Here is a 72089-nt window from a genome sequence, read left to right on the forward strand (position 1 = left end):
CAAAGCCCAGTCCGTCAGCCGCTTTTGAACGGCCGGGTCAGAGCTGGACACCGCGGCCTCCCATAGCTCGAGGTCGGAGAGTTGCCAAGTGGCTGGAGGGTGGAATTCCGAGCATTTCATCATAATATGCTCAAAATCAGCTTTAGGTGCCCCACACAGGGTGCACTGCTGCGAGAACAGTCCTGGATGGATCAAAGATAAGAAAGCAGGGGATGGGAATGTACGGGACTGAAGCTGGCGCCACGTCACCTGTTGTAGCTTAGTCATAGATTTATGAGGAGGAGGGTAGATGGTTCGTTGATCACGGTAATGGAGAGAGATTTCGTGATAGGATACCATGCGCTCGTGAGCATCTCCCTAGGCAGTGGCAGTCCCTGCTCGGCTGACGTATCCTCGAGCAAAAGAGTGAGCTGCTTCGTTGCCTGGGTGACCCGTGTGAGCGGGCACCCATATTAGTTGAATAAGTTGAATAGAGTGTTCGGGTGGGGAGAGGGAGGCGAGGAACCGGAAGGCTGGGGTAGAGATCCGACCGCGGGCGAAGTTCCGTACGGCGGATTTAGAATCGCTAAAGATGGTTGTGGCTCGGGTGGTAGCTATGGCGAGGGTAACCACCGCCTCCTCCGCCTCCAGGGAAGTGGAGGCAAAAGTTGTACCGGCCGCGACCAGTTGCAAAGGGTTGGAAACAGCGCTGAGGGCGAAAGCTGGGCGGGAGGGGTATGAGGCAGCGTCTACGTAAACGGTCTCTGGCTGGAAGCCATAGTGCTTGCGAAGAGCTTCTGCGCGTGCCTTGCGGCGAGTGACATGGTGCTCTGGGTGCATATTCCTTGGCAGGGGATGCACCTTAAGAACGCGGTGTATCGCAGGGGGAAGTGTATGTTGTGTAGAGCAGTGACCGGGAGGTGAGAGATGGATGCGAGCAAGGATGTTCCGGCCGGTGAGGGTAGATGATAATCGCTCCAACTGGGCTGAGCGGTGGGCTTCCGTGAGCTCAGTTAGGGAGTTATGGATGCCCATGTGAAAAAGGCGTTCATTGGAAGTGTAGCGGGGTAAGTTGAGGGCGGCCTTGTACGCCTGTCGGATAAGGGCGTTAACCTTGTCTTCCTCCACCCGCGTGAGGAAAGGGTAGGGGAGCGAGTACACAATAAGGCTCAGGACAAATGCCTGTACCAGGCGTCTGAGGTCATGCTCGCGCATGCTGCGATGGCGATTGGCTATGCGGCGAATGAGGCGGATTGTTTGATGAACCATCACCGTCAGCTTAGTGATGGTTGCGGTATTCTTGCCATTGTTTTGTATCAGAATACCAAGAATCCTGATGTTGTCCACTTCTGGTATCCGGGTGTTGTCAGTTGTCAAGTAGATGGGGGGAGGAGGGCCTTTGTCTGTACGATGCCTAGGAGGTCGGAGTATGAGAAGCTCCGATTTGTTAGGGGAACAAGATGTCGTCCTGAGGCGGTGCATCGCCGCTGTGACTTCAGCTGAAGAGATTTCCTCATCAAGGGTAGGGTTGGGAGAACCGGTGTAGGAAGGGAGGGGGGTAGAGGGGGTTGTAGGGATGTACTGATCTTTTAAGGTCTGAAGGAGGGCGTCGTCGTCTAGGGGAAGCTGATGAATAATGCGGGTAATATTCTTACGCTGCGTGGCCTCGGTGTGCCCAGGATCAAGGAGGTAGCGTAAAAGCGACCAGGTGTCTTTAAGGCCTAGATTACCGCTCATGCGGTCACAGACCTGCCCCCACTGCTGGCGAGCGAGGTCCCTTGTATAAGCTTCAATTTCTTTCACAAGGCGGGAAATTCGCCGTTTGAGGGTGCGATTATGCTTTTGGGACAGCCAAAGTTTCTGAAGGCTGGCGTGTGCCTCCCACATGTGGAGAAGGCGACTATCCGCAGCCGAAGTGTCCTCTGGTTCCGGAATAGTGGATGTCGCCGACTCCACATCCTGTGTGAGAGAAGCCACCCAGGCCTCCAAGTCCACAATGGTGTCCGGGGCGTTTTGCCGGATGCGGCGAAATCGATCCCAATCGACCACGCAGGCCCGATTGCGTTTGGGTGGGGTGAGGGAAGGGATGGAGAGCTCAGTGCATAAAATGTAGTGATCACTGCCTAATGAGTGAGTGGTATTAGTCCAGCGGCTTTCTCGAACGCCTTTTGAGAGAGTCAAGTCTGGGCTTGTGTCGTCCTGAACGCTAGATCCGATTCGGGTGGGATAGGAGGTGTCGTTGAGAATAGAAAGCCCTTCGTCCTGAACGAAGGACAAAATTGCCGTACCCTTACGGCAGTTTCGGTAACCCCAGCTGGTATGGCTAGCATTGAAGTCGCCAACCACTAGTAGGGATCCTCCCGCGCTAACTGTGAGGGCTTTCTTGATTGCGCCAATGAGGGGGGCAGGAGGGCTCTTGGGAGGGCTATAGAGGTTGAGAACAAAAAGGGTGTGTGCTTTTCGTGTGCGGGGTAGGCGTTCCAGCAAGAAACCATCCACGTCATCCACCTCAAGAGGGTGTTCGACCGCGGTAAAGTTGCGGTGCACCAACGACGCTACCCTGGATTGAGGCTGGGTGGAGGGCTCGTAAGTAGTATAGTTGCGGAGCTTAACCGAAACAAGCGTCTCCTGCAGCGCTATCACTGCCGGTATCTCGCTAGGGGATAGGGTAGATAAGTGAAGTTGCAGATTATTCCGCTTTGTGCGGAAACCTCTGCAGTTCCACTGCCACACGCTAATTCTGTTGGGGTGTGCCACCATGTTGGGTGCTATCAGTAATAGCTAAAGGGATGGGTAGTACAGTGCAACCTCTGGGGAGAAGCTCACAAACTTGGGTTTGGATTTGAGAAAACGAGGCCTCTTGAGCACTTTGACGCTTCTCAATAGCCTCTAGTCGTTTTGCGGCATTCGTCATCCAGTTCTGGGTTTCGGCGCGGAAAGATTGTACCGAGCGTTCCAGGGACTGCATTGCTGTCATAAGCAGGGCAGTCTGGTCTGGCATTGATGGCTCGGAAGGAACTACCCCAGTGGCTATCTTGCGTTTTGCGGGAACGCCACGAGCAGGCGACGTAGCGCGCGAAGAGGACGCGGAGGGGGAGAGTTTGAAGGAGTTTTGGAAATGGTGGGAGGTGCTTGGGTTTGCAATACTGCAGGGGACTGCTCTCGCCTTAAAATGAGTTGCAGCTGCCGTTTAAGCTCGGCAATTTCTTCAGACTGTCTTTTTAACTGAGCTTTAAGTTCCGCGTTCTCTCGCTCGAGCGGGGAAGACTGCGGCCTCCAGCTCACCTGTTTCGTGTATTCCTGGACTGTTTGGCCCGGGAGTGGCGGGAAGGACCTCGAGCGGCTTCTGCTGTGGCCATGGCGGGATCCCGTCTTCGAGCGGCTGCGCGACTTCGAAGACGATTGAAACCGGCTTCTTGATGGTCTAGATGACTTGAGAGTTGTCTCAGGAGGTCGAGCGTCCGAAAGCGTTATCGGCGGTGTGGATTTTTTGGAGGAGTTTCCTGAGCGTTCGAAGCGCACTTTGCAGCGTTTGATCCCCGTGAAGTGGGCTTCACCGCATAAGATGCACCTGGGCGTGCAGTCCGGCGTTTGCTTGGGTGGATGGGCAACGCCGCAGCGGGAACACAGGTCAGTCTTCTCCTTGGGACAGACGTCGGCACGGTGTCCAGGCTTCCGACAGTAGAAGCAAGCTTCAACTTTTGCCTTTAATGGGTAGCAAGAATAAATAGTGCCGTAGAAGTTCAGTTGACGCGGTACCTCCGCGGTGTCGATGAACGTGACTAAAATTGACTTGGTCCTGCCGGGCGTAGGCGATGGTGAAGTACTTGCTCTGATTAAGGGCCACAAGGTCTTGGAAGATTTCATCTTGAGTCTGATTGTAGACGGCTTTGTAAATAATGCCTCTTACGGCGTTGTCGGGGGCCGCGACATAAGCTTTCAGGGGGTACATCTGGTCGTTGAGGCGAAGTCCTTGCATGCGGACAAACTGTTTCATTCGAGCTTCAGAAGGTGTGCTCACCGTGAAAGAGTTGTTGTGCGGGTTGATGAGCAACTTGTCGTTGATTCTCGCTTCGTGGTAGTCGACTACTGCTTCAGCACAGATCAGAGCCAGAAGTGCACCTCCATTTATTAGGCGAAGATCCAAGCCCCCGCCCGGTCGGAAAACAACCTTGTAGTCCGATGTCGGCAACCGGGGAAGAGGAGCATGCCTCTTCAGCTTGAGAGTGGAAGTCTTGCCTTTCGGCGTGGAAGCAAGGTTGTCCGAACTTGTCGAGGCTCCAGCAGACGCGGACGCGCCGCTGTCCGAGGCTTGCTTCAGGTTGGGGTAGAGCTTGTTCCGGGCCCGCACCGCACGGGTCCAACGAGGATCGTTATGAAATTCCTCTGGTGAAATATCTTCTCCTTCTACACCAACTTCCATCTTGAAAGATGAAGCAGTAAAGGAGTTTGGGCGATGAGCAGCCGGCGGCGCTAGGCCTGACCGGCAAATGTATGAGCCCTTGGTGAGCTAGGCCTGACGAGACGCGCTCGGCACGAAGACAAAATCTTCAAAACATGAGCAAATATGGACGTAGATTGTCCGAAAATGTCTCAAACTGGCGCGGAGCACCTTCACTGACCGATTTGATGGCGATCAGGTCATTTCAGGTTGTAATTCAGCCACGTAAGTTGAAAACCACAGGAGCCGATGTGAAATACGTCCGCAGGCTCCGAACGCCGAGCGAGATCTCCGAGTACCCGGGTTCGAACCCGATCTCGGCGGCTGTGTTTCGATGGAGGCGAAACGAAGAGGCGTCCGTGTGCTGTGCGATGTCAGCGCACGTTAAAGATCCCAGGGTGGTCGAAATTACTCCGTAGCCCTCCACTACGGCTCCTCTTTCTCTCTTTCCACTACCACTGCCACCTTCCTCCCTTCCCTTACAGCGCGGTTGAAGTGTCCACAGAAAGCAAGTGAGACAGTTACCGCACCTTTCCCTTCCTATAAATTAATCAATAAGCGGAGGTGGCTCAGCTACAGAGCCAGTAGCAGGCCCGTGAATTTTTTTTTCCTTCTTCCTACAGCCACAACAACAATAGGTAATGCAGTGGTGGTGTGGTGGTCTCGTTCATGGTGGCTTTGAGGAATCATAATGTCACACATAGTGGACCAGGTGATAGACTATATTCTATGGGGGTCACATGGTAGCTAAGAAATTGTTTGTAATACTGTAGCTGTGATCACGTGACTTGGGCGCCATCTTGCATCCGAGAGCTACGGAGAAGCGGACGAGAAACCGGCAAATGTAAGTAGTAAGAGCCGACGCTATTGAAACATCAGTTTCGGTTTTCTTCGCGACTCTTTATGAATGACTCGCATTATGAACAGTTTGTCTCGAGAAACAGAGTGTCAGAATCAACCAGGCTTGACATATTGAACCGCGTACTGTCCTGGCAGCGATGTAGGAAGCTTCTAGACTACTCTGCTCTCTTTTTCGAAATTTAGTGGCTGCGAAAAATAAGTAGTTTACTGTACTTCGGCGGGAAAGTCTTTTCAACGAACTTGGTTCAACAAATCTACAAGTTCATAATGAAAATTTATTGAGAACACTAAATAAACGGACGTATTGATCACAGCTATCGCATCTTCCACCATACACTTATGAGCAGTGGAACAGCCTGGGTTTTGAAGAGGCCGAATCGACAACTCGGCTAGTAAAAATAGTGCTCAAAGAGAGGCTTTCGATCGATGATTTGCCCCACATGTGCAAGTTTTACGGAGGGCTTGTGTTAGTGGTGGTGCCTGGACGGCCACCAATATGCTTAAGATGTAAGAAGACAGGCCACATTCGACGTGATTGCCGCACTCCGAGATGTAGTTCGTGTCATATCTTCGGGCACGACCGGGAGGGATGCGTCCGCACGTATGCCCGTGTGGCCACGGGTATTGTGCCCCCTCAAGACGACGGGAGCGAGTTGATCATGAACCAGGAGGAACTGAAGAGCGCTGGAGCCCTGCCCCCTACAGGATCCGGAGAGGGACCTTCTGTCCAACAGCCGGAGCACACCACCGGCGGAGGGAAGACACAAGTTAGCGAACCAGCTGCAGAAACGACTGGAAAGGGGGCGGAGGCTGCTATGTCGTCGGATCAGCCAACAGCGAAAGGCACTCCGGAAGGAAGCGTTGCTGAGTCCCCGATGGATATGACAACTGTCTCCATGAAGAGACCACGAGACTACGAAAAGGTACCAGCTACAGAACGGGAACTGCGTCGACTAGAAAAGCAATGGAGGGTGGAGGGCGCTAAGAAAGGCAAGTTAGCCTTATCGCAAACCTCGTTGCTGTCCTCGTCGCTCACTCGCGACGAGAGACTGAAGTGAGCCTTTAGTCATTGTTTGTTAGCTGGGTTTAGAGTATGGCTTATTGAAAAAAAAAAAACGCTAAAAGTGGGCACTCTAAACGTCCGAGGGCTCGCCTCGAGACGGAAGCAAGTGCAGTTGAACCGTTTGTTGAGCGAACTAGATTTAGACATCGTAGTCATACAAGAAACAAAGATTGAGGATGAGCAGCAAGCAGATTATATGGTGTTTGGTTTTCTGTCACGCTTCAATGTTTGCGTAAGCCATGCAGTCGGTTTGTCGGCAGGTTGCTGTCTTTTCCTGAGGAAAAGTGTAGGCATAGCAGTGGAGCAAGTAATAACTTGTGCAAGGGGGCGTTTCGTCGTGTGCGACATCAAGTACGAAACCTGTACGGTGAGGGTGGTGGTCCTGTATGCACCAACGACACAAAAAAAACGGCGCGACTTTTTTGAGCAGTTGGTGCCTTTCCTTGAATGCAGTCGTGCGCTTATATTTTTGGGAGATTTCAACTGTGTTGTAGACTCTAAGGATCGTTCAAATAGAAATGTTGGAAAAGACCAAAGTGCCGAATTGTTGAAGTGTGTCCTCAATGAGTGCAGCTTAGAGGACGTAACAGTCCTGGTGAATGGTGAGAAACGTGTGCATTTCACACATTTTCAAGGTAGTAGTCACGCGCGACTTGACAGAATATATGTGTCGCCGGAATTTTCGCCTACCTGAAGTGAAGCAAGTGTCATTTAGTGACCATTGCTTAGTTACGGTCACGCTGGGCGGTACGATGCAGTGTAAATAAAAAATGAACTGGGACTTATGGAAAATAAACTCGAGGCTTACAGAAGGCGAACTATTTTTAAGAAAAGTTAAGGAAAGCATTGATATTTTTTATGAGAGCGAAACAGGCTGTATTGAATCCTAGGAACGATTTAAACAGGAGGTTAAAATGAATGCAATTGAGCGCTCTTCCATTATTAAGTATGAGGAAAAGAAAGAAGAAAAGCAACTGCAAGAGCTCTTAAAATATTTAGGGCGTGAAGAACAACGAATGCCGGGTATGTTCATGCATGATATAAAAGGCATCAAAGTTAGGCTAGAAGCTTTGGAGGCCCAGAAGTACTTGACAACTGTTAATGATGATTTTCAATATGACCTCATCATGCTATTGGGCCTTCACAGTATTTGGAGGAGTAGGATGGCTTATAGACACTGTGATGTCGATGCACGATCTGTATGTGATTATTTTGTTGAACAAGTGTATAAACTAAAAGAAATTTTGAAGCAGCAAGACGCTGCGGAGGAGGTCTTGAGTCTGATGGGCGAACTTGTGGTAATGAAAGTCCATTAGACACGGTTGAAAGCCAAGGGGCATGGCAACCATGATCTTTTACTGATGTGTTTGTACCAATTCATGCAATTAAAAAAAAAAAAAACCCCGGGGTGGTGCAGTGGTTACGGCGCCCGGCTACTGTGCCCATAGATGCCGGATCGAATCCCGGCCTCGGCTGCTGCTTTTCAATGTAGGCGAATAGCAAGGGGCCCGTGCGCTGTACAATGTCAGTGCACGCTAAAGAACCCCAGATGGTCGAAATTTTCGGAGCCCTCCACTAACGGCGTCTCTCATAGCCTGAGTCGCTTCGACACGTCAAACCCCACAAATCACCACCACTTCTACGAGTCTTCTTGTTTTTATTTTTGGAGTGGAGCGCTCGACTGCGACCTCAAAGTGTGAGTTTGAGGTGAGACTTGGGCGCTTCAGAAGAGCTGAGACTCAAATGGTGAGGGTCAGGCTGAGTGAGGTTGGCAAAGTTTAATTTTGGTGTAGGCGAGATCCAGAACGGTGAGGAGCGTTTTTCCATCGCTGTGAGCGTGAGACCTCAGCCAATCTGAAGAGGTCTTTAATATATTATTTGGCACTTGGTCGCGCTTTGCCCAGTTGCAGCGTAACTAGGTATGGTTCGAAAAAGTATACATAAATGCATTCTGCATTATGAATAGCGAATGAAAATCAGGCAAATTTAAAATTGCCTCTCCACTATCCATGGTTTAGTGTGCTAAATCCAAGCATATTACGGCAAGTTACCGTGTTGTCACATTCTCATTTTTGGTTGAGCGTGTGCACAGAGTGGCTTTACGACAACTTGAACACAGCGGCGCCATCTTGTTTATTGAGCAATAATAATTTTTTTAGCCAACATTATCTATTAGGCTGCAAATCACAAAAGTAATGTCTCAAAATAAAAAGACAATACAAAATTATTGAGCATGGACGTCGCTGCAGGTGCCATGAGGCGAAAAAGAGGCCAGGTGTCACATTTTGACTCACTAGCATTCCGAAAAAACCCAGTAATGCACTCCAAAGCGAGGGTTCCTGCTCTAAAGCCCGCCACCAAACTGAATACGCTGAGCGTACACAACAGTCGCGCACTGTAAGCTTCGGAAATAGCGTACGCAATACAAGTGTACGTTAAAGCTCGACTGAAAAAATTGGTGCTTGCGCGGCTTTGAACCATGCTGTTCAATATGCTCATATTCCTGAGCCTTGATCGCAGCTTTATTGGTGCTGCTAGCAGCTACTGAGAGTGAGTATAAATTACAGCAAGTGAGATAAAAGAATGCTACATTTTTATTTTATTTTATTTTTATTCATTATTACTGTTGGCCTAACTTTGAGGTCGTAACAGGATTGAGTTTACATGCATATGAAAGAGTACGAAAACATAAAAATGACGCACAGCCCAGAAGCAACCTTTTCACTCTTTTAAAAACGAAAATAATAAATCGCATATAGTGACAATGCATTCACAATTATCCAAAATAGCTTGCCAACGCCGACAGAAACGTTTCAACGCAGACATGGTTTATAGTTTCGGGAGGCAACGTATTCCACTCATGAATTACATTTGGAAAAAAAATGAAAATTGGAATGTATCACTATGATATCCGTATTCGGATAGATATTTTGCATCTTTAGTTCTTGTGACACGTGTACTAAGCTCAGGTAGATATCTGGTGTTATCAAGTTAATGTTATTGTTTAAAAGGAGGAAAAGAAACTTGAGCCACAACAATCTAGTTCGTGCGTGGATCGTAGGGAGGCCGGCTTTTTGCAGAAGCAGTGTGGGTGAGTCATGACGACCGTATTTATTGAAATGACTCAATAATTGTTTGGGAGGGACTTCACAAGAGAAAGGACAAACAATGGGGCCTCGCTTCTCAGGGAAACGCTAACACAGAATCGAATGTCTACATTTCTACATCAGCATGTGGCATTCACAATCTACATCTCTTACCACATTTTCCCTGTACGAACCACACCGCAAAACTATAATCTCTTCTCTACTATTTTTGCCACCCTGAATATTACTCGTACTGACTTCACCATCTTGCTTCCTTTTTTTTTGCCCCGGAGAAATATTCTTCGCACTGCATCTAGGCCAAACTGAATACCATGATTTTGTTTCTTGTTCTTAGATGCATTTTCTGAACAGAAACGACGAAGTTTTGTACAATACCACAGGCGATTGAAACATTGTTTATCCCACTTTGCCTTCAGGAGTTATACATATTTTGAAATCATTGTTAATTACTAATTGCAGTAAAATACATAATATTAGTTAAAAAATCAAAACAGAGATTTCGAAAATCAAGCCCGGCTTACCTTGGAGAAAACAAAAATCTAGAAGCCTGCAATGCGGACAGAACTAGAAGCATTGAAATTCCAAATTCAGTGATTGCAAACTCTAGACAGTTACAAGACGAAAACACTCGCACTGTGAGCACGGATATGTCCACCTTTCACCAGAAGTTGCACTTCAAATCTGAGTTCATGGGCGATCCCTGGGGACACTTGAAGGCGGCGGCGAAGCTCGCGCTGTGCATCAGAGGAACGTTGCAGAGGCGTTCGCCGCTGACGGTCCGTCCTGGACCCGTGGCCGCTTGTCTGCCGCAGAGGGTGAAACAGAGCGCCGTATAGAATATCTGCTCACCCTGCAGCATGGCGAGTCCTGGCAACCGCACCTCAGCACTCGTCACGCCCGGGACAGAAGTATTGGTAGCGAGAAACGCATGACGCATCGGCTCCAGTAGGGCGACAGAAGCAACGGCATCGCTGTAAGAGCGCGAATCAGGATTGTTCTGCAGTGAGAGACATTTCAAACTCAAAGTTATAAAAACCACTCGGATGAGTTCCTTCAACCGAAGGTGCAAACCTACCGTCGCTGCCAATCCCTTTGCAGGTGTTAGACAGCTGAGAAGCCGTGCCTAATATTTGAGGCGTCTGAGACACGAAAATATGTAGGTGTACTGCATTGGTTGGAAGGCGCCTTTAAGTGCTTTGCCGCTTTGCGCTCGAATTATCGCCCGCCTTAGTAGAGGTTCTACTACATGGAAATAAATGCTTTCAGTCGCCTATTGAGACCGATCATTGCTGCTACCTTGCTTAAGACAGAGGCATAAACATGCATTCAGTGGTAAGCACCAGGCCTACTGCTAAGCTTACTACGTGGTTAAACTGAAAAGTCTAACCGTTTGCACCCATTGCGAAGCTCACGATTTCAGAAAGTTAAAACTAGCACTGGTCTTTTGTTGGATACAAATCTGAGCGTCCTACGCTGTAAGGCTTTATTTTCTGAAGCCAAAATAACATTGCGGCTAAGAGTAAGCCAGGTTGGACAGCGAGAATGGATAAGCAAGTTATCTGATTTCCCGCTCCTGTTCTTGCCAAGCCGCTGGTTCAGGATGCACTGGTCTTCCCGGCTGTCTTCTCTGGTTGTCCCAAACAACCCATGACAATATAAAATAATCTGTCGATCCTTTGGCCGTTCATTCCATATTTCGCGGCTTATCATTGTTGGTAATTTCCACAGTCATGATACTTAGCAGTCATCATCATCATCATCAGCCTGATTATACCCACTGCAGGGCGAAGGCCTCTCCCATATTTCTCCACATAACCCGGTTCTGTGCTAGCTGCATCCACTTGACCCCTGCGAACTTCTTAATCACATCCGCCCACCTAACTTTCTGCCGCCCCCTGCTACGCTTTCCTTCCCTTGGAATCCAGTTTGTTACCCTAGGCGACCATCGGTTATCCTCTCTTCGCACTACATGTCCTGCCCATGTCCATTTCTTATTCTTAATTTCTACTAGAATGTCGATAACTTGAGTTATTTCTCTGACCCACTCTGCACGCTCTCTATCTCTTAATGTTACCCCTACCATTTTTTGTTCCATAGCCCTCTGGGTTGTCCTCAACTTAAGTAGAACTCTCTTGGTTAGCCTCCACGTTTCAGCCCCATAGGTGAGTACAGGCAACATGCAACTGTTGTATACTTTCCTCCTGAGCGATACCGGTAAGCTGCTAGTCATAATCGCCGAGTGCTTGCCAAATGCGCTCCATCCCAATCTTATTCTTCTTGTTATTTCCTTTTCCTGGTCCTGATCTGCAGTTACTACCTGTCCTAAGTAGACATATTCACCTACTACTTCCAGTATTTCGCTACCTAATGTAAACTGCTGTTCCTTCCCGAGGCTGTTGAACATTACCTTAGTCTTCTGCATATTGATTTTCAAGCCCACCTTTCTACTTTTCCTGTCTAGGTCATCAATCATTATTTGCAGTTCATCCCCCGAGTTGCTTAGCAAGGCAATGTCATCAGCAAATCGCAGATTACTGAGGTATTCTCCATCTACCCTTATCCCTAACTGCTCCCATTCCAAGTCTCTGAATACTTCCTCTAAACAAGCTGTCAATAGTACCGGGGAGATTGTGTCTCCTTGCCTAACACCTTTCTTTATGGGAATTTTATTATTTTTATTTATGCAGAACTATGGTTGCTGTGCAGCCACTATATATCTTCCAGCACTTTCACGTACGGCTCGTCTACCCCCTGATTTCAAATGCCTGCATCACCACCGAGGTTTCAACTGAGTCAAATGCTTTTTCGTAATCAATGAATGCTATGTATAAGGGCTGGTTATATTCCGAGCATTTTTCTATCACCTGATTGATGGTATGGATATGATCGATTGTAGAGTACCGTTTCCGAAATCCTGCTTGATCCTTTGCTTGATTGCAGTCTAAGGTTGTCCTGATTCTATTAGCGATTACCTTAGTAAATACCTTATACGTAACAGACAGTAAGCTGATTGGTCTGTAATTTTTAAGGTCCTTAGAGCCCCCTTTCTTGTGAATGAGGATAATGTTTGCATTCTACCATGCTTCCGGTACCGTCGATGACACCAGGCAATGCGTATACAGGGTGGCCAGTTTTTCTAGCACGATATCCCCCCCGTCCTTCAGAAAATCTGCAGTTATCTGATCCTCTCCAGCTGTTTTCCCCCTTTTCATAGTTTCTAGTGCTTACTTGACCTCGTCCTTCGTCACTGGTGGAACGTCTGACTGTTTTTCTCTACCGCCAATCTCATTACGGTCCTGACTACTTTGGCTACTGTAGAGATCTGGATAGAACTCCTCGGCTACTTTGACTATCTTTTCCATATTAGTGATGACGTTGCCCGCCTTGTCCCTTATCGCATACATCTGGTTTTTGCCTATGCCCAATTTCTTCTTTAGAGCTTTAAGGCTTCCCCCGTTCTTTACAGCATTGCCGCGAAACCTTCAAACAGTATTTGTTGTTTTTTAACAGCCGCCGGCATACAGGCTTATCACTCTGATTCTGGACCGCGTATCAGTTCCGTAATCTTTGTTTGTTAATGCTCGATGTCGCAAGTCACGCCTTTATCAGTTTTGGTTGTAGCGAAAGATGCACCGAGATCTGTCTCGAAGGTTCCGGCCACTCGGGTGTCTTTCCACAATGTTCCAGCCCGTGCTGGTAGCTGTTTGCGACGTTATCTAGATTGTTCTGTGCAGACTTTAAATTGAGCGTTGCCGAGTGTGACGGGCATTCTTTGTTCGACGATCGACGAGCACGTTTGTTTCTATCGCCGCCGCCGATTTGCTTAGTTCTTTTGCGGGCGCAAGTCAGCCCAAATAAACAGTTTCTTTAGTGCAATCATCGACCCTTCAATTGTGTCGTCGACCTCGTCACCACTACGTGACATCTGGTGGAGGTGCTGCCTTTGATCCTTCAACCGAAGACCCAAGCCGTGTTCCTGTCGCCCTGGAAGACCAGCCTACAGGTCACCGAGCCAGCCGCCGACTTCAAGGCCTACAACCCGAACACGGTCTGCTGCCTGACCCCATTCGATCTCGGAAGGCATCGACGCTTGCAATGGCCCAGCCTACAGCACCGGTTGTTTTCGTCCAACCCCGTGAGCCCCCCTGCTTCCATGGACGACCGGATGAAGATGCTGGAGACTGGATGGACCTTTTCGACCGTGTGGCAGAATTCAATGGCTGGAACGACGCTGCGAAATTCAGGCAGGTCTACTTTGTTCTTCAAGGACATGCCCGAGTTTGGTTCGAAAATCATGAGGCAGCTATGAAGGATTGGGAGACTTTCAAGGAAGCGTTTCTGACTGCCTTTTCAAGCATCGTCCGAAAGGAAAGAGCCCAGGCCCTCCTTCAGTCAAGACTGCAACTTCCTAACGAGTCTGTCCTGGCGTACGTTGAGGAGATGAAGCGCCTCTTTCGCCGCGCCGACCCTAACATGACTGAAGGTGAAAGAGTCAAACTTTTAATGCGAGGCGTCAAAGAATCGCTTTTTGGAAATCTTGTCCGAAATCCGCCGAAAACAGTGGCGGAATTTGAAACGGAAGCGTCTGCCATCGAGAAGACGTTGTACGCCCGGATGCGCCACTACGAGCGGCCACTTCAGCCAGAATCTGCAAGCGGAGAGAACCTTCGTGACCTCATCCGGGAGATCGTGCGAGAAGAGCTCCGCAGAATGCAGCCATCATCGCAACAACCCCAGGTGGCGACGCTCGCGGACGTCGTCCGTGAAGAAGTCCAGCAGGCGCTGGGCGTTCCTGAAGCGACGGCTGCGACTCTTCCAGCACAAGAGGCAACAGCGATGAACTACGCTGGTGCATTACGTCGCCCTCCGCCCCGACGTGATGATTTTCCGAGCCCTCGCCGCTACCGGCCTGTTCCTGAAAACCGCCCCTTGGCTCCCGCCCGCCAAGCCTACCAACGACGAACAAGCCCCAGGAAGTGCGACGCATGGAGGACAGCGAACAACCGCCCATTATGCTTCCACTGCGGTGAGGCCGGCCACATTCTGCGGCACTGCCCGTACCGACGAATCGGTCTCCGCGGATTTGCAGTCGACGCTCCACGACCACGCCCAGGTGAACGACCGCAAGAAATCGACAACTATCTGCGTAGCGGTGAGATTGCGCCACCAAGCCGTCGATTCAGGTCTCCATCGCCGTACAGGGCCCGCTTTGCGTCGCCAGGACGTAACTATGATGGTAGTGTGCGCGGAAGGTCCCTAAGCCCCCGTAGGGGAAACTAAAGGCAGCAACCTTTGGAGGTAAGGTTGCTCAACGGCGAAAAGAAAATCCTCCGCCGCCGACGACCACTAACGACGACGCAACCATTTCATCGCCGCTCCACACGACGACATCGCCGACAACACGACCAGAGTGCAAGCAGACACCGCCGCCCAGCGAAGTAACAACGGTATGCCCCGGCCATGACCTGAAGAAACGACGGAGCCGAGATCGGACACTAAGGCCCACGTGCAATACGTGCAATGCGAGGACGCGAACAAGTGACCTTGAAGTTGATATCGACGGTCGCAGAGTCACTGCCCTTGTAGACACCGGAGCTGACTATTCAGTCATCAGTGGACCATTAGCCTCCCATCTCAAGAAAGTTACAACCGCTTGGGATGGCCCGCTGATTCGCACCGCAGGTGGCAACCTGATTACTCCATCGGGACGATGTACCCGCGACCCCGTTTAAGCTTGTGTACGGCAGGGAGCCCACGACGACGCTCGACGCAATGCTGCCGCACGTAACCAGCGAAGACAACCTTGACGTCGCCGCCTACCTGCAGCGTGCAGAGGAAGCCCGACGACTCGCACGGCTGCGTATTAAAGACCAACAGCGCACCGACAGTCGACGATACAATTTACGACGACGCCATGCAGAGTACAATCCAGGAGACCAAGTGTGGGTTTGGACACCAATTCGCCGTCGCGGATTAAGTGAAAAGTTGTTGCGTCGATACTTTGGGCCATACAAAATCCTTCGCCGCGTCGGACCACTGGACTATGAAGTCATTCCCGACGGAACGTCAGCATCACAACGGCGACGCGCACGCCCAGAAATTGTACATGTTGTACGACTGAAGCCATATTACGCGCGTTAAAGAATCTGTGGTGTTTAAACTTTGCAGTGTTTATGTTTAAGTTTCTTTGTTTTGGAACATCGAGGCGATGTTTTTTTTAAGGGGGGAGTAATGCCGCGAAACCTTCAAACAGTATTTGTTGTTTTTTAACAGCCGCCGGCATACAGGCTTATCACTCTGATTCTGGACCGCGTATCAGTTCCGTAATCTTTGTTTGTTAATGCTCGATGTCGCAAGTCACGCCTTTATCAGTTTTGGTTGTAGCGAAAGATGCACCGAGATCTGTCTCGAAGGTTCCGGCCACTCGGGTGTCTTTCCACAATGTTCCAGCCCGTGCTGGTAGCTGTTTGCGACGTTATCTAGATTGTTCTGTGCAGACTTTAAATTGAGCGTTGCCGAGTGTGACGGGCATTCTTTGTTCGACGATCGACGAGCACGTTTGTTTCTATCGCCGCCGCCGATTTGCTTAGTTCTTTTGCGGGCGCAAGTCAGCCCAAATAAACAGTTTCTTTAGTGCAATCATCGACCCTTCAATTGTGTCGTCGACCTCGTCACCACTACGTGACACCACTACGCTCAATTTTCTCCATGTTATATTTCCTGATATCGGCCACCTTGCGCTTATTGATTAGCTTTGATACCTCAGCCAATTCGATCTGGTGTGTTGGATTGGAAGCTTTTATACTCTGGCGTTTCTTAATCAAATCTTTCGTCTCTTTAGACAGCTTACCGGTATCCTCTCTAACTCTCCTACCGCCGACTTCTACCGCTCACGGTCGTGACGCTGGGGCTATGTCGACCCGGCCTTCACTTGGTAGCGTGCGGAGACTCCGGGTTGAAGAAGGATTGAATCTTCGAAGTTGGTGAAATATGTACAAGCAGGTTTAATGGCACTTTGAGAAAACTTATTTACATGATTATTTACATGAAAAAGAAGGGTATATTAACAAAATGGCAAGCGTAAAGAGTTCATAGCGAGAAGCATCTGGATGCGCCGTTTACCCAGGGCTCAGAGCGACATTTCGTGCTCTGCAGCGTCCTTAAAACCCCCTATGTCCAGCCCCTCTCTGAAGATGCTGACCAACCAAATCCAGGGCACGCCCCTCAGATATCGGCATCCAATCGAACACATCACTGCACTGATGGTCTGAAGCACTGACTGGCCCGGCATTGTTTCGTTGGGCCTGGTCACTTGTTGGCGGGAAAAGCTTGGAAACGGCGAAGAGAGGAGGTACATTTCTATTCTTCAGCAAAGAAACGATAGGCTGGTTCCGGCAAGTGGATTTCCTTCTCAGAAACCCAAGCACGTGCGCGCCACATACTGCTCCCAGCATTGTCCCTTTTCGACAATTGCAAATCTTTCCTGCATTCCCGGGAAATCATTTAATGGCCGCATGCGTCATGCTCCTTTCTTGTCCTGCACGTCAGCGGACGTGTCACTCTGTCGTCTCCTTTGGACAGTAGGCATTCCTCACTGGACGATAGGGCTTCTCGACGGGAAGGGTGAACAATTGAACCAAAGCACTTCCGGCTATTTCCCGCAGGGGGACATTTCTTTGTGTTTTTCTAGACGTTCTCTTGACAGGGTCAATTTGGCATTTGCAGGGTGTCCACAAAGCAAAACAGGCTTACACAAAAGGATTCCTGGAAACAGGCTCACTTAGCGCCCTTGTACCAACAGCACATATCCACAGCACTTATCCATGCCCACAGGCGAACAATAGAGCGCGCAAGTGCGGATGATGCACGGTCGTAACAGCACTCAGTAATGATATCTCTGAAATTATTGTTCCTTGCCTCTAGGGTAATGTCGCCATCCTCAGTTAGAGCTGAATGCCTGTTCTGTAGCGAGATCCTGAACTCTTCTGCCCTCCCCCTCACCGCTAATTCGTTGATGGGTTTCTTTCTTACTAATCTGTTGCGTTCCTTCTTCAGATTTAGGCTAATTCGGGACCTCACCATCCTATGGTCACTGCATCGCACTTTCCCGATTACCGCTACATCTTGCATAATGGCGGGGGTTGAACACATTATGAAGTCGATTTCATTTTTAGTCTCTTCGTTAGGACTTTTCCATGTCCATTTCCGGTTCTTCCGTTTGCTGAAGAAGGTATTCATGATTCGTAAGTTATTGCGCTCTGCAAACTCAACTAGTAACTCCCCCCTGCTATTCCTAGAACCAATGCCATAGTCACCTACTGCCTTGTCTCCTGCCTGTTTTTTCCCTACCTTGGCATTGAAGTCGCCCATTAGTACAGTATTAGTACAGTATGTAAATACTTAGCAGTATTTACATACATCTGAAGATATTATTTAGGCAGAAAAAATATTTATTTGCGATGAAAACATGAAAAGCCTCCTTAAAGGAGCATCCAAAAATAAAAAAAGAAAAAGGCGCTTCCGAATTATGGATTTAACGCGGTGGCGCTGAGGATCCTATTCATTGAAAAATGTATCAACTTTGTGGTAGTAAGCGGTGGTGTGCGCGAGAAATTACGTGAGCAAGCCTCTGACAGGCGGAAGTTGGCAGGTGAGGAGGGTGTGCACGATTGGTAGGCGGGTTGGAGGACGTCGTTTGCAGGCGCATTATGGAGTGTAAAATAGGAACTGATCCCGGGTGAGGCAAACTATATCCCTTGGTCACACTGGCACGTTAGCGCAGAGTGTTTAATTGACTGGTTTATATCTTTTTCTGGTGGTATTCTTGATGACATGGCAGCTTGCTAATGTATGCTGGTGCGCATATGCGAGATCATAGAGGCATAAATGAAGACAGTTGGGATTATGCGTGCATGAAACTCTCAAACTCCGCTTTTTAAGACATAAGCTTTGAGATTCACTCGCTTGCGTTAGATCACTCGCTTGCAAGCCACTAATCAGATAAAACATGAATATGCATGGTTTACTACACGCAATAGACCTGCCCGAAAAGATACAGAGAAAACTATAAGATGCATTCAATTCAAGTTTTCTCCGTATGACAATGCGGGCTAATGGCATTCAGTGTTTTATCAAAAACAGGAAACATTTTCGTTTGCAATTACCGTTCTTGCTTGCAATCATGATACAGCAATTGCCCATTCACCCTATCTTTCACCATCAAAGTCGAGACCCGTTCAACAGCATCATCCTAACTCACTAACGCTGAATTCCGCACGTACACACATATTTCAGTTTTCATTTTTCTGTATCACACTGTAACCGATGGCAATGATTCTTTATTGCCTTTTGCCAAAATTTAATGCTTATTGACATTGTTTATGTTACATTTTTCTTACCTTTCAACCTACCCTGCTTAGATCTGTACCCGGTTGCAGTATTGAATAAATACATAAATAAATATATGCTTTTAGGAGAACGAGGGTTCCCAATGAGCTAGAGCCTCACATGGTAGTCACACTGTCGTGTGATATCTTTAAAGTGACAACTCAAGTCTACCATGGTCCAATGTAACCCCCTCCCCATCCTTCTTTCGTAATAAAACTTTATATTACTCGGATTTGGTCATGACCTGACCCTTAGCTGCTTTCGAAGAAGACCTGACAATGGAATAAAAGGAATTGCAGAGGTTTAACGCAGGTAGGCCTAAAATATAAAACGCGCGCGCACTTGATTGGGTTGGTGGAGGGTTCCGGAAACGTCGACCGCCTGCGGCTAACATGCACTGCCATCGCAAAGCACGCGGGCGCCTTTCGCTTCGCCTCCATCGAAAAGCGGACGCCGCGCCCGGGATTCGATCCCGCCTCCTTGCGCACAGTAATCGAGCGCCCTATTCACTACGTCACAGCGGCGAGGCATCAGTGTGGCATATTTTAACTTGCTATATGACAGATATAATTGCCCTTGTCGCTGTCTCCTTCTCGCCACCATTTGTCAAAGGCATGCACATGGACATGTTCACGAAGAGTACCATGTGGTATGTTGCCCAAGCGGCCATAAGCGACACAGGTATAAATTCCCACGTTAATTACGCAGTACGAACATGCGTGCGTGGCATAGGAGCAGCGTGTCAAACTCAAAATTTGGGGCTTGTGTTATTCTGAATACTGATCTCACTCTCCAATCCTAATAGCAAAGACCGAGTTGGCAACGCCTGGAAATCTGGCGACGCAGGACATCTTGAGACGGTGTTACGTTGCTCCACCGACAAGTGCGACAGCTGACGCGGCCACCGCATAGCAACAGGCAGAACCGCGAGCGGATCGGCCATTTGGACGCCGTTCATCGGCCGCGCAACGCTTCCTACCGCGGGCAAGTATCAACGTGATCCTGCCACGCGCCAAATGTGTGTGCGTGTGTGTGTGTGCAAACGCCGTCAAGCCTGGAGCTCGTGAGAGAGTGCGCCGCCCTCGCCCGTCTGCAGGAGGTGGAGGAGATGCGTTCGGACCACCTGCGATTGAGTCATCCCATCTTGCCCAGACTTGCCGGGCTCTCCATTTCCTGTGAGGGTTTTCCTTTTCCCTGTGAACTGGAAAACCTATAAAAAGCAGCGGCCGACTCTGCTGCGATAGAGACAACTTTGACGCGCTGTGGAGACGACGCTAGACAACTGCTGTGTGAACGTGTCTGTATTCTCTCCGGGTCAGCTTCTCTGCCCGGTCCTTCATGATGTTGTAGTAAAGGTTGTTTCGTTAGAAGACGCCTCGTCTTTGCTGGGACCGTTGAAGCCGTCCGCCGTCCACGGAGCCGCCAGGCCAACGCTACCGAGGGGCCGCGCGCCGTATGTAACAACTGGCGTTAGCGGTAGGCTGAGCACGCGAGCCACGAACGTCATAACTGCTTGCAGCGGTACGCTACCCAGGCGCACGTGACCTAAACCTAACAATTGGTGAACAGCGGTGGGACGACGACGACCAAGCCGTAACCGTGGTCGGTGGGATGACGACCAAGCCATAACCGTGGTCGGAGGGACGAGCCAGGCGATACCGTCGTCCAACAACTGGTGAACAGCGGAGAGACGAGGACGACCAAGCAGTGACCGTGGTCGGTGAAACGAGCCCGGCCTGACCGAGGTGCAACATCTGGTGGGAAGAGCGGAGATGTCCGAGGCGTGACCCGTGCAACAAGCAGCTCAGCGGAAAGGCGGGAGCAGTGCAACGAGCCCTGTGTGATGACTGGTTGTCTGCAGCGGAACGACAGCGTTGGATTCTTGGCTGCGAGGTTTGGTGAGTGTGGGACTTTCTTCTACTGAGTTTTGCCAGGCTTTTGTTAAGTAGAGAACAGAGCTGGTAATTGTGTTGTCGTTGTTGCTGGGTTAATTGCAGCAAGGCAATAGTGGGCAGTAGAGAAGGCAGCACTCGGAACAGCCATGGGTTTGGATTTGAAGTCGTTGCGCAAACCGAAATTGCTGGAGCTTGCGGAGGAGCTGGGTCTGAATTTGTCAGACAAACTCAGAAAACCAGAAGTGTTAAAGGCTATTCTTGCGTTGTAAGCTGAAGATGACGAGCTTTTGGAATGCCTTGAGATCATTGACGAACGTCACGAGAAAGAGGAACGTGAACGTCTCGAGAAAGAGGAACGTGAACGTCACGAGAAAGAGATTCGTGAACGTAGAGAACGTCACGAGAAAGAGGATCGTGAGCGTAGGGAACGTCACGAGAAAGAGGACGCCCGCGTAAGGAAACTGATGCAGCTGGAGATTTCAGCACATGGAATGAGCGTGGAAAAGATTAAAGCTTTTAATGCCATTCATTGTAACGGTTCAATATCGCGAGACGGTCCACCACCGTTCCTCATCGCCGAGGATATGGCAGAGTATTTGACAGACTTTGAGAGTGTCTGTAGAAATAAACGTTTCGAGCGAGATAGTTGGGCGCAGATGTTGGTAGCTCTTCTCTCCGCTAAAGCGTCGGAAGAAATCAAGCGATTGGTTGGCGACAGTTTGAAAAATTATGATGAACTAAAAGAGTCATTGCTGATATGATATCAGATAACGCCTCACGATCTTCGGAAAAGATATGAGAGCGAGAAAAAGTGTTACAAGTCGTACTTTGATTTGGCGTATCAGTTGAAAGACGCTGTAAGCGGTTGGCTAGGCAGTGCGGAAGTTCCGGAGCAAATCGAACTTGCACCGGAGTGTGAGACACAGCTTAGGGAAGCGGCCGAGAAACGTAACCGCAGTAGTGAGCCGACCTATCCTCGAACAGAAGAGCATCGTGTTACCTTGGTCGAGCAACTAGCTGAGAAGGTTAGCGCCGGCTCCAACGGCGAGAAATCCGCAGGGACGCTGTCCAGCGAGGTGAACTGTATGCCGATCCAAGTAGCTGTAGGAGATACAGTTCCATAAAATGAGTGTGGGGAACTGGTAGTAACTGAAACGCCTCTCGAGTTAAAAGCAGAAGCTTGTGTAGAGCGCGGCGGAGATGAAAACGAGCTAGGAGATGAGAAAATTGCGGTTTCCGAAATCAGCTGTGTCGTAGAGCAGGGCACGCAGAAAAACGGAGTGCCAATCAGGGAAACTGCGCAGCCCGCGAGTTGTGATCAGCCAGGGCAGACCGACGAGGAATGCGCGTCCGCTGTAGAGAGCGTGACTTGCGTAGGCGGCAGTGAACGACCAGAGCAGAGTCTGAATCGTTCGTGCCCCGATACCAAGCTAGGTTGTCTTCACGAGAAAAGCAACCCCAGTGCGAACACGGACGTGGCACATATGGCCCTCACGCAATCCGAAGCGCCCCAGCTGTCGAAAGAGCTTGATCGTGCGCCGGTTAGCTCTGAACGAGGCGACGCCCTGAGTGGCGAGCCGCCAGAGCAAATGCCTGGAAGGGGGACTGACGTCAGCCGTTGTTTTCGTTCGGACTTGACTGAAAGTGAGTCCTGCGCTGCTGGCCGCGATGCAGACGCGGCGCCGCACTTTGACCACTTTGACGACACCGGTGCCCTACTAGCTCCGGTTACCGCTAGAACGTTGACCGCTAGCTTGTCAGAGATTGCCAAGAAAGAAAGTAGAAGGCTAGTATTCCAGTGTGGCCGACGCAAAACGCGAAAGGGCAGGAGCGAGAAAGAATGCTGCCATCGTAAGGAGAGGAAACTCCAACGATTGCAAAAAGAAAGCAGAAAGCCTGTGTTCCAGTGCTGCCGTAGAAAAAGGCGGAAAAGCAGGCGCGAGAAAAAATGGAGCAAGTTGAAGCTATCGCGAAAATGAGTGCGACTATCCCAAAGGCACAAATGCGCCTGTGCCGAGAAAATGCGTGACTGTTGCGCCACACGTAAGAAGAGGGATAGGTTGCTTAGCAAAGCTAGTAACTTATGCTCATGCGTTTCTTTGCACGGAAACAGGAAGGTAAGAATGTTCCGTGAAACGGACAGCCGAAGCTTTAGTGAAAAGGGTGATCTCAACGTTGACACCGATGGCTTAAGTCGAAGCCTATAACGTGAGAAGAAGCGTTTATTCACTAGTTGGTGTTCTTCCTGACATAGGATTTTGAACATATTGTATTGTATTATCTTTGTTTGAAAGTGATGTTTTTGAAAGCGCAATTTTCACATTTGTGGACGCGTTCGAAGTGCTGCTGGGCTGCCCTTTAATATTGATGGGGGCATAAGAGGGAAACAGCCTGGCAAAACTTAGTGAAGTTTGTGCCGTGCTTGCTGGCTGAACGGTTGAGTTTTCAGCGTGGTTGTGACGTTGTGGGTTGTCAGAAATCTCTCCTGAAGACAAGTTGCAGAGTGCCTTGGAAACCCGGACTTGCCAAGGACTTCTTCAGGCTGACTGGCTCAAGAGAAGCAGTCGGACGACCCCGGCTGGCAGCAATATCCCGATCCCTCCGGACAGGGGATGCAGTCCCCTTCCCTTCGGGATCTCCCTTCCCCGGCGGGGCAGTCTGTTACGTTTCTCCACCGATAAGTGGGACAGCTGACGCGGTCACCGCATAGCAACCGGCAGAACCGCGAGCGGATCGGCCATTTCGACGCCGTTTATCGGCCGCGCAACGCTTCCTCCCGCGGGCAAGTCTCGACGTGATCCTGCCACGCGCCAAATGTGTGTGCGTGCGTGTGTGTGCCAACGCCGGCCAAGCCCGGAGCTCGGGGGAGAGTGCGCCGCCCTCGCCCGTCTGAGGAGACGGAGGAGATGCGTTCGGACCACCTGCGATTGAGTCATCCCATCTTGCCCAGACTTGCCGGGCTCTCCATTTCCTGTGAGGGTTTTCCCGTTCCCTGTGAACTGGAAAACCTATAAAAAGCAGCGGCCGACTCCGCTGAGATAGAGACTACTTTGACGCGCCGTGGAGGCGACGCTAGACAACTGCTGTGTGAACGTGTCTGTATTCTCTCCGGGTCAGCTTCTCTGCCCGGTCCTTCATGATGTTGTAGTAAAGGTCGTTTCGTTAGAAGACGCCTCGTCTTTGCTGGGACCGTTGAAGCCGTCCACCTTCCACGGAGTCGCCAGGCCAACGCTACCGAGGGGCCGCGCGCCGCATGTAACAACTGGCGTTAGCGGTGGGCTGAGCACGCGAGCCACGAACGTCATAACTGCTGGCAGCGGTACGCTACCCAGGCGCACGCGACCCAAACCTAACAACGGTTACGCATTGTGAAGCACTCTTTACGCACTAAAGTAACTGGGTGACACCTCGTTGTGCCCTTTGAGAGCATGTTACATCTAGCAGTACAACAATTACAGCAATAAAGATATGTGCACTACCGCATAAGCATGCTTCCTACCCGTTTTAGGCATGTAAAGCACGGCGTAAAAGTAAAAAAGTAATGCGTCTGTAAAATGTAGACAATCTCTCAACCTTGAGCATTCTGTTATTCGTTGCAAGAGGAGCTGTCATGAAGGTCAGCAGCATGTGAATGTTCAAGACAAAAAGGAATGTTTCTAGAATATGATTGTTTCTAAGGCTACTAAGTACATCCTTTTGAAAACAATCAGCCAAAACGAACAAGGAGTGAGTTGAGGGGACACTGAAACGCTGTTTTGCAACTAATCTATTATTGTGAACAAAAGCACACATATATACACAAGATCGGTAAACGTGGAGAAGAAACATACAAGACATACAAGGCGGAACCTTCAGTCCTTGTCCGTACGTTGATTATTTTCCAAAATGCATTGCATTCAACTGGCCCAACTCACGCCCTTCTGCTAAGCACTTCGCAAGGTAGTCAATGGTAAGAACTCGCTTTAATATTTCAAGAAAAAGAAAGAACTCAGGTGTAAAAAAATCAACGCCTATTCTTCCATTTCCATCTAGCTATACTCTTTGTTCAATGCGCATCTAACAGCATCAGCAGGAGAGGCTACAATATGGAATGTTCTGTGCGCAGCCGTGCGCAGCGTGGAACAAGATAATGGAGCGGCTCACATTTTCAAGTTTTAGAGCCCGAGCGCCGTGACACGCCTTTTAATGTTTGTTTTGATGGGATCCACGTGCTACCGCCGTTATTAACGCTTTTGTATTGCCAGTTACTGCTTCTGTCGGTGCTTACCTCTGTTCATAGATCTCATTCGCACTTAGCTATGGCCGAATATGTAAATTGCCATTAGCACACGCATACCTCAGAGTAACGCTTCATACTGAGAACAAGAGAGTACAATTCCTGACGAGAGAAATTGTACGCAATCGACCTTTTGACGAAAGTTGCAACACAGAATGTATATGCGGGCAGAGGTAATCTGGGTTTAATATCCCCAAGATGCCCATTGCATAAAGGGCAGTCCAGAGATGAAAAAACCAGGAGACCAATAAATAACACCATGATACCGTCACTTCAGCGCTTGAAGGTTCTTATACTGTTATAGGAAAAGGCAGCCTTTCATGTCTTCTGGCAGTGGCAATCGGCAAACTGCACTCACATAGAGGGATTCGAATGTCTCCAGTTCCGAAAACAAGTCGCTTTTCGGGGAATGATGCGCTCCAAGTCGCCCTCCCTTGGACCATCGTGGCTCGCAGTGGATGACACTTGCTTTGCAATATCCTATCTCGCCGTTCCCTCGCTCCTGGTTAATTGAAGTGTGCTTAAACTTTTTCTGCCACCATTCGGCACTCTTGACGCGGGAAGGGGACTCAGCTTTAGCCTCACCCTACTACCAGTCATGCTCTATTAGAACTAAAACTTCTCGCCGCATTGCCACTAGCGCGCTCTGCGCAATTGTTAAAGCTGTGTCCTTATAGGTGCGGGCTCCAGGAGCTGATACATTGGCTGCCAGGAACACGCATTTAATTTCCGGACAACTACTAAAAGTTGAGCAATGGTCACCGCTAGCAATCGCAGCTATTCCATACGTACCTAGGTATCGAGTCGCTCTCAAAGTTAGGCTCTAAGCAATTGATGAGGCGGTCATGCATTTCCCTGGCTGTCTCGGAGGCAAGCCAATCGCCATGAAACAGGTATCGGGCGACCTGCGCAAATAAACCGAAGGTTTGGCTTAAACACTGCGCGAGTCTACGACTTATTTGGTGATACCCCAGTCTGCATTGTGTAATTTGTGTTCTGGTTGCAATTTGTCTGTGAAGTTTTTGCACAACCGAGCAACCTAGACAACAGTAATCCAGCGAAATGGACATTGAAAGACATCTCAATTTTCATGCCGGTGCAAAGCCCAAGAAAGCCGCTTTGAGTGCCAAGAGAGCATTTTGGCGGGCTAGTTGGTACATGGAGAATGGGGATAAGAATGGCGCAAAAACAAGGACATGACAACACAACACAGGCGCTCTGCATTTGCATCGCGATGCAAGTGTCTTTGCATCCTTACCAAAGCAGGAGACCAAACTGCAGATGCGCTTGTTTGCACTGAGAAAAAAAAAAAAAAGAAGCAGTTTAGCTAGGAGCGTTACGCTCCGTTGCAGGATTCACCAAATAAAACTTTCCTCAAACATGTCTCATTTTTTTCTTTGTCGGCAAACCAAAGTTGCCCTTACGTGCGAGTCAAGCGGTGGATTTGGTGAATGAAATGTGTCAGAGGCAGTCACGCGGTGTCCGAGGTTCTTTTCTTTAATTTTTGTGAGAAGGTTTCGCAACTGTCACACAGTTTGTTCTGGCAGTTCTTTCCTCATATCGGGTTTCCTGTCATGAAATCCTGGCTAGCGCACAGCGCAGCTGCAGTGTCGACAGCTTTATTAACAGTCCAGTGGATGTGCGGGCATATAAGCTTGTCTCTAGCGCGACGCGTCCTCTTTTGGCAATGCTGCTGCTTTCTCGCATTGCGGCATCAACTGAGTATAGATTTTCAATTCCTTCGGAGTTAGTTTGTCTTCGGTGATGGAGTTTTTTATTATCCACTACTTCTGGGTAAAGCCAGAGCGGCTCTAAACTCTTTCAAAACCATTGGTGCGTGTTTATAGCATTTGTATTGAGTGGCAGCGGTTCCACCTAAAACAGGAAGGACACGCTCTGTGACAGCCACGATTTCAAAGAGATAGCTTTAAGGGCCCCGTGTCGCAGAAAACCCGGTGTTGGCGCTGTTGTGACGCGAACATGTACAAGGAACGAAATAAATAAAAATTATTCCTAACGTACGGGGAATGGAACTCCGGCTTTTCAGAATGTGAGACGAGCAAGTAAGCGGTACACTACAGAACCACCTTGCTTCTTTCTAGCAAAGATGAGCCTAGTATATGCTTTGCAAGATGGCGACCAAGCAGTATAAAACGTGCGTCTAGTGTATGCTAATGAACAGCTGTGTCATTAGCAAGGAAATTCACTGAATTAACAGGCAGTGTTAAAGATGCTAACACGTCTACTCTCAAGGCGTAGCTCGATCCTCACCCTAATATTTTTTCACGTATAGGGAACCCGCATTGGCTACATTTGTTCAGCAGCGCACCTAAAAAATGTTGCTGTTAGCCGCTTGGTTCGCGATAAATGACCGAGCATATTCATCACTGTTATAGATGCGCATGCGACAGATAATGTCCTTGCCTAGGCGCTATCGATGTAGCCCAGTTATCTGACACGTCATGCGAAGCTTCGACAGAGATTGCAATCTGATCCCCGTAAGCTCATGCAGGTGGCGTTAAAACGCCTTATGAAAGCGCCTTAAAAGTATTTTCTGTTCTCACTGGGATCAACACAGCATACTTCACTGCAGGCTGCCCATGCTTGCAACCACTGAACGATTCGTGTAAGCTCTTAGTCTTCCATCACTAGATGAATCCCCACTAGTTTTTCCCCACTAATTCAATGACCAAGTTATTAATGTTCGGGGCGCGCGCATGTATGATAGTTAAGGGTACGCCCAAGTTTCGATCGCATGAGTAGAGTAGACGTATGGCATCTTTAGCACTTTTAAATCCGCGAATGTTTACATATTTTATGGCGAAAGCCTTCCTAGGTTCATGGAACGGAATCTCGTGCGCGTGATTGGTGCGCGAGATCTGTGTACGAGATCTGTAATATTCCGCGAGACTCCGCGAGATGTGTTCTTGTCTAGCGTTCCTGCCATCTACAATTCCACATTTGAACGCGCGCCAAGGAACGCCACGCGACAGGAGCGATGGCGTACCGTCCAAACATACACTTGCCGGAGAAAGTGTGACAGATACTGCGTCTTTCCTTTCCTGTAAACCAATTATAATTATATGTATCACTGCAACGAACTCAGATAAGAAGCAAATGATAGGAGAGGAAGGGTAGGTTTTCGCCATTCTCCTCTTAAGAGATATATCCGAGGCCAGATAATTTTTGTTCAAGTTGGTTGTTGGGGCAGTATCTGTCTGACTTATCAGAGGACACCTGCGCTTATTTCAAATGTATATGTCGACTGTTCGAATCCCTGTGCCAAACTAGAATACCAGCTTGATTATCTGATAGATATTAAATGAGAAGCAAAATTGTACGACACAACCCTGAACGCTACACAAAGAACGATTGTGTCACCATATTGATATGAAATTAGGTGCATATTTTCTCCGACCTAATTTTGACGTATTTTGTAGACGATATCTCGATTATGGCTTATAACGACGGCTTTGGGCTGAACTAGACCAATGCGCTATTGCGTATAAATACAAGTGACACAATTTTTCGCGCCTTTTCAGCATGACAAGAAGATGGTGACATCAGCACAGTTAGTAAAAAAAGCAAACAAAAAAAGTGAAGTGCCCATGCTATAGCGGACGGAGATCTCACGAGCACAGAGGGTAGGTATCCATTTGCCGACATGCAAAGCCAACAGTTTCGCAGCCTTATTGGTTGGATGCTGATGCTGTGCGCAAAGAATGGGCTGTTCTGCTCATTGCACTAGATGTACAACAGAAAAGGTAATAAACCGGAACTGATAGAGGGAAGAAGGGTCTTATAAAAGCGACCAATGCCATTAATTGTGAATAAAGGAAGCAGGAATGGTTCATTATGCATTAAATATTATGAGCTCCAAGAAAAAAATATACTCGAAATTCATCCGAGCAAATGGACGATAGCTGGTTGCTTTGTTCGGCAAGGAACACGAAAGGTTTCAAATATTTACGTCATTGCTCCAGCAGCATCGCAATGAGATTGATGGCTCTAGGGGTACACAACACATGGGCAGAACTTGCGGAAGCGGTGCGAACCTCTCAAATTGAGAGACTTAGCACCACGAAGACAGGAAGAGTCATTTTGACGAAAGTTGGAATAAATCCGGATAGGGGTCCCACGGTCAAGGTGGAGGTAGCTAGAGAAGTCAGACAAAATTTGGTGATTCCCCCGCTGCCAAAAAACATGCACCCGGAATATAACAAAGACAGGAGGAAAAAACGAGCCGAAGCACTAGAAATTAGATTCGGCGAAATTTCGGAACATGAAGTGGCCTATGTAGACGCGGCGGGAGGTGGTGGCAGTTTCACGGTAGCAACGGTCGTCAGCGGCCGGAGCAATCCCGTGACAGCTGCCACTTTGCGCGGGCGGAGCATAGAAATAGCCGAGGAAACTGCGATCGCGTTAGCTTGCGTCGGAACGGAAGCGAAGTTTGTCATCAGTGACAGCAAAACTGCCATACAAAATTTTAGCAAGGGCAGAATCTCGCCCTTAGCAGCCAGAATCCTAGGCCAGAAAAAGTTGGATAGGAAAATTCAAATAATTTGGACTCCTGCGCACGAAGCCGTCCCCGGCAACGAGGCGGCCCACAAGCTGGCTCGAGATCTCTACCGCCGAGCCGCTACAGGGCCACTTGATGACCGAGGAAGCGGAGAGCGCTTGCTAAAATATGGGGAGATCACGCAGCACTACAGATTGGATCGTAGACTGGTACCCCCACCAGACCCGAAATTAAACAGCAGACAAGCAGTGGCGTGGAGGCGACTGCAAACTTATACATATCCGCACCCGGTTATGGCGAACCACATGTTCCCTGAGGCTAGGAGTGACAAGTGCAATCTTTGTGGGGCGAGAGGGACCCTCGACCACATAATATGGGAATGCCCGTATTCTCCCAGGAGGACAAACAATATAGGCTGTAGAGACACCTGGGAGACCCTGCTACGCAGCTCGGACCCTGAGCTCCAGCTCCTACTAGTCCAACTGGCTGAAGAGGCCGCTGGGACCCAAGACCTCCCGGCCTGCCTCTGAGGCGGCGGCACCCGCCCCTTGACCTGCGTATCGGGGGGTGGGTAGATCACCTTATCTGTTGGACATTAAAGTTTAGTCCATCCATCCATCCAGATAGCATTCCGGCGTACTTCATTTTGCTGCGGAAAACATTAATAGCAAGGACAAAGCACAAAAACAAGAGGGGGCGCAAAGATACCACGCTTAGAAGCACCGATTTATAGTTGAATGTGCAGCGCAAAAAACTACTGATGGGTTGGCTTGATTAAACATAGCGTGTAAGAGAAAAAAATTACGAGGCACTTTAGCGACTAAACCAGTGAAAGGCGAAAGCCTGAGTGTCGCATTCTGCTACGCAACTCGCACTAATTAGTAATTAGTAAGTATTATTAGTTAATCAATAATTGATTGGTTACTTAGTCATTAAGTACGTGTTTGTATATTTGCTCAATTGATTAGTGACGAATTAGGGAAATAATAAATTACTTAATTGGCTATTATTTATTATATATTTTTTAATTATTTATTAGTAAATGAAGATTGATTGGCATATGGCCATATAAGGCGCGCATTTGCGCATACTGTGGTGGTGCTCTGTGATTGGTCGCGACCTCTATGACGCCATCCCACATCGGCCAATCAGAACCACCGCAAAAGCAGGACACATTTTGTCCACGACAGCATGAGCCATTAAAGGCGGTTGCCTTAAAACTTCATTACTAATGGTTACACGTGGTACAGCTGTTTATTTACAGAATAAGGAGCCGGTCAAATGGAGCAAGAAGATTCAGAAGACGCCAAAAAGAATACAGAAGAAGTGAAGAAGTAGACGAAATGTACTATCTTCATCGCCGACCACGCATCGCCTAACCTGCAGCTGGATGTTTTCGGTTTAGTTGAGGAAAAGGTGTGCACACAGTGTAGAATGGTTTGTACCTTTCTGGCGAACCAAGAGCCCAGGAGCGCCATGGCGACGCTCGGCTCCTGCAGTCCGTCGAACAAAGGCGGCTGCAGTCGGGCCACTGGAACCGTCAGTCGGCGATGGTCGTAGTTCAGGCTGCCGTCCTCGCCTACAGCGTAGTAGCGAGCGTTAGCCGCCAGAATTGCCGACCGGACGTGTCTCCTGCTCTGAGCAAGCCGCTTCCAGTTTGTCACAAATGAGTCTTGCTCCATTGCTGGAACGGCAGAGTACAGCTTCCCCATGGGCACCAGCTCACTCACGGTCCAATCCAGCTGGGCACAGGGGCGAAGGAATCCGAGCCAAAGTTGAAAAGTAAAGCCTACGCATGGCATGTAACCGCAGCACACCAGCGGTTCATTCATCTGTTCTAAAAAATGAAGACAGCAGTTACAGACCACATCGTGGGCGTGTTTCCTTTCTCAGAAGCTTGCAACTCGACGTGTTTTCTGGCTACTCGAGTATGCTAACCGTTCCGAAGTGGACTTGGAGGTGTTTCAGCCACTCTTTCAGGTGGATGGAGTGTCGTGTCTGACTACTCTCAAGCGCGAGTTCACAGCCTCAAAGCAATCCACATCGTCAAAAGACTGCGCTCTCAGTTTACCTTCCACTAAGGGACGCAACTCATGTCCATATGCAGCTCATCTCTTTCCTCCTACGACTTTGAAGCGTTAAGCGCATAGGCACGTGATATGGTGAGTGGTTCACACACACACACACACACACACACACACACACACACACACACACACACACACACACACACACACACACACACACACACACACACACACACACACACACACACACACACACACACACACACACACACACACACACACACACACACACACACACACACACACACACACACACACACACACACACACACACACACACACACACACACACACACACACACACACACACACACACACACACACACACACACACACACACACACACACACACACACACACACACACACACACACACACACACACACACACACACACACACACATATATATATATATATATATATATATATATATATATATATATATATATATATATATATATATATATATATTATCATTTACTATAGATCTTTCATGACCAAGTATTTTTCACAAGTTCAGCACCTTTCCCGCCTTTTCAGTTAGTGCCCGGCTTGCGGTCTGTCTTTTAACCTTGAATCAACGATAATCATCCCTGTCTCGGACATTAAACACATTTTCCGTTTTTTTGTAAAGAAATGTCATCACAGCATGCCAAAAGAATTTCAATCCCTGTATAATATTTTTGATGCGATTCCTGTGGGTCGTCGCATGTCCATAATATGGCACAACAAATTTCAGATGTTCAATTGCCGTTTTACTTACTCATTGTTGCTTATAAAGCCATTTTTCAAATAGAGAGACAGCTTATGCGACTTGAAGGTCTCATCCTAGCAATATGAGCAAACGAAAGCAGACCATGGAAAAAAGTAAACAAAGTAGTGTTTCTAATGTTACTGAGAAACGGGAAGGAATTTATGTGAAAGCGGTAATTTGCTGGATTAACTGAATTCCAAGGGAAGGAAAGCGTAGCAGGGGGCGGCAGAAAGTTAGGTGGGCGGATGAGATTAAGAAGTTCGCAGGGGTCAAGTGGATACAGCTAGCGCAGAACCGGGTTAAGTGGAGAAATATGGGAGAGGCCTTCGCCCTGCAGTGGGTATAGTCAGGCTGATGATGATGATAATTTGCACTAAGTTCTGCTGCCTGTTTTAAATGGTCGAATGCGGCTAGTGGTAAAGGTCTCTGCATGAATGCAACAGTCATGCGGAGCACATTATGATGCATCCGTGATCGAAACCGACCCTGTACAAGGCATGCGCCGAAAATCAAGCCATGACTATTGTGTGGTCACGGAAATTCGGCTGATTATTATTTCTGTAAGGTTGGTCTTAGACAAGGAGAAATTATGCTATATTAATCAAAGTATCAAAAATTACCAAAGGGAGTAGTAGTATTGGAGAAACTACTTTCCGAAAGGACCACCTTTCACTATCCTACCGACATGTATTAATAGAAGTTGTTGCTGTGCGAGTTGGTTCATGGCTTTAATTATAAATACACTGCCACGCAAACCCAATTCAGACTAGTGAGTGCTGAGTAGCGTATTTAGTCTTACTTTACCCGGTTCGGGTTCAGTGTGTGCAGTGGGTGCTTGGACAATTTCGGAAAACGGTACTTCTAGGTTCTCACATTCATGATTCACGATCATCCTTTGGCTGATCCTCAGATGATTTCAGAAGCCTTCGGTAGTTACTTTCAGTCTGTTTTTGTCTGAATGACGATATTAACCCTTTGTTTTGTGTTAGTGACACCATGACAGAACTGCTTCCCTTGTTTTCGAGAATTCCGCGATAATCAAGGATTCAAATATATAGAGGCCGTAGTTGATGTATGCAAACTGTTTTTTTCGCTAGCATTCAAACTGATGACGTAATCGACGATTAAAACTCGACCTTCTCCTGCAGAAAAGCTAGATGACGTCACGGACGGTAATACTTGTGTGGCGAACGCTGCACTGCTCTATGGTTTCAAGCCGTCGGCGTGGCACCGTGCCACGTGACCGTTGCCAAGCAGCTGTCACGTGGTATAGACCGAGAGCTGGGCCAGGAGTTGGAGGAGGAAAGAAGAAGAAAGAGAAGAAGAATCAGAAGAAGGAGAAACATAAGAAGTAAAAGAAGAAGAAAAAGAAAAAAGAAGGAGAAGGAGAAGAAGAAGAAAAAGATGAAGACGGATAACTCGGTAGATGGTAGAGGGGAACAGCAGCCAGTTGCTATAGGACAGAGTTCGAACGTTGTGACGGCGGCACATTAAATCCAGGTGTCCGCAGAAAAATTCGCAGCAACACTAACAGCTTTCACTCTATCACTAGGCTCTAGCCATGCTTAAACGCCCACAATTTTCTGCTTTTTTCTTGCCTGCGCCCACTTCTTGCGGTGCCTTTTCTGATGCCTTCGCTTCTAGGGTTTTGCTTTCGTCAGTGTTGTTTTTACTGCTTCAAACCGAGCGTTTCCATGCGGGAAATGTATTGGTATACCGTCAGAGAGATGCGCGCAATGCCGGCGCTTTTCGCCAGTGTGACTTGGTTGGTTGGTTGGTTCATAGGAAGGGAAAGGCGCAGTATCTGTCACACTTGCTCTGTGGACACCTGAACCGCGCCGTAAGGGAAAGAATGAAGATGGGAGTGAAAGTGGATAGAGAGAAAGGGGGGCCGTAGTGGAGGGCTACGGAGTAATTTCGACCACCTGGGGATCTTTAACGTGCGCTGATATCGCACAGCACACGGACGCCACTTCGTTTCGCCTCCATCGAAACGCAGCCGCCGAGTGTGACTTCTCAGTTTGCCTTTTTCGGTCTGTCGGCTGACAAAAAGGCTGGATGGAAACGTGTTTTTTTATCGGTGCTTTCGAAAGCGAGAAATTATGATTAACTGATAGACTGTCATCACTGCTCTTTAAATATCACTTCTATGAAACATAATTTTTGAGGTGATGGCTGCCATACAGTGCACGCACAGCCCTGTAATTTTGTTTGGAAGCTTTCCTTAGCAGCGATTCGCCACTATCACTAATGGGACACCTATCATTGAAGGATTTTAAAGCTGGACTCGATGCTGTTTGTTCGCAAGTGAGTGAAGGAGTTTTGCTGTACTCTGGTCTTTGCAAAGCATTTAAGTTGTGCGCCAGCACGAGTGGTGGGCCTACTTGGCGGTGCGCGGTTGCTTTATCATTTTCAATAATGTTACATATATGTTGCATACGTCTTAGACTTATGTTGCTATATTTATTGAAACATTATACTAGTGTTTATATGTAACATTGCTAAAAGTTTAGAAGAAAAGGATATTAAGAACATCAAAATAACGTTCGAATGAGAAAAAAAATAACGTAGCTTCAATGTTTCGGTGCTATCTGTGGAGCCGCTAACATTGTTTTCAAAGAACGCTTGTCGGCAGGCTGTGAGACATAAAAGATCATGAATGCGAATTCGCTACTCGAAGGCTAGAACCAAGCGACAGGTAGTCTGAGGGACCCGAGGCGGCACCTTCTGTGTTAAGGTGTAGAGGAGAGAATAATTCGGTAGCCCTGATGTCTCTGTCCCTGCTGTTAAGGGAGTGAAGGATGCAGTCTCCTCATGGAGAATCTTTGATACGCGTGCCCTGGGCGCCGGATGGGGAGCTTCCATTTCTCAATTGAAAGGGGCCCATTCAACTCTTCGAGGACAGACGTTTTACGCAATCCCTTAACAATGTCATTAAAATGAAACATTGCCACCCATAATGCCCCATTCGCTTCAGCACGGTGACGACTACACAGTATGCTACCAGCGCCGTTTTGCAGGTTTTCAGTTTCAGTTTACTCAGTTAAATGGCTTTCGGTGCACTTTGGACGTCCCTAAAATAGCACAAAACCTACCGCCTTACCCTTTGATTCATGTTAGCAGCACCCAGGGGAAGTTCGCTGCTGTGTCCGAAATCGGTGACCTATCTACCTTTGACGATGAGAGGTTTATAACGACCTCGTTGACTGACCAGAAGCCGAGGCATGCCATTTTTGCGATAGTTTTCTTTCCGCGAGACGAGTAGCGAGGAAATGTCCAACGACTTTCGATGGAAGAGGGGACAGTACTGCACGGAAACTTTTGTCTTCGTATAGTTGCACAGTACTCTGTGCAGTACCTAGTTTGATTATCTGCTCAAGCTCCGGAAACAGGATAGCGTATGAGAATACAACGATTAACACACCCGTTAGAGGCCGACTCGGTTCCGCGATGGAAGCTGCGCCGCCGCCAGAGACAAACAGCGGTGCAAGATATGAGCGGTACGAGATACTTCAACAAAAAGAGCCGGTAAACAGCCCGTTAACCTTTACTGTAAAAGTACGATAAAAACGCGCCGCAATTAAATCCCTGTAGTTTCCCCCCTTCCCCTCTTTCTTGGAACGCGATGGCGGCCAGAACACGGCAGGAGGAGAGGAGCAATAACCTCACGCGCGCACGCAGCGCGGAGCAGACGACGCGGTCGCGTTGAGCGGAGATTATGCCAAGGTCTCCACGGAGGGCGCTGGCGCATAGAGCGGCGGAGCGCCCCCTGGCCGAGGTTGTCTCCCCTATAGCCGAGCACTAACTGAAAGTAGGGTTGCCTGACATTAAGTATGGCTGGAGCGGCTGACAACTTGGGTCATCCCTACAAGGAATTAAGGTGGACATAAATAAGCCTGCCATAACCCTTGCATTCACGTTATCCATAGGCCACGAAGGCACGTTCATAAGGCTTGGTTAAAGCGCGGTGTTATATATGGCCTGATATCCTTAAAGCCGGAGCTTGAGTGGCCCCCATAATTTTTGTCGCAATAGAGTATGGCGAAAGTAGTTATTGGATTTTCATCACTGACGTCACCTGAAGGTCGCCGAGGCGCTCAAAAGAGCGCTGTTTAGTTGCCTCGTCCATCCAGGAAGACCCTTCCAAGGCGCGCCGTAAGTAGCTTCTGCTGGAGGCGTACACGGCTTCCGCTCCGCGCTTCTTGTTGGCGTCCAAGTTTTCCCTCAGCATGGGTGTGGTAAGTGCGAACCCTAGGAGGTGCTCTGTCAGCTGGAAGCAGTAGTCGGCCATGTCCTCCTCCGGGTTAGCCCAGCCATGGATCGCGCCGGCCACTGCAGGAGGCCCGACGAAGAAAGATGGGAGGTAAGAATGAGTGAACGGCACTACCCTATGCTTTGCTTGCTGCAATCACTGACACGTAGAGAAAAGCACGAAGTCATTTTGCTATCTTCCGCGAAGTGGGAACGCTATAGGGCCTCCAAAACCAGGCCATAAATGGTTGTGGAGAGTGAGCGCCCGATATTAGTGGGCGATATAGTAATAATAACTGTCTTCTCAACGAACTTATATTACGCGTGCTCTGAAAGTGGGAGATATGCAACAGCATGCTTAAGCTAGGGTCGATACAGCAGTTCAGGTCCTTGGAGAAAATTAGCAGGAGTTATCGTTTTTAAACCTATTTTAATGTAAAAGATCGTACTTACTTTACCTCCGTGTCATTGCTGTTTTCTATACAATTCTTACTTGATATAAACTTTTTGTTCCTATGGACCTGGTGGTCTGCAGTTTCAGCTGTACGTTTGGCGCCAAATTCTTCGCGTAAAATTGATGAGCTTAAGCCGTGGCCTCCGCGATCAGTTCCGCTGAAACGGTGCGCTTGACCACGGAGGCCGTAGGTTTACCCCTACTTGCGGCGCTATTCGGGAGCCGCCACTTTAAATGGCAGAGGTAATTTCTTAAGCCTAATTATAATGAGCGAAGCACCCGCTGTGGTGACTCAGGGGTTAAGACCCTCAGTTGCTGAATCCGGCTCCAATCCTCTGCGATTTTTTTGGTGTGACATCACAACAAGAGGTCCTAGTCACTCACTGCTGAGTGATAAGCTTTATGTCACTCTTCGTTGGCTGAAGAACCAAGCTCGTAGAAAAGCCTCGCGCGTTGGCTTTATTTGAGCGAGCTGCGCGAGGCCAAATGATTTTGCATTCAAGAAACAGCTTAGCCAATCAGACCGCGTGGCCCGAACATGATAGGACGAGACGCTTGGTCGTTCGTAGTGAGTGCTGAGAGCTTTCGCACTAGAAATAAAAGACGTCACACGATGCTTATTGTGCAATGCACGTTTATTCAGCGACATGTGTTTGTGGTACGAAATATGTGAATGTAATATTGTTTCATCTTTACTGTTTGTATTTTTCACTTCTGCGGTGAACGTTCCCGCCACTGTGCCATTCTATGGGCGACACTGTACTCTCACTACTCAGCATGGCACTTTGTGGTGACTTCTTTCATAGTGGCCAAGTAGCATGCACCGTTACTCGGCAGACGTACTGATAAAATAAAGCTGAGAAGAAAGAGAAGCTGGTATCGATTGGCTGCCCCCCATTGTCACTAAAAACGAACTTTCTTAAGCCGGAAAAGAACTAACTAAATGCAGGTGTTGATATTTCCAGCCGATTGCACAAAGAAAATTGATTCGACGTCAGAGATTTAAGGGTGTGGATTCCAGGTGTCTGTTATGATCGGACTTCTAGCCGCGGTTCTTGCGGCTCCTGCAGCGGTCAACGTCTGAGTCGAGCGGGCGCGGACGAGCGCCTGACGCCCCTTTACAAGCCCGGTGCTGCTCCCCATGGTACCATGGCACTAAGGAAAAGCCACAGCGTCGGGCTTGTCAGAGCAGATGCCAGACATTATGAAAAACGAGCGAAGGGTACATTCCAAAATTCAGAAGAACGTGCAGAGTAACTGCGAATCGTCGGCTACAGATTTGGGATTGTCTTCAGAAGGCACTCAGAATTTCTGATATTGCATCTATACCTTTTAGCTAAGTTTAAACAAACAAAGATTTCGAACAGAAACAGAGCCTAAATTTCGGAAAAGTGGACTTGTGTGTGCGCTAGCTCCTTGACTGGTCATGCGTCGTAAGGCCTTTTTCTGTAATACATGCATCTGGTTTAGATTTTCTGTTGAGTTGCCCCGTAAAGAAAACAATAATTTAGGTTAGAAAGAAATAGAGCATTGCATATATGTAACTTGAAGGCAAGCGGTAGAAAAAAAAACCTATATTTAGCCATTGCAGTAATACGGAAAGTTGAGCTAGTTGGTACATGATTGCGACGGAGAACAACAACGAGTAATGACAATGTCCTTGTCATTACTCTCTCGTTGTTGTTCTCCGTCGCAGCGCTCGTAATTTGCAATTTAGCCATTATACCAACCGTTCTTGACAGACTAGGAGTTCTATAATTTACATGCTTATTCCATGTCATATTTTTATGAAAATATACGTCAAGTGCTTTTATCGAACCACAAGCTCTATAATATCAAGAATAATATCTACACATAATGTTGTGGCTGGGTTTCTTGATGTAAGAAGAATGACTTTTGTCTTGAGAACGTTTATTTCTAAGGAATTGTTTACACTCCAAGCATGCAAGTCAATGAGTGTTTGTTTTATATCTGATACAATATTCTGGTAATTAGAACTGCGGTATAATAGCATAGAGTCAACTTCGTACATGATGTATTCTGGAAGAGGACTGATCGTTGGTATGTCATGAATATAGAAACTGAAAAGAAGAGGACTCTGAACGCTACCTTGCGGAACACCTGCATGTACCGATTGAAATGTTGACGGATTTTCTTCTATAGTGACACCTTACATGCGGCTTCATAGGTATGAAGTTATTAAATCTAGTGCGGTGCCTCCTATGCCATATAATTCCAGTTTCTTTAGTAAGGTTAAGTGGTTCAATGGGTTGAATGTTTTCGAAAAATCTATTTATATTCCAGTCATAAATAGTTTTTCTTCAAAAGATTTCAAAATTTATTCTTTCTGGGCAAGTAGTGCAAGCTCTGTTGACCTATGTTTTCGGAATCCGAACTAGGCTGGACTAACAAGCTCAAAATTGTTTGCAAAATTGGTAATTATAGTGTGTATAATTTTCTCTAATCCTTTTGGAAAGACGGGTAGGATAGATATAGGACGGTAGTTCGATAAACAATTTTTGTCGCCGCCTTTTGGAATCGACAAAAAGCAATTATTATTTCAAGGAACAAAGTTCCTCTGATATTGGGACGCTTCTCTTGTTTAGAACTTGGAAAAATAAATAAAAAAGCGGTATCTCCCGTTGCGAATACATGTGCTTCTTTAGGAATTTTAAGTCCAATAAAAGACATTGTGTCCATTTCAATACGCTATATCGGCATGTAAAAAGCTCTCCAGAGTGGTCATGTGCTCCGCGCAGAGATTGCAGAGAATGCTGTATATTAACTTATTAAGTGACTGTTGTGACGACGCCAAAAGCACCACGCCTCCCCTCACTCACAGCTCCTGCTACAGACCGTAATTATGTGAAATAATCGGCATAGCTCTAAAGGAATGTTCAGTTTTTTTAAAGGGAACACCACTTTCTCCTTCATCAAATTTCGTTGAAAAAGGGTTATTTTTAAAGGGGAATGATTTTTTCTTGTTTGACGCTCTCCTCATTTCTGTAAAGAAAATATTCGCGCCCGATGTTTTCATCAAAACTTGTTGCTACGGTCGCGAGACTGTATACTCTTCCAGACGATTGATATGTTCTGAACGTACCGCATATTTGATGAATTATATAATTAATTATTTTTTTTCTCAAAGGTCAACGAAGGCCATTTTATGAGGGGTGGGCTTAAAAAATAATATTAATGAACATTCAGAGAACCTTCGACGGCTAACTAAAGAGAAATGTTAACTGTATTAGGCAGCCGCATTTTCAACTGTGAGTAAATTTTTACTCTTTGCTCGCAGTCTGTGTAGCGCCAAGTATTACTGTTAATGCCACATTTTAGCCAGCTAAATGAAAAGGACAGCGATTGATATTTCGGGACACTATTTAAATTTGAGAATCGCCACATCTAATTTCAGATCGAGTAAAGTTCTGCACACCGCTTGATACATTTTACAATGCCAACAGCATGCTGCATAAATTTTGTGTTTGATCAAAACTTAGGAGCAGAAAGCTATGATGCCAGTATATCCGGTGAATCATGCGACCACCATGGAGGTGCATATAGCGGAGCGCTCGCACTCGAAATTTATCTGAATTTTATGCCTCGTAGATCGCAAATATTAGATGCTATTGACGCGGTGTTTGCGTGAACCATAAGGATTGAAATGTGAGCGCTTGCAGTTTTCATTTTATGCGTGTTGGACGGTAAGCGAGCGCGCGCTTTTCATGCGCGTGAACGGCAGTAGCAGACGCGATGCGGTGAGGAGGTGGCGACCCCACAGAGGTGCGGCGGGAGGGGGGAAGCAGACACCAGTGCAGCGCCGCCACATACGCCGACTGCTCAAGAGGGCGAACATGACCACCTCAGTTATATGGGCCTGTCGCTGCAACGGGGCCGTGCAGCCACGGCCGCAGCTGATTTGGTCACTCAAGCCATGGGCGAGAGGAGCACAATCGTGGCGAGCGAATGCACTAGTCGCGTGATATTTACTTGCATTAGCGGGCTCTTTTCAGAGCCCTACAAAAAAAAAAAAAAAAAAACGTACACGTGAGGCGTTTTACCGCAAATAAATGAAATGGGGGCTTCTGAATGTGCTCGGATATTTTTCAAATCACATTTGTTGCCTAAAGAGAATACTTAATAACTGCGAAAAATTATCTTAGTTACTAATGAACTAATTGTGAAATAAAAATGCATGCGTAAGAGGGCTGAAGCTATACGCAACTGGTTTCGCTGGCTATACCTCAAATGGTTTAGTGTTTAGGTCTTGGCTAAGGTTAGCGGGGACATCTTGCGTACGATTAGTAAAGAGGAAAAACAGCACTAATTACTCAAGTATTTTTCTCTCTAGCCCGAACACCTCCCGCACACTGATCAGCATTGAATCTATGGCATGAGCTTATCAGTGAAGTCAGAAAGATCTAGTAGACCTAAACCGATAACACAACATTAAAGCGGACTCAAGAGGAGTCGTTGTCGATTGATAAGCGTCTGTCAACGCGGGGTAACTGCCAGCAAGCTTTTATATGAATCAAATTTTCACGGCTGTTTGGTAGCAGAGGTGACACTGTGACATGATTTCAGTGTTCGAGCTGTCGTTGAGGTGCAAAAGTTTAGGGACCTAAATTCTCAAAGCCACATATACGCTATGAGGCACGCTGTAGTCAGCGACTCAATTTTAATTTAGACCACCTCTGGATCTTTCATTCATGCCGACAAAGCTCAGCCACGCGAGTGTTTTTGTGTTTCGCCTTCATGGCACCTCCATCAATCTTGCTGACGGTGGGGTTCCAGCCAGTGCCGTCTAAGTCACAAGCCAAACACCAAAGTCCCTAAACCACCGCAGTGTTCCTAAGGCGTAAAAGTGGGGTAAAAGTCGTCCTTGCCTTCTCGCGACAGCACCTGACCCATCGACAGCTGAAAGGCCCAACCAAGGTGCAGCAGCAAGGCGTCGGTATTCAACTCCAGAAGCATTGTGTTCAGGGTGGGCATGAAAGGAGCTCCAATAACCACTACCGGCGTGTCGTCCTTGGTTACGGGCACTTCGAGGGCCGCGGAGAGAATGTCGGCCCAAGCTTGAGCCGTTATATTGGCGGTTAGCTTGGCCGCAAACGCTGTCAGGTTGCCAAATTGTAGCGTGTCGCGGGCCTTGCTGGCCTCTCCGAGAAGACTCTGCATGTACCTGCAAAGCATACCTCTTTGTGAACGGAAACTCTGAACATGGCCTAGCTATCACCCTATGATGCCGTTTTCGGGCCTTATGCGCGAAGCTAACTTGAATTCTTGTCTATCACCAGAAACTAATTGCCAACTGCGTAGTAAAAGTGTACCAAGGTTCAGGTTGTGGGTAAAGCAGCAAAACCAGTAGTTTTTCTTATAAAGATAAGCGGCGTGAAGTCCTTTCATTGATTTAGCACTGCATTATATACTGCGCTTATAGAGCTTGTCGTGTAGTCGATCCAAAGTAGAACAAAACGCAGGAGATGAATACGAAAAGCCAAAGGCAAATATTTCTTATCTTGCCTGAATGTAATTTTTGCAAGCCATCTAATTAACAACTATGCCATTTTTATCCACCTTCCAAAATGCATAGAGCTGCTTCAAAGCATTGCTTAAACACCTATTACGGCAAGGCGGAACGTTTATAAGAATATTACGCCGACAGAGAACATGTCTATATTTGTAAATCATTATCTTGCTATACTCTCCCGACCAGGCTTCTTTCGTTCGTGTTGCACACAGCACAAGTTCTTCGAGTCATAGAGCTTATTAATAATACAAATTCTTTTATTCAGCACCGCACGTGATGTATACACGGCAAATATGTAGAAAATGTTTACATGTCACATTTGTTGTCATGGCTCTGTAAATAAACAAGCTTATCTCAAGTAGGAACCTCAAATCTCCACTGACATGAATCAAGTTTATAGCAGCATCAGCTAGTCCTCAAATTAATTTGAATCATAACATTATCTGCAGATATTCACTAGAAGCACGGGCACTCTATTTTCTCCGACTTACACAAATATATTTATGGCAGTTCAGGAGTGCAAACTGCTAAATGCAGTATCTGGAAAACTACTCATATACCAGTGCTATGTTGAAGAGATCTTCAGAATATTGCCGCGAACTATTCACAGGTTTATTTCTTCTTTTTCGACAGCCGCCGGCATGCAGCCTTATCACTCTAATTCTAGCGCACGGATCAATTCCGTATTTTTTGTTTACGCTCGTTGTCGCGAGACGCGGCTTTATCATTTCCTTATTGTTGCGGCAGGTGGTTCGAGATGTATCTCGAAGGATTAAATTGCAGCCAGGTTATTCAGGTTACTATTCAGGTTATGGTAGTCATCGTTCGTGGCTTTATCTAGATGTTTCTTTCCCGCTTTTAAATTGAGCGCCGGTGAGTGAAACATGCATTCTCCGTTTGACGATTAGTGAGCACGTTTGTTATTATCGCCGCCGTCGAGTTTAGTTCGTTTGCGGGCGTACGTCAGTCCAATAAACAGTTTATTTGAGTGCTATCACGCCTATCTTCTCTTTGGTGCCTACCGCCTTTCCACCACCACGCGACAATATGAGATCATGCATCGATATCACTCCAACAATTCGTCTTCCACCTGCGTAATTATGCAAGGAGCAATAAATTCACTTTTCAGTCTTCCGATTTAGAGCTTGATTTTCTGTAGACTAAGGTTCACGTCGAAGATACGAGCTTTACCCAGAGAAAGACAGCACAAAACTACACAAATTTAGAGGGCCATCATTCAAGACATTGTAAGTAGGGCATATTTGTCGGACAGCCAACACTGCTTAAAAGAATTTGTAACAATGATAATGACTGTTCGATCCATATATGTTATTAAAAGTCGCTCTATTTCAAAGAAAAATCAGCCTAATTCCCTGAACATGGCTCTTGAAAATGGAGTCGGTCTAAAACACAATGACGAGCTTTTACAACAAGGTATTCTAAAGCCCTTCTCATCATCCGCGAAAGTACCCCCCTCCTCTCTAAAACATAATAAAACATAATTAAAGCATAATAATTGCCCAAAAATTAGTCATAGAAGCCCGAGGGATAACATAAAATGTAACAAAATCCCAGAGACATTCTAGTATATCCTCAGCTCGGTGTCAAGCGTATAACTCAGCCCCATCATTAATTGTTTCCGACACGTATGTAAGACGTACTCACATTTACGAACTTATGCGATGGTCAAAAGAACTGCTAGTAATTTTATTTTTAACACATAAGAATGCATTTGCTGATCATATAACGTCATCTAGTTTCTAGAATGGTCTTTCTTTAGGAAACAATAAATCGGAGAGACTGGACAGGCAGGAGCGTGAATTAGTGGTCATAATGCAGATAGAAGTAAAACCTTCCTGAAAGCCGTTTCCCAGCATTTGATTAAGAATGGCCAAAAATTTGAAGAAAGGAAATTATTAGCTTCCAGTCAGGGTTGAAAGTTTCGCGGAAAAGAAAATACAGGGTGCCATTTCTAATTCATAAATTCATTCCAGTCCCAGCATTTGATTAAGGATGGCCAAAAATTTGAAGAAAGGAAATTATTAGCTTCCAGTCAGGGTTGAAAGTTTCGGGGAAAAGAAAATACAGGGTGCCATTTCTAATTTATAAATTCATTCCAGCCCGCAACTGGAAAAGAAAATTAGAATCTCTGACATATTTAAAATGTCTCTTAATCCTTCCTGAGGGAAATTACATAAGCATCAATGAGATGCTTTACCTACATTACTTATCGTGCATTCTCTAGAATGTTCCCAATGCGTTTTTACAATTAGTTTCTTGTCTTTTGAATTAGAATTGTTTCTTTTTGAATCGTTTTTATTTGATACTTCTTTTTGCCGGTGTGGCAAGCCATATATTTTGCATCTTTTCCTTTTGTTATTATCTCCCCTTCGGGACTCCTGGACAATGCTTTCCCCCTCATTTCTTTCTTTTTCTTCCCCTCCTTTCTTTATGTTTTCCTTGGAGCAACTACTAGTATTTTCAGCGAGGTTGGCATGGAGAATCATCGCCTGCCAACCCGGTAATCTACAGAGCGGTAATCTACAGAGCGTTTACTTGATACTGGGTAACCTAAACATCCTCTATTTTTTATTCCTTCTCTTAATTTTATTCGCATGGATATTATTGGCCAGCCTGTGTTCAGATTCGTAACCGCCTTAGCACTATCCCTTAGCATACTGCTGCTGCGTTTCTTATCAGGTCGCTTGGGAATCGCTGGTTCTCCCTTAACAAACACGTGCAAGTGTTAAGCCTGTTTCTTTAGGCGATTCATTGTGTACTTCACGCTGTTCGTTTCTTTGCTGCTGCCATTTTTGTACTGTATTTTTCTTGTACAATTCCTAACTCAGCCACGTTCATCCTAAAGGCAAAAATGATTTTGTATTTCCTCATTTTGCTCTCTTCGGAATAAAATTTGGCACATATAAACCCGGCCAGTGAATACTGCACTGCCCAGACGAAGACAGGTGCGCTTCTCGAAATGTTGGCTAGAATACTGAGGCTTCTTTCAACCCTTAATCTGTTTGTTTAGATGTGCAAGTGTACGTCGAAGCATCTGAAACAGTTTCGTACTCCGATGTCTAAAAGTGCCTGCGTGCTGTAGAGGTGCAGTTTCAAAGCAACTTTTGTCTCGTAAGTAAAACGGCTGTCGCATCCAGCGCCTGAACAGAGTGGTGCAGTTGAGAAAACTAGCGTATAAGTGAAATGGAATAAAAAAAAGGACGAAATGTTTTGGAGCAAAAGTTGAGTTTGCTTTTGAATTACAGAATAATAGAACACGCAAAACGAATACATTCTTGGCAAGAAGACAGAAACATGCGAGGAAAGAAGTTACGAAGAATGGAAACAAAGAAGCGGAATGAGAGATGCCGAAACGCATGCACGTTCGCAGAGCGTCTTACCAGTATGACCTGAGAAAGGGCTCGATGGTGTCGTATATGACATCGCTGTTGGTAAATAGCTTGTACATGGCTCGAACCAGCTTTTCAAATTGAGCGCGCAGCCCGCGGACTCGAACTAAGGCTCCATTCTGTATCGGGTGCGGCAAGCTGGGAAGCGTCTCAATCACCACAGTTCTGGAAGTGATGATAAGCAGGGGACATAAAGCGTTACGCCATTGTACATCAAAAAAAGCTCCCCTCATAAGCATGGGGCAGCTTCTGCCACGACTGTCAATGAAAAGGACATTGATCGCTGGTTGATAGAGCAACAGAACCAATTGGCATGCTACTTCCCGCGCCGTTCATTCCCAGAATTTCTACAGGACCACAAGCATGCAGCTACTCGCGGAATCTCTGCCTGGAATGTTTTAATATGTGATTCGTTAGTAATAATGGTAATAAGGTTATTCACCGGTGCTCCATCACGTTATCGCCTAGATCCCCCTAGGTCCTCCTGCAGAGTTTCGCCAGTGCGTTTAGCCCATAGCCCATTGTAAGCCGTCTGCCAACACCACGCGCTAGCTTTCTGAATATTGACAGTTTGGTTTGGTACAGATAACGTGAACATGTTTTTTTAAAAAGGCTGCATGAGCAAGCGTAAAGGTGGATTTCAAGCTACCACTTGTTGTTGAGATTGTTGATATGAGACTGAGAGACCGTGGGCACTGGCTCTTAAGACAAACCTAATGATAATTATATCGTACATATCAATTCATTAGTTCAAAATAGGCACCGATATCATAAATATCTCCACTCTAACGAGAAATTATATGGGCAGTGCGATCTGAAAAGAAACCAGAAATGCATTTTTAGTGTACAGTTTTCGTTGGGAAGCGCAGTTTTGCCGTCGTAACTTTGCAAAGTAAAACTAAAAAGCAGAAAAAAAAATACGCCCCCCCCCCCCCCCCCCCCTTCCCTCTCTACCTGTTTCTCTCTACTTGGCAATGTATTGCCAGCGGTGTATTCGAAGAGCACCCGGTTTTGCATGGCTCCCTTGTTGCGCTTCTAATTCAAAAGCATTACATGCCTCATGCGGTACAGAATGTGCTGGCGTTGTCATGAAAACGTGGCCGCGAAAACCTCATGCCATCACAGCCGCAAACATCGAGCGGAAATTTCACATATTCAGCATATGTCACGTTAAACTTGACGTCAAGTGATGAAGTAGAGAGGATGAGACGTGACACGCAATGCAAATTAAAAGTCGGCGCTAAACGTCAGTCAGGCATGGGAATGAAGTGATGAAAAATATCGTGAGATGCGTATTAAATGTTGCGTAGTAAAACAATTTATGTGATGAAGTTATTACTTTCGTCAAAAGAAAACTGTTCGATTTGGGTGGTATTCGGACGTGCAAACCTTGTCTTTCGTGCTAGTCCGGCCACTCTTGGGAGCAATCTTGGCAGCCTCTGAGAGTGAGTGTGTTCGAAAAGTCTTGGAAAGGAAAATGTTGAGAAGCTGCACTATTTTTGTTTGTTGTATCGTGCTGAGATTGTCAAATCAATTTGTACAAGAAATACAAAACCGTGTCAAAAACACGACAAAATATACTGTAGCTTTGTCGTAACATCACTTTTTTCTATTTCTGTATTTTTTTAGAGGCTCCTTTGTTTTTCTGTTGTACGTTTGTGTATTTTGTTCTGCTGTAGATGTTACTGCGGAACGTTCTGTTTTCATAATAGCTTCCCTGTTAAAATCACTAAGTAGCTGTTAAAAAAATTTGCAGCGCTAAAGGACGACACAGAGAAAAAGAAGTACAAGGCGGCGCTACTCCTGTGCTGTAGCGCCGTCCTATGCTTCTTTTTTTGTGTGTCGTCCTTTTGCGCTGCAAATCCTTTTAAAAACTATAAGCCATCAAGCCCAGCTTTGAGTTTTGGCACTAAGTAATTCTGTCGCGACAACAAAAAAGTTTTGTAGTTTTTTCGGCGGGGATTGAGCATTTTTGTAATCGTGGGGATAAAAAGGAGGCGGTTGCTCAAAGCTCCTACCCAAAACTGCCTACGATTCAATGCGGCCACGCGTACTGGAGTGGTCACCATGACCAGCCTAAGGCAAGTTAGTGCAAGAACACAGTTTATGCGAAAAGCATCGAGTGTCCCGTGTTTAGAGCAGCGACATCCAGGTGAAGCCAGCAAATTTACTCGTCACCATGTTCTGCTCTCTGTCACACGCATTCGAACTGAACTTGCTATGACATGCACTTTATCAAATCAAGACAACGTATGTTGTGATTTCCTAGCAAGAAACCACCCCGTTTACAAATCACACATTTTAGAAATAGGTTAAGATGTAATGTCCTCCTCTCTTGCGTGTTGTACCCCGTAATTAGTTAACAAGATCAGACTCTCCGGAATGAACGTGGTCTGCGCTGCCACCGTATACGTCGAAATCATGCCAGTGCTGCGGCGGTCTCCAAGCCGTGGCCAGCTGTCCTGAAGGGCAAAAACCATTGCACACGTGTTGATCACAGTGTGATTTTAACGGCTCTAATCTGGTTGCGGCACAAGTTAGTGGAAAAAATTCAGAAATATGTCCTCCTTCTCACTCCCCCCCCCCCCCCCCCCGCTCTTTTTGTTTTAATAGCTTACCTTAAGTTTGCTTTGAGATTTTGCATAAATGAACTGTTCGGTTATGAACATCGCATTGAGTAAATAAGCAATCATGCCACCGTAATTACTCCCGGCCTTTTTATCAAAAAGGTCCTATTCGCTGACGCAACAAAACAGATTTTAGAAAACACAAATACTTGACAAACGAGCGAAAGCAGCCTTTGTCCACAAGTTAAATTTGGACAAAAGTACTTGTTTTCGTCTGGACCCAGACAAAGTCAAATTCTTTTGTAAAAACGTTAGCTAGCGGAGCGGGCATCGAATTCTTCTTTTTGGTCAGTTTGGGTTTCCAAGTATTCTGCTCGTGGCGCCGATGATAGCGGGCAGAAACACCGCCTATGGAAGCTAAACAAAGATATGCTGGCAGCAACACAAGATCATAGAAAGCACCTTGGCTTAGAGTGGTTCACTGCCACGTCGAACCAGAGCGGGAAGCCCCAACGCACGGACGCGTTGACAAGCGCCTCTAGGACAAGCCGTGGTCCATCGAACGTCGCGTCCTCGGTGTGGCGGCGCTGCCGGCGCACGGGGTAGAGGAAGGGCCATGAAAGGCCCATCTCTCGACGCAGGTCGTGGAGGTAGCCGAGCTCGCGGTTGGCGTGCGCCGGAGCCAGCACGCAGCTATGGTAGAAGAGCGCCGCCTTGTCACCAGCGGCCTGCTCGGAAGGGGCTGTGTGGTCCCCGCGCTGCACTTGTGCAAGCTTGGCAGCCGCATCAAGCGCGTCATGGCCGATGCGGACGCGGAGGTTGTAGGCGATTTCGTCGAACACGCTCAACCCCTGCGGTAATGGCAGTCATAGTGCTCGCTCAAATCTCAAAGCTCATTTTAGTTAAGAATAATGACGCCTAAATAAGGTAATAGTGAGGCCCTCTGAGTATTTTAGCAGGGGTAGGTCCCTTACTCACCAAACATTATCCAATATATTATGCTTCTGCCGAAACCAGAGAGAGCGGCCGTCTCTGATAGGAGCTATAAATAATTATAAGGAAAAGTGGTATAACACCTGAACTACACTTTGGAGGAATAAATTGAGGGGCGAAATCGCCACATAATAAGAAAATGCATGCTTTGTCACTCTGAGGGCCCGCTGACCTAAGAGGGTCTTTCACTAGGAAGCTTGGAGGTAAGTTTCAAAGTTGCAATCAAGACGCGTGCACTCGCTGTGGCAGCGGTCAAAATGATTCAGTTAACAAAATGCCAAGTACGGCTCAAGATTACGGGCGCACATCCCTGTGAAAAAGAAAATGCGGTTAATGTTTCTTACAGCAATGTAAATTCGATAATGCGCAATCAATTCTGCTGACAGCAAGAAGAATAAATATAACTCAGCTTTGAAAGAGACTGGTGATCATGTATATAGTCTCTTCCTGTAGGTTGTGGCCTTGCCCATAGCTAAGCGCCAGATCCTTTCTTGCGTGAAGTCAGCTCGAGAATTAACGGAAACAAATGAGACAGGAAGGAGAGCACCCAACTGTTTCCATTCAATCTCGAGCTGAATCCAGGCAAGCAGTGTATCAATAAGTTCAGTTCCAGCCAATCTTTCAGAGCTTTGCTGTTAGGTTAAATTCGTCGTTCTGATTGGAGCAAAAAACCCGACGTCGTGGTCTTTTCGCGCTGCGTCGTGAGGAGCTCGCGAAGACAGCCTGATCGGAGTGAGTACGTACAGATTTGTAGCCTATGGCGATGAAAGCTTGGAAGCGCAAAATCCTGAGAGCAAGAAGGCCAGAAGGGTCTGACATAATAAGAAGCCAGCGTAGCGTGTGATCCTAGCTGGAAACCTCGCATGTCGCTGCGTTTTAGGGCAACGCTGCATTAATACAGCAAAGGCACACGAAACTACTTATCCAGTCATGCCTCTTCTCAAGTTCATATTGTGTGCATTCGGCGCTCGACCACCCCGCAGTGTGCGATAGCAACAAAGTGACCCATGGGAACCAGCTGCTTTACCGCGGATGCTGGAAGAGGAAAAGGAAGAGGAAGCCGTGCGCTCCACTTTGTGTCGCCACACCGGGGATGAATAGCGTACTGCTACCATCTAAAGGTGTGGAAAGAAAAGCCCATGTAGGCGCAGTTTGATTTAATTGCTCTGAGCTGTTACGACTGCATTGCTACGTTCTGTTTCTGGTTCATTACATTGACCGGTCATCCACACCAGCTTCTATTGAAGAGCTTATCATAAACGGTGACATAGTACACGGTACTGCTTTAGCCGATTCCTTTAATGACCATATTAAAATCTTCCAGTGCCTTCTCTGAGACATAGCAGAGACTATCCAATTAGCACGATGTCTTCTAGTAGTTTATTTCTTTCTCCTGCTAACGCTAACGAAGTGTACGCCATATTTATGCAGCTAAAAAATTCAAGCGCTTGCGACGTATAGGGAATCCAAATAAAACCGGTTAAATTTTGTCTGGACATTACGTCTCCAGTTTTGGCTTACATATTTAACCTATGTATCAGCTCTGGTGCTTTTTATAAATAAATGCAATTAGCTAAAGTTAAATCCGTATACAAAAAAGGCTGTCGAAATGAGCTGAATAATCATCGCCCGGTTTCAATTTTACCGGTATTTTTTAAGGAGCTTGAAAAGCTAATTCTGATGCGTTTTTAATCTTACTTTGAAAAACACGCCTTCATTACTGATGCTCAGTATGAATTCAGGAAATGTCGCTCCACACAGCTCGCTCTCTTGGACCAGAGGTAATATATATTAAGAAATATGGAAAGCAAACAGTTTGTACTAGGTATATTTGTATATTTCACCTCACTGAAAAAATTCAGAAAGCAAAACGGTACTACTTTGAGCACACACTACCAGGATTTATTCATGACTCCCCTCAAAAGATTTGGAATTATCTAGCAGAAAAGAAAAAGCCTATTAACCGTATTAATACATGAGGGTGCAATTCTTGTTGACAAAACTAACATCGCTGAACACTTTAACAGGCACTTCCATAGGGTATTTTCAATTCCAAATCCATGCAGATTGCGCAGTGATGCATTTTGTTTCCCTGATCCAGACATTGTACCTTTGCAAGGATTAACTTCACTGTTGTTGAATCTCAAGACTAAATCTTCTCCTCGTCGGGATAAAATCCCCAACATCTTTTTGTGTCGTTATGCAGAAATTATTTATAAATTTCTTGCAATAATATTTCGCACCTCATTTGCCACAGGAAGGCTACCTCCCGACTGGAGAGCAGCTTGCGTTGTGCCTGTTCCTAAAAAGGGTGACATGGCATTTGTTGCTAACTATCGTCCCATTTCACTCACTTCCACATGTTGTAAATTGGCAGAGCATATTTTAGCTAATTACATAACCAAATTTCTTGATGACAATGGTGTACTCTCTTCTGCTCAACATGGTTTTAGGAAAGGTTTATCCACTGTGACCCAACTAATATCGGTTATCTGCAGCTTTGCAACAGTCCTTAACGGCTCAGGGCAGGTCGATGCCATTTTTTTAGATTTTCAAAAAGCTTTTGATGTTGTACCACATGCAAAACTAATCTATAAACTTGAACTAATTGGTCTTCTTAAATTTGTAGTCACGTGAGTTTCGTCATATCTCACCAACCGTGTACAGTTTGTTAACATTGATGGTTATCACTCAAATCCATTACCAGTTACTTCAGGCGTTCCACAAGGAAGTGTACTAGGGCCGTTGCTATTTCTCATTTATATAAATGATATCGTTACTGTCATATCTGAACCAGTCCAAATCAGGCTCTTTGGTGATGATTGCATTTTGTTCAACGAAATAAATAGCCCTAAAGATCAAATGCTCCTCAACTCTAACCTCCAGAAAATTCACACATGGTGGAGTAGTTAGGATATGCAGCTTAATGCCGCAAAATCTGTTTTTATGAAAATAACCAACAAAAAACTAGTGCATTCATTTCCATAAACCCTCCCATCGCATCCTGTTGTAGAAGTTACAGAATATAAATACCTTGGTGTTACCATAACTAACAATCCAAGTTGGAACAGTCATATTGCCAATACATGCTCATCCTCCTACAGAAAACTTGGCCTTCTTCGCCACAAACATAAAAATGTCCCTTCCAAGGTAAAGCAGTTAGCATACTACAGCCTCATTAGACCCAAACTAGAGTATGCTTGTACAGTCTGGGATCCTTACACCAAGAAGAATATTGTGGCATTGGAGGCTATCCAGCGGAAAGCCGTACGCTTCATGTTTTCAAAGTACCGCACATCTGACTCTCCCTCCATTTTAATGTATGAAAACTCTATCCCACAATTGCAAATGCGAAGAAACATTCTGAGACTAAAGTATCTATTTTTGCTAAAAAACAACAAACTTGCTATGAGTCCTGAACCTTACCTTACGCCCCCTTACAACACGTCCAACAAGGCATCATCATGCACAATCTGTAACTCCGTATCAAGCCAAAATTAATGCATTTAAGTATTCTGTTTTCCCTCGTACTGTTGAAAAATGGAACAAGCTGCCTTCTGATGTAATAATGTCCATTGAATCTATTGATAAATTGCTGGCGTTTTAAGCATAGTCGTGTTTCATATTGGTGTATATTTTCTTGTTAGTGCTGAACATGTCTCATTGCAATTTGCTTGTCACTTGTGTTTAGTATGTTACTTTTGATGAATTCATATTTTATTGCATTGTATTTTTTTCACCCCTCCTGCTAGGGCCCAGTTAGGGCCTGCAGTATTTGGTAAATAAAATAAAAAAAATAAAGGCCTTTGACTATTTGAACCGAAATAAACTTTTTGGAAAATTACCATCTTATGGTGTTCGTGGTAAATAACTTGATCATATTAAATCATGCCTTTCAGTACGTTTTCAGTATGTTTACGTGAACAGTTTTGGTTTTAATATAAAGTACAGGTACACCTTGGTGCTTCCTAAGGTAGCATTATGGGACCTTTCTTAGTCAACACATATTTGAATGACATTGTTACCATCGATGATATGGCTAAGTTTGCTATCTACGCTGATGATAAAAGTATTTTTTGTGCTACCGATACCTGCGAAAAACGCTTTTCTTTAGCTAATTCATTGTTATTTAAATTTGGTTAATAGGCTAACCACAACTGTTTATTAGGTAATCCCTCTAAAGCAACAGCCATTATCTTTTGTTCCAAAGGAATGCACGTTATACCAGATCTAGCACTTCTCCTAAACAACAACCACATAGAAATTGTCTGCGAATTTAAAACGTTGCGAGTTGCATTTTCAGAAAATATGTCTTGAGATAAGCACGTGAATTATGTATCGTCGCAACTTGCGTTAGTACTAGGCGTTCTTCATAAATACAGATATTTTCTCCAAAAACACACATTGCGGCTGCTGTACAATTCCCGTTTCTTATTCCACCTAAGCTACTGGTTACGGTCTGGGGAACGACTACAAATAACAATACACAAAAGCTTGCCAGGCTACAACGTAAAATTATTAGTCATAACATACTCGCTGTATGATTCAAACACTGATGAAGTATTTCTAACGGTGGCGTTAATAGGAATAAACTATATGTACAACTTTAATTTATGTCCAACACTGATAAAAGAACGCAAAGCCAACAGAAATTTCTAGCAGGCTTAGCAGTTCCATTGAATAAACCTTCAGTCATGACACACGAAATCCGGAACACTGGAAGATCTATCCTTATCGCACAAATTTAGCTATGAAGACTCTACGTTATAATATTTCTCACCTAACAAACATCAACCTAAATAATAACATTGACATCTTCGAGCTGAGCCTGAAACGCTTTAAAGATAGCTTTGTGAACAGTACTGCATTCTAACTTAACAGGATCCTAGCGATACAAGTGACTGTTGTAAGCCATTTAAATTCAATTTTTTAAGCATGACTTACTGCAATGTGTGCACCTGTTTGTTAGGCCATATTTATATTTTACCAAAAACCTGCAGTGCTTACTAAATTTTCGTTTCTTAGTGTCATTAACTTGTTTTCTGTACCATCACTTTGATAGCGGTCAGGTAAAACATATATGAGTAGAATTTTCATTTTTTTTTTCATTTCTTTTTGCCTGTGCATCGTACTTCCTGCGTTATTCTTGTCATGATCAGAAAATGTTTTTGATATGTCATGTCCACACATTTTGTGCTGTTTATTAGGTTTTGGCTGGGTATTATGTCCAGCGTGACACGCTGCTGTTTGTAGGGGACGAGGTTCAGTCAAGCTGTGAAAAGCGGCTTTTCATCTCGTCTCCATCATGTTCAATAAGAATAAAATATTTATCTCATAGCTTATCTTGTCTTCCTCAGAAACGGCGTTATTTTGCTTCGCTATATTTAAGTACACACGTGTCTTAGTTGTTTACCAGTTACATCAACGACAACAGCCTCCAGCGCAAATGTTTGGATGCCTTGAGTGGTATTTTACGATCGCTTTATTATTATAAATGTGGTAAACTATATGACTACCGTCAACCCAAAAGCGACAAAGGCACATGCCTCGAGGCAATGATTCCGAATAGTCCTACCCTGTTAGCGTTGGCCATGACTACCCTCAACTCAAAAGCGACAAAGACACATGCCCCGAGAAAATGATTCCGAATAGTCCTACCCTGTGAGCGTTGGCCATGACTACCCTCAACTCAAAAGCGACAAAGACACATGCCTCGAGACAATGATTCCGAATAGTCCTACCCTGTGAGCGTTGGCCATGACTACCCTCAACTCAAAAGCGACAAAGACACATGCCTCGAGACAATTATTCTGAGTTGTCCTACCCTGTGAGCGTTGGCCAACCAGCCGTTGCAGACGTGCTGATAGAAGTTGTCGCATGGTGAAATGCTCGGGTCAATGCTCTCTCGGAGGACGGCAGACAGCTCGCGACAGGAGCGTGTCTTGCACTGCTGCCGCAATATGCTGCAGAGCAACGAAGAACAATAACAATTTCCTGTGTTAATTCTCATGGATCTTTCGCCCCACAATCCTGATACGCATTCTTCGACCGCATTCGCCTTACTATATTCATTTGCTATGTGCCTAATGTTTATTATGCTGCTCTACACCTTCTCTTATTTTCCCAATCGACGTTAACCACCTGCTAGTCTCGAAAGTTAGTATAATTTTGAGCCGTTGGTACTAAAGATTATCATCAGCTTACCTAAGTCCACTGCAGGTGTAATGCATCTCTCACATCTCTCCGATTGCTCCTGTCGTTTATATGCGGCTGCTCTCAACTAAACCTGAATTTCTTCCGCCCTGCCACACCTTTCATATTTCGGTATCGATTCATTTGTTATTCAGACTGCCCATGTGCCCCAACATTGCGGACTTGGTTAGCCTAGGACCTGCCGACAGAGAACTGGCATCGGTGAAACTGGGATTGGATATCCTCGATGCCTACTGTTGTTTGTTTACCTGCCTCATTCTTACCTGCCCCCTATCTATCCCTTTCTCTCCATTTCTCTTAAATTCGTATCTATATTCAAAACATGTTTGAGTCTAATTAGGTCGCTCACTGTAGGTGACAGCAAAATTCTTGTATTCATAAACCTTCAATATGCGCAAAAATTCAGATCAAACTCCGAGGAGGACTTGAAAGAAATATTTTGGGCACATTTTAAAACTAGATCATAAAACTCAAACTCTGCCCAGATCCTCGCTGGACAGGTTTGCAGTGTTTTACGATTTATTTAAAAAAAGCATCCGCCCCATTTTGTATATATGACATTCTTAAATATTTGTCAGGTCAAAACAAACTTTGAAAGCAAATATTGTAGCTCTAGTACTTAGGATTCAATTTCGGATTTCATATATCTATGATGATTTCCACCAAAAGTTAGATAATGCGCCCTCTTCCTTTCCACAAAAACCATCTTACCAAAAGTACACACGAAATTGCGGAATAAAAGGTGGTTTTGAGAACGTCATCGCGTTTACTTTTAAGGCGAAGCTTGAACGTCCTTCTAATTCAAAATGCCCCATCTGAGTACAACCTTGCTAAACTATGCAAAACCATGGTTATTGGAGCTTTCGTTGGTATAACCGAGTGTGTGGTGTAGGCCTGAACCGCCCTTGAAGAACATGAACTATGACAGCGAACGCATGGAACCAACCCCGTTTATTCTGTGACACACACACACACACACACACACACACACACACACACACACACACACACACACACACACACACACACACACACACACACACACACACACACACACACACACACACACACACACACACACACACACACACACACACACACACACACACACACACACACACACACACACACACACACACACACACACACACACACACACACACACAGAGGAACTAAATATACAACAGAGTGCCTCCCCCCACCTTCCATCCCACCGCCCACCTTTCCCATTCGTTGGAAGTTTAGCCCAGTTATGTCAATCTGTTAATAAGGTTATCTAACACTTTCAAGAGCTGTCTCACATGCATTTCCAAAATGTCTGCACACTGGTTTTCTATAGCAGTTTTAATCATTCGATGCGAGCGCAAACTAATTTTCGAACGCAAATGTTTTCAATGTAACAGAGAATAAGGCTATTTCAATCAACATGTGCAATAAATAAATTAAAATACACCAAATTGCCTGGCAATTGAAAGGAATTTTAGAAAGCTCAGCTGTATCTTTGCAGTAGTTGTATGGCTAACTCTGTGCAGTAAACAGTGCTGCCGCCCTAGTCGGTGGTAATTGAGAAAATATGCATTGAAGTCGAAGCCACTGAAAGTTGGAGAGCGTTTTTCGATTGTTGAGAGCCGGAGAGCTTTGATTCTGTGCAGTTTAGTATGGCTCATTTAGTATCCATGGTTGTCACAATTTTTGTGGCAAGGAGGACGAGTTTTTCTGATACCTTTAAACGGTGGAAACAATTGACAAGCCCGGTGGCATACCTCGAATTCGAAAACCTTAGGCTACTTACTGTTTTACAAAAGTTCTACATCGTGGTAATGGTTAGGTACCTTTTTCAGGTGTCTCTAAAGAAAAAGCCACGAACAATGTTCCACAGACACCGCAATCCGGACAGTGGAAGTTATTGGAAATTCCTATGCTCTGGCTACGGGGTCATGGGTTTTAAAGTCTCACAGAGCCGACGGGAGGAAACGACCAATGCTGCGATTGTTTAGTCAGCGAGATAATACAGACATTCTGAATTCCCCTGCTTTGAGTCCCCGAGATTTTGATCAAAAATATGGATTTAAGTTTAAGGTAATGTTTCCCCGAGGTTACCGAGGTTCTGGCAAAATATGTCTCTGTAATAGGGCCACAAGAGATTGATTACTTATCAGTATCAATTTTGAGTAGCAATGCAAAAAATAGCACTTCTTTCAGGCCTACGGCTCGCCCTGAGTACATAAGATTGTGCAAACTGTTTATCAAATACATTATTCAGAAAGTACATTTCTTTAGAAATTTGCTTCTAGAAAAGTCCGACTATTAAGTGCTCAGTTAATGGTGAAGGTCAGAGCGCAAAACATGACGCACATAAAGTAGGGATATGAGACGAGAGACAAATGTCAAAAAGCGCCTTGCAGAAAGCTATCTGCTTATTAGAGTGTTCTTTTGTAGAGATGTTTGAAAGAGCAACGTGAATCTATACCTTTCATTTTATCCTGAACAGGAGCTAGGGGGCTATCGCTGCTCTATTCAATGTATACGCAAGTTACCTTGTTGGGCGAGTTAGTACTTATTCATTATTAATTTCAGCAGCGCGAACATGAAGACAAAGGACAAGATAAAAGAAAGCAACAGTACAAGCATTGACTCACAACTATGCCGAAGCCCTTTACTCCAAGGCCCATACGCGCAATAAGTGTGTCAGCAAGAGTTCTCTTGCTCTTTCAAGCAAAGAGGTGTCTTTTTTGAGTGACTTGTTGTGCAGCAGGTGAACCCAGGGTTTGCTTCACGTGACTGTTTCGTTTTATTCATGTTTTTTTTGGGGGGGGGGGGCTTGGAGTAAAGGGCTTAGGCATAGTTGTGAGTCAGCGCTTGTACTGTGGCTTTCTTTTATCTTGGCCTTTGTCTTCGTGTTCGCGCCGTTTATATTAATAATGTATACGCAAGTGTTCTGCGGAGCCCCACACCTCCCAAGTACGAAGTGCACCATTCGAAGCATTCTTGGGGTGCACGAAACACTGCTCATTGAGCCTGCACTGGTGGTGGCATCCCTTTTCTTTGCACGTGATTCGTACAAATACTATTAGCCTTGGCCTAGAAAATGGGGAGGGCTGACTTGAGCCTTTCACATTCGTCTCGAAGGAGGCCGAAAATTGTTAGTTCTTCAAGTTTTATAACGCGACAGCGTTAAATGCTCCGTTGAACAAAAACCCGGCGTCAGCAGACGTCCGCCGACGCCGTCGTTGGTGTTGTGAGTGAAAAGTCACGAGCCTGGCGCTGGCATCCGACGACCGGCAGCTGACATTGGTCGAGCACTAACTGAACGTAGGGCTTCCTGACATTACGTTTGGCACTAGCTGCCAAACTGGGGATCTCCTTTCATATGGGAGGGTGATAACGTTACGGTGAGTAGCCGAAATGTCGGAAGACGACGATGACGTTTCGGACGCTGGGTTGAACTACGAAGACACTGGAGCTGAAGCTGTTGTGTTTGAGGGCTCTGATGTCAAGGTGTGTGCTCTGGTGTCTGGTGGTGGTGGATCGAGACGCTGACTGTTTGGTCTGCCATTCCGCCAATCCTCCTGAATTACTCGACTGTACTGCTGACGATTATGTGTTGTCCATCACGGACTTTCCGCACATCGGCGCCGAACAGAGTCTTGACCCTTCCCAAAGAGCCATTATCGACCAGTTGCGCACCGTCGACTCTGATCCTTCCGTCGTGCTACATGACGATACATTGTTCAGAGGCAACATACGCTGGGATGGTGCGTACCGTTTGCTCGTCGCCCCCCCCCCCCCCTCATCTCCGCAATACTGTTTTAGCCCAACTTCACGATGCTCCTACACCAGGACACCTGGGAGTGTCACACACGTACGATAGCGTGCGCCACCGGTTTTTCTGGCCTGGCCTTTATTGCTGTGTTCGCCGCTGCATTGCAGCTTGTGACCTGTGCCGGCGTCGGAAGAAGTCGCAGCTTCAGCCCAGTGGTCACCTTCAACCAATCGAGTTTCTTCGGACCCATTTTCCCCCGTCGGTCTTAACCTCTTTCGACCTTTCCCGACATCGACTTCCAAGAACAGTGGTCGTCACTCAGTACACAACGCGGTACGCTATCAGGCGAGCTATCCCGACCAGCTGTGCCTCCGACGTCGCTGATTTCCCTGTTCACGACGTCATTCGGATTCATGGTGCTTCCCTTCAACTACTTACGGATCGAGACCCGTGCTTTATTTCTGAAGTTGTTGACGACTTGCTCAGGTCATGCTCTACCCGCAACTAATTTACGACAGCCTATGATTCCCAAACGAATGGCGTTACTGAGCGCCTTAACGGAGCCGTAGTGGAGGGCTGCGGAGTAATTTCGACCACCTGGGGATCCTTAATGTGCGCTAATTTATTTATAGGAAGGGAAAGGCGCAGTAACTGTCTCACTTGTTTTCTGTGGACGCCGCAACCGCGCCGTAAGGGAAGAGAAGGGAGGAAGGTGGGAGTGAAGAGAGAAAGAGGAGCCGTAGTGGAGGGCTGCGGAGTAATTTCGACCACCTGGGGATCCTTAACGTGCGCTGACATCGCACAGCACACGGACGCCTCTTCGTTTCGCCTCCATCGAAACGCAGCCGCCGAGGTAGGGTTCGAAGCCGGGTATTCCGGCACAGTAGTCGGGCGTCTTACCACTGCACCACCCCGGCGGGGGTTTAAGGTGCGCTGACATCGCACAGCACACAACGAAGAGGCGTCGTGTGCTGTGCGATGTCAGCGCACGTTAAAGATCCTCAGGTGGTCGAAATTACTCCGCAGCCCTCCACTACGGCTCCTCTTTCTCTCTCTCTCCACTTTCACTCCCACCTTCCTCCCTTCCCTTACGGCGCGGTTCGGGTGTCCACAGAGCAAGTGTGACAGTTACTGCGCTTTTCCCTTCCTGTGAACCAATTTAATTTAACTATCTGCATACAATTCGTCCCGTCAAGATACAACCGGCTACTCACCCTTTTATCTTTTCTTTGGCCGAGACCCTCTGTTTCCGTTCGACACTTTGCTGCCTGGTGAAGACCATGCTAGAAGTTATGCTTCTGATGCCATAGCACGCACCGACGCCGCCAGAAACAATGCTCTGGATCGCCTCAGGGCTTCCCAGACGGACCAAAAATGTCGTTACGATCATCCCCATCGAAATGTACGCTTTCCGCCTGGCTCTGTCGTCTTCATTTGGCTCCCGGCCTGCCGTGTGGGCCCATGCGAGAAATTGATGCGCCGTTACGTGGCCTACAAGATCACGCCCCTGTCTCTCAAGCCAGACCCAACTGTCCCACCTACACAAACTGTTCACGTCGCTCGTCTTAAACCCTACTATTCCTGCCCATCGGTTTCGCAAGCACCGGGATCATGCTTGCCCCGCGGGGGAGTGGGTGGGTAGGTGGGGGGGGGGGGGGATGAGGTTGTGGTATGGTGTGTAGCCGAAATGTCGAAAGACGATGAGAATGGTTTGTACGCTGGGTCGAACGACGATGACACCCAAGCTGAAGCTGTTGTGTTTGTGGGCTCTGGCGTTCAGGAGGTGCTCTTGACGATGAACTCAGACTCTTACCGCTCGGGAACGCCCCGTAATAATATCAGAATCAGCCTGCCAAGACCTTTTGCAGTCATGTTACCCCAAGGACACACCGGCACGTTCATAGGTCGTGGCTAAAGCGGGGCTTTATATGTGGGCTGGTAACCTATGCTATCCCATCATACCCTTAGAGGTGGAGCCCAAGTTTAACCTCCTAGAGTGACTCAGCTAATGAGGAATGCTGTTATGGAATGCCCTGGAAAGTTCAATCATCCGAGGCTCTGCAAAATGCACTCAGTGTGGTGGAGTTCGATGGATCAGTAGGCTCAATAGCCGTCCTAACTTAAAGACCTTGGGGGAAGATATCCTGTGTCATTTCGCCCAAAGCACACAATCAGCAAACGGGACAGTGTGTGGTGTTCGAGAGCTTCAGGAAAGAAAACATTAATAAATAACGTTGTTATTCGAAGATTAAATGTCATATGGCTATTTTCATGACATCGCCCCTAAGCTGTTGTGGTCACAACAACTAACCCAAGAAAGAACAAAGCACGCCGCATCGTTTATTGTGTGGCCCGAGCAGTTCGCCCTCATATTCAGAAGATATTTTCAGAATTATGCTGGGAAAATACCGCTTAATAGATTATTAGACGAAGTATTATACGTTAATGAGGTAGAAGAGCCGCACAGCATCACGGCGTCAGTTTTGCTATCCGGGCAAACAGAGCGTGGGGAGCAGTATGTTTCCACGTATTAGTGGAACGCTTGCAGGGCTACTACACAGCAGTTAATGTCAGAAACTGAACCTATATACTGGTTACTTGCTGGGAAAAGGGGCAGGGAATGAGGAGGCTTTTTAGATACTCGTATGAACCACATTTATCCACATTGGTACTATATGGTACAACACCCGCACAAAGGCCTTTTTGCATTATTGTCTCCGTAATCAAAGACGTTATTGCGGCATTTGTTTGCAGGCATGTGGTGCCTCGTTATGCACGTGATATTAGTGACGGGGTATAATGAAATTAACAGTTCCTTCGTTCTGGTTTCCTAGCTCTTGTATTGTCTCATGCTCTGGCTGTTGCTGAATTCAGAAAGACGGATGGGAGAGAAGAAATGAGGAGAATCGGACGAAAAGGAATTCTCGATAGGTGCCTTAATTTTATTGCATGCATTCCACTTACTGTTTACAAACAACTGGCGGTATCAGGCGAGCTTACCTGCTCTCAGAGAAAGGTACGCTAAAGGGGGAAACCTAGTTGCTTTCGAGTTTTCCTACACAATAATAGTAGCTCATCTTCTTGCTTTAACAAACCTCTAGACATAATAAATTTGGATACCAGAAAGCACGAAAAAAAGTAACTTGAAATGTTGGAAATTAAGCGAGCCACAGGCAAAATAATCTGTACTGTGACCCGCGAAAGTGACGAAATGACAATCGCTAAGCTTTCCTTACCTAACCTGATGTCTTTTTGCTTATTCACTTGATTAACAAGAACTTTCTTCGTCAATTCTATCAGTTGTAAACGGCCCAAGGCACGTGTCGTGCGCCTGCAGCCAGGCTTTAACATGGGGCGTTCTTCGAAGCCGGAAAGAAATTTTCTTGTCTCACTTATATATTTTACACTGTCCAGAGAAGAAATCGTTTACCTCACGGGAGGTTGCAAACATCCGATATAGTTTATGTTTAAATTTTGTAAAACTGATTCTGCCTGTATAGCCGTGCTAGGATGAAATTCCATGTTGTTAGCAACCTCCGCTAGAGGTTCGTTTCGTTTTATAGGGAACCCAAGCTCAAGTTTCGCCGCGCGATGGCAGCGCCGCATTCCTGGCATGGTGGCGAAATGTGAAACGATGGGATGTCGCCGGGCAGACGCTCAGCAAGCTTCCTGTGCACGTGTGGCGATCGAGTTGCGCCTGGCGGTTATCTGGCGTTACAAAAACGCTTCCGCTGATGCGAAACGGAGGTACTAAGTAGCATTGTGTGATGGGTAGCCACAATAGTAGGCGAAGCGCCAAAAGACGATGCTCACGTGTGGAACTTTGCAGATTTCATTGGAAGCGTTTCCACAAGACCTGTTTTCCAACCGCATGACAGCATTCTGAGAAGTCTCGCGTTCTTTGTGGAAACGAAAAGGGCCAATTTCCCCCTTCTCCATAAACTCAGAAATGTTCGACAGTTGACAAAAACGTCTTAGGGAGGCAAAAAAAGAGTACAATGGTTTAACACCATGTATACGACGCGAAGGGGGTGGATGATTATCCTGCTCTTCGCTCCACGCGTGGCTTGCTTTGCCGATTTTCTGTGCTCTCTCCCTGCTTTGCGAGTGTTCTGAAAGCAACCAAATCAACAGATATCCAGCGTACGACGTCCGCGATCGACAATGATGCGTGAATGTGCCCTACGACCAATAAAATATCTAGGAATGAGGCCTTTTTTTTGGGGAGGGGGGGGGGGTGGAAAACATGCTTGGCTGGGCCGCTTTTACAGATTTCTGCAAATTGGCTAATAAATGAACCAACATTATTATTATTCATAGCAAAAATATGTTGAAAGTGCAATACAAAAGCGATCCTAGTTATAGCTCGATTGACACTACTCGTCCGGAGCACCCTATTCGCGTCACAGGTTTCGTAAATGCAAACCTGTGACAATGCAAACCTGTGAAATAAATGAAGCACAACTATTTAATAAGAACCGAAATAAAGCACGATTGTAGTACAAGCTTGGATTTCACCTTCCTTCCGAGCCAGCGAGCCGGTTATGTCGTGTGCAGCGCGCGGAGCACGCATGTGCTTTTGAGACTGCTAGCGTTCGTGCCTTTGAAGAAACATCTCCTTCGGACTGTAGCTTATTCTTCTACTGCAAGATTTGCTTTAGTAACGTCGTAATAATGTAAACAAAACCGTATATAGATCTCATGCTACAGGCCAAAACTATGACCAACAAGCGAGCAGCTTTATTTAAGAGTACCGATAATACTTCCGCAGTTTTTAAACATATTATATGCGACAATATAGTTACATAGCTGACTTACCTCGAGATAAACTTCCTACGTTTTCTCTAGCGTGGGAAACGCATTCACAATCAATATTTACTCATCGCCGTCTGTCGTCTGCTCTACAGTGCAGACGTGAATAAAACTTTTCTCGCCTATAATTACGTTTCCTCCACGGAAATACGCAGCAGGTTGTCCAATCATCAAGACGGAACGCAGGCGGCATGTCGCGATGCGCCTGCGGGGGCGCGTCAGGGCGCGTGCTCGTTCGAGAGAAAGCGCGCGGCGCACGTCGCGAAGGCAGCGAGCCGAGCCGGTGGCGCCCCAGTATGCGTTTTTCTGCCACAGATGGCGTTGCGATGGATGGATGGATGGATGGATGGATGGATGGATGGATGGATGGATGGATGGATGGATGGATGGATGGAATATAGGAGCGTCCCCTTTGAAACAGGGTGGTAGCAGTAGCTATCATGCTCATTTTTCTCCATATATCTTAATTATTGATTTAAAATGATTAACTAAACCATCATTCTATTAAATTTTTGTTCCTACATTACTAACATTATGTCACTTCTCTGCTTTTAAGCCACCAATCTTCCAGTCGTTTTTTGCTAGTTTCCACCGCCGGTTTATTCACCCGGCCACTGGTATCTCTAAACCCCAGAGCTTCAGGAACAGTGATTGCGCCTGCATCAACTTCCGGATGGATACCATTACATTCGAGTATGATATGGTCAATTGCTTCACTGGAGTTTCCACATACAGCACATGTGTCATCTCCATTGTTAAATTTCTTTTTGTAGCTGCGTATTCTAAGGCACCCTGATCTAGCTTCGAAAAGTAGGGCACTCAGGAGCCGCAGCGCATCAGGAGCCGCAGCGCCGCCTAGCGATGCTTTGGGAGCCTATCTTCAAGGACTCCAAGGACTTCAAGGACGGCGTATTGCATAAGGGGTGGAGGGTATCAGAGAGGGAAGATTACAGTTTTTGAACGTTAGTTCTAAACATGTGCTCGAAGTCAAAAAAGGAAATGAAGTAGCTTCACTAAAGGGGATGTACGGTTCTGACAGTTCCGGTTATGTGCGTTTAATTTATTGCTCGCTCAGGCGATAAGCTCTGAGACTACTTCTATCGATCAGTTTTCATAGGACAACCACCTGTCGTAGCGTGTAATCTCTTGTGGTTTGAATATCGACAACATATGTTGCTTAGCATAACTACTAGTCTTTCTGCAAGGACTGCAGGAGTTAAGGCAATTAGACGCTGCATGGCTCCGGGGCAATTTGTAGTACCCTTTGTGTACCTGTTCAACGTGTTCGGATATTACAAAGCAATTTAGAATTTTTTGGGCTTCGGTGTGTGAACTTGATCTCCTCTGAAATGAGCATTCCAGAAATACGTGCATGTGGCGAGGAAGTTTGTAATTTAGACTGGCACTTTACGCCAGAGCATAGGCGACGAAAGCTTCCGTACTGTCATTTTTTTGGGAGCTTAAAGTAAAGCTAGTAAAATGCAGAGAAAATACCACGGTATCCCGGAGGCCTCCACACGAAACATTCCCGAAAAATGATTAGAAAGACAGGTAGAGCGTTCGCCATAGACATAAGCGTACAGTCGGTGGGAGGAGTCGGAATATACAAGCGGCTATGGAGACGTGTTTCTATAAACCCAAATTACGACCTTTCCAGCAGATACAATGGTGATTTGATGGTTTGGTTTGGTTTGGTTTGTGGGGTTTAACGTCCCAAAGCGACTCAGGCTATGAGAGACGCCGTAGTAGAGGACTCCGGATATTTCGACCACCTGGGGTCTTTAACGTGCACTGACATCGCACAGCACACAGGCGCCTGGCTTGGTCTTGTTTCCTATGTGGTCTAAGTTTCACTTTTATCGATACACAAATCTTTTTTAATGCGATAAACATCGCTTGCTTAGTAAGTAGCGGGAACCTCGTTTAAGGGAGACAGAAATACATGGAAGTATGACAATTTATGCACGGACCGACCGTGTCACGGAAAGGGCACGCTTAGAAGCCCTGCGGTTCTCCGTTAAGGCACATGATGAAAACCGCCAGGAGAACCGCCCCGCTAAAAGAAAAGTTACTTGGGCACGTAGGGAAAGGAGGCGGCCAAGCCCACGATGAGCGCCGCAGCGAGAAGCACGACGGCAAGCACCCAGTAAGGGTCACCGCCCTTCTTTGCGAAAGTGTGCGTCGTGACTGCGCTGGCACCAGAAGATGTGTGGTGTACCGGCGCTCCCGACTCCGGCACCTGGACACGCATACAGCGCCGGTCAGAGCGTAACCGTGAGCGCGGTCTCCAACACTGGCACACTGAGAATCTATTGCTAATGAACCCCAGTATAAAACCGCCTATGCTGCGCACATGTACTTTATGAAATTCAGCATATATTTTATGCACAATTTATATGTCAACGAATATTAATACTTGGATTCCTTTTTTATGGCATATGTAATGCTACCCATTTTTTATTTTCGTCCTTGCATTCTGCATAGTATATGTGGTATTACTGGCTGTTTTGTTTATGTTCCTGTGCTTGAGATCGTTAGCGTTTTGTTTAATAGTTTCGTACTGTGATTACCGTTAATTATGCTGCTGTCTGACACCGCGCATTCGAATTTTTGTACTGTCGAGAAAACAGGAAAACATCATCCTTTTTTCTCCCGCCTTCCCGCTGTAATGCGTTCTTCTGAAAGGCTTTAGGGGTAACTTGAATAAATAAATAAATGTTGCGTCTGTTATTGCCGAAATGCAGTGATTACAGAAAAAGACCGAATACTATATGTCTGAGGATTCTGTAAAGTACCGAGAAGATACACACACGTACACAAACATACCCACCCAAACGCATAGAAGTTCAAGCCCATACCACACCCAACCCACCTTGCAAGTGCTTCCACTCCTTTATTTGCTTTCCTATTCCAGCTCAGCAAAGCTTGTGGATCAGAGAAGCTGCACTAACGCCATGCTTCTCGCCCGCCTCCTTTGTTAAGCCGCGAATAGGAAAGTTATCACTGTCTGTAGATCCTCCTGCAAGATGGGGTTACCTCAGTTCAGTTCAGTTCAGTCGTTTAGTTGTGTCCGACTCTTCGTGACCCCATGGACCATGTTACGCCACGCTTTCCGGTCTCTCACTATCTTCCTAACATCACATAACTTCATCTGCAGTGCCTCGAGGATGCCACCTAACCATCGCGTTCGCTGCCTACCCCTTCTCCGGCGACCCTCAACCTTTCCCAACATCAAATCTTTCTCCAGCGACTCCTCTCTTCTCATCAGAGGACCAAAGTTGCTGAGCTTTAACTTTAGAATTTGACCCTCCGAAGCGCAGTCAGGGTTTATGGTCGACAATATCGACTGATTTGATCTACGCTACCTATTATTGACGAACTCAATATGTGAGCCATGCGAAGCGGTGCTATACAAGATATAAGTTCATGCTGCAGTAAGACGGATAGCCGAGTTTGTTGCTAGGATATTTTGTGGAAACAGCCAGACTAGACGCATGATTTATTCATCCAGATCACATGGTATATGATGCCGTCCAGTGCACTTAACGAAAATAAAAATAAAAATAAAAGCAAACTGCATCTCTTCAACACTGCCCCATGTCATCACTTTCCTCTCTTTCCCAGCGTCATTCTGTGTTTGAATTTAGGCTACCTGTCTTCGGTATAAATTACGCGCCTTCAGCTGCTCTGCTGAAAAAAAAACAACAACAACCCAAGTCTGCGGTGTTGCATGGCGTAAATTTCAGTGATCGCTCACCGCCTTAGCCTGGGGTCCCTTGGGTGAGAATGTGGTAGAAGGCTCGGTAGTCGGCGAAATCGGACATTCATCAGCATTGATCTCGCCGGCACTTCCGGCGTTGACCAGGGCTGCCGCCGTTGCTAGCATGGTTGAGGCTTCCCCAGAATCCGGCTGCATGGCCTTCGACAATTAAGTATGCTGCAGCTTTTCGGGCCTCCAAATCCTACGCGGCGTTTCAGCAGTTTTCTTCTTCTTCTACTTGACGCACCAGTGTTTTCCGCTCCTTGCTGGTGCGATCCAAGCTCTTATTCACATACCAAACCCTGCATAGTAATACCGCCTATTAAAAGGCAAAGTAGACGCTTGATAATTAGTAGCATGAAGTAGCGAGATGAATGACTGAATATTTAGGAAAGTTATATAAATGTACAGAACAGAAGAGAAATCTGAAAGGATGCGCGAAAACCCGAAAAACCTTCTTATTGCCTTGATATATCAGGTATTCATTTTTACATGCCGTATCACGTCTGCGGTTGGACACAAGTTAGTTACTCATTTCGACGCTTCAGCTTCTTCATGTGTGGGGTTTTGGCCAGGCTTCGGGCTAGCTTTGTATGCCCTAGTTTTGCAACATGACATCTCATAAAGTATATATTTGACGTTATCATTAGGACGTTTACTAACACGGTTACTAACCTTGCCGGCCTAGGGTTTCTCTTTGATTTCACCCACTCATTATCCTTACGCGCAAAAAAGAACGAAAATAATGTGATTGCTGTAGCAATCGCCCAGATTGGCTAAACTGGCAGAATGACAAAATTGTGGGAGAACACTTGTGGGCGATTCCTCTGCCCGAGGCAGACACAAGACAAGCATGCATAGCGGGCTATGAAACAAAGATCTTTATCCCACAGAGGACACTGGGCAGGCAGGTCTGTCCATGCAGAATAGGGGGGTCAAGGGATCATCGTCGAAAGAACAGGCAGCGAGCGGGCAGCAGGGACCAGAAGAACGAAGAGAGAGCGAGAGTTGTTGTGGCTGCAGAAAGAAGGAAAAGAAAATGCACTGGCCTGCTACTGGCTCTGTAGCTGAGCCACCTCCGCTGCCTCGTGCGGACAGAAGAGAGAAAGTAGAGAAGAAAAAAAAAAGAAGAGAAAGATTGGTTGCACAACTTTTATTTCCATCGGAAAGAGGCTACTGATATGGCGGTTGAAGCAGGCGGACACGCGTCACTTCGGCTCCGCAAATTTTGACCGATTTCACCGTACCAACGCTTTTTCGCCACCGGATTTCATTCGGAACTGGAAGACATCAAGTGCTGGATCCCCTAGATGCCATATTTCAAGCGGTAGGACCATTTGTTCGGATCTTTACCGGACTTGGAAGTTCCAAAGCAGGCGCCAGCCCGCTAACCCTGACGGGACGCCCAGCACGACATCGGGAGAGCATGGGACGCTAGGCTTATTGACGACGGCGGCGCCTAGCACCGACGCTTCTTCAAAGAGAGACCATATGGCGGGGCAAAGCCAAGCCCCAAGTGCGTCGCCACAACCCCCAAATGCCCTCCTTGACGAATTCCAAGGGATGGATGAAGACGACTTTGGAGACGCCGAGTCAGGAAGCGAAGACGGAATCCCGTCAGATTCCTCATCGGAGCGCGTCGGGTACAACAACGATGCCAGTTGGGAGCTTGTTCAATCCAAGCGCCAGAAAAAAAAACTTCAGAGACAAGGACAACGGAAAGGCACGGGAACCGGCCCGGACGCCCAACCTCATGGAAAATCACTGGGTAATGCGACCGGCTGCAACAAGACCGGACAGGTGGAGCAGAGGAGGCCTAGGCGAAGACTGCCGCCACTCCCCAAAAATGACATCAAAGTAATTTTTCGACCCAAGAAAGGACTCATGGTGAAATCACTCACCACACACCAAGTAGCGCGCGCCCTTATCATGGCGTGCGGCCAACAATGCAAGGATGAGGACATACTTGTAAGGCTTCGTGCAGGATCAAATATCATTATCGTTAGCACCCCACATGAAGAAACGGCTCACCTGGTGCGGCGCATTACCCGTCTTAAATTCGCCGGAAAGTCGTACGAGGTCAACGCTTACGTGGCAGCTCCGGAGGACGTCTTTCGCGGCGTAATACACGGTGTTGACCCAGGTACGTCCTCCGAAGAGCTGAAAGCTCACCTACGAGTCAGAACTCAAGGAGTAACCATTCTCCAGGCAAGGATGCTTGGAAAATCCAAGACCGCAGTGATCACGTTCGACGGCCCGATCTTGCCGAAATTCGTAATATACTACGGAGGTGAACTACCGTGCTACCAGTACCGCCCCACGAGGCAAGTGTGCTACGTCTGTTTCCAGCAGGGACACCGCTTCGACGTGTGCCCCACACCGAACATTATTGTGTGCGGACTGTGCGGAGATAAAAATCCGACGAAAGACCATGTGTGCGAGCTCAAGTGCCTAATATGCGGTGAGGCACATCGCACCGGATCCAAAGAGTGCCCTGAAAGACTGAAAAAATCAAGACCAAAGCCCAGCGGGGAAAGAGGGCGCAGTGACCAACGCGGGCGACCACGCAAGCGATGGTTCAGCTCAGAAGGAGAGACCTCGAGGAGCCGATCAAGGTCCAATTCCTTCCAACCTCTGTCGCCCGCCGGTTCACAGGAGGGGAACAAACAAGAAAAGCAGAAAAAGAAGCTTTCCCAGAAAGGCGGCAGCAAGGTAAGCTGGGCATCTACCATTGATCCGCACTCGGTAGAAAATAGTAACGCAAACAATACAAACAACAAAAATATTCCTGTCAAAGAAGCTAAAGACGCGAGCAGTGATGAACTCAGACGCGAGCTTGAACTCGCTCGACTCAAACAAAATGAGCTCGAACGCAAGGTCGAGGAACTAACAAAAACACTAAAGGCACAACAGCGGGAGCTTGAAATCACTAGAGCCTTTCCAAAACAGCCACAAGCATCCAACAATGGAGAACTTGAAACACGAATGCAACAGATGATGCAGCAGATGATGCAGGATATGATGCGGCAAATCCATTCTCAAATGCAACAGATGCAAGCACAATTTCAGGGGCAGATCTCAGAAATCAAAAGTGCTTTTCGAAAACAAAGACATAACGAAACCATTAGGGAAAGAGCGTAGAACCTTCCAGCGTTAACGGCGTTCGCTGTCGAACAAGGCAACAGCACGAACACGTAAACACGACCAAGACGCGTCAGCAAGACCAAGAAAACTTAGAAATTTGGCAATGGAACTGCAGAGGCTACCGCAAAAAAACAGGCGCTACTAAAACAATACATAAACACACAGCTTACACCCCCCGATGTGATTGCGCTCCAAGAGACTGGAACCATGGCCCTCTTTACAAGGGTACGATGTTTACGAGAGCCAAAACGGAGGTAAAGCAGCCGTTCTAGTCATCAAAGCCATCACTGCAATCAGGCACGATACCATCGCCGACACGGACATCGAGCACGCGCTTGTCGAAATCATTCCGAAAAAGCGAAAGGGAAGGAGCACATTCGTACTGAACGTGTACAGCCCGCCAAGACAAAGAAAAGCCAAATTCTCCGAACTCTTCCACGGAGCGCACAAGCTGGCCAAAGAAAATGCACTCATTATCGTGGGAGATTTCAACGCCATGGACACGAGTTGGGGATACCGGAAACAAGATATCAAGGAAAGAACATTAGCGGACGTAGCCGAATATTTTGGCTGTAAGCTAATCACAGATCCCGTGACCCCCACGAGAATCGGTAATAGTGTGAGCACGGACACTTGCCCGGACCTCACGTTCGTAAGGAAGAGCAAGGAGTCACAGTGGGAAAACATGATGGAAAACCTAGGTAGCGATCACTTTATCCTCCGGACGCGAATAGCATCGGAAAGGGTAAGATGCCGGATCGGACAAGCAAAACTCACGGACTGGAACGCGTTCCGCGGGGCTTGCAAAAAATCTGAAGGCGG

At 46.7% G+C, this 72089-nt stretch overlaps 1 protein-coding gene across 1 annotated transcript; it reads right to left on the minus strand.

Annotated features, from left to right (window-relative positions):
- Window positions 1–10109: 10109 nt before the first annotated feature.
- LOC146180819 (neprilysin-1-like) lies at window positions 10110–36680 on the minus strand. Its single transcript, XM_084577829.1, has 4 exons — window positions 36449–36680; window positions 30974–31270; window positions 25802–25914; window positions 10110–10422 (listed from the first exon to the last, which is right to left on the minus strand). The coding sequence occupies exons 1-4, from the start codon at window positions 36659–36661 to the stop codon at window positions 10110–10112; spliced, it is 936 nt and encodes a 311-aa protein (XP_084433955.1). The 5' UTR covers window positions 36662–36680.
- Window positions 36681–72089: the final 35409 nt, after the last annotated feature.

Source organism: Amblyomma maculatum, chromosome 8, assembly GCF_055883805.1.
Source record: "Amblyomma maculatum isolate TAMU_Amacu chromosome 8, ASM5588380v1, whole genome shotgun sequence".
NCBI lineage: Eukaryota > Metazoa > Arthropoda > Arachnida > Ixodida > Ixodidae > Amblyomma > Amblyomma maculatum.

What these genes read in the sequence shown, in the direction of transcription:
- LOC146180819 (XM_084577829.1), bottom strand. Translation starts at nt 36,661, where the DNA reads ATGGCCGACTACTGCTTCCAGCTGACAGAGCACCTCCTAGGGTTCGCA. An exon ending in AGCGCCTCGGCGACCTTCAG is followed by an intron (nt 31,271 to 36,448) that starts GTGACGTCAGTG and finishes CCCTGTGCCCAG; the next exon opens with CTGGATTGGACCGTGAGTGA. An exon ending in GAGAGCGACTCGATACCTAG is followed by an intron (nt 10,423 to 25,801) that starts GTACGTATGGAA and finishes GCGCTCTTACAG; the next exon opens with CGATGCCGTTGCTTCTGTCG.